This window comes from Aricia agestis, chromosome 8 (assembly GCF_905147365.1).
Source record: "Aricia agestis chromosome 8, ilAriAges1.1, whole genome shotgun sequence".
In the NCBI taxonomy this organism is placed as follows: domain Eukaryota; kingdom Metazoa; phylum Arthropoda; class Insecta; order Lepidoptera; family Lycaenidae; genus Aricia; species Aricia agestis.
In genome coordinates, this window is record NC_056413.1 from 3,393,968 (window position 1) to 3,465,799 (window position 71,832).

Here is a 71,832-nt window from a genome sequence, read left to right on the forward strand (position 1 = left end):
GTACTTTATTCACTTTATTATATATCGTCGTATCCTACGAATAAGGGCGCCCTGGTCACTTTGGCTTTTTATTTTTATTGCAAAATCGAAATCGGCAGCTCATTATCTATAACCTTCAGTGTAAAAAAAGTAAAAAGTTAATTTTATTAACCAGTAAATGAAGTTTTAAAAAATGCCACATTTGTTAGCTCTTAAATTCCCCGGCGAAAAAAGCAACAAAGGCTTCAGTGACCGTTTTCTTCGAGTGCGTGAAAGGATGCGCGGGGCGGGGATTAAAAATTATTACATGAATTTGCCTTTTATATACTAACCATTTCGAAAAGTATATACTTAATTGAAAGTTTATAATGTTTTGTTTTAATTTTGTTAAAAAAACCGCAGTGAACTTTGTGGCTTTTCTCGCCGTATAGAAAAATAATTAAAGGTAGTGTGCTAGAAGAATATTTAAATATAAAATAATATTCCACAATATAATATGAGTTTTTTTTGTATTTTTAGGTTCTCGAAAACGAAAACAGTCCCATATGCCTGAAAGAATTGAAAAAAAAAGTTTCATTTTTTTTTTAATTTAGGAAAAAATACAACAAACAAACACTTCAGCTTTATATTTATTATTAGTATAGATTATTAATTGACTTGCTTGTCTGTGGCACAATACGCATCCTTTGTGTCAAGTTGCCAAAATAGAAGAAAAAAAAAAAAAAATTGACTTGCTAATTCCGCCACACGATTTCTAAGTCACAATAAAATTGATGGAAATTTATTTCTAAAAATAGTTGTTCGCCAATAAAACTGTTTGAAGTTTTAGTGACTAAAAATCCTTACTTGGTTACTTTCTTTACGCTTTCAAGATAAGATTTCATGATTACTTCGCAACGCCGACAAAAAACAACGCTTTTTGATGGGTAGATAGTAGTAGTACTAGTAGATGGATGGTTTATCCATATTTCTCTTACTAAAATTGGCAAAAACAGTGTTGGTCTGCAGAGCTCAGTAATCGTCGACAATTTTTATTGCAATTTTTTTTTTATGAGATAAGGGGGCAAACGAGCAAACGGCCCCCGTATCACGTATCTTGCGAGAGCAATGCGATAGCAATTATTGCGCGATATTTGCTCCAAAATCGCAATTTCGTATCACGTTTCAGCCAAAACAATACGATTGCAATCGATCACTATACATGACACCATTGTTTGTGACATTCATGACACCCAGCAATCACTCGCGCGATTATTGCTAGTGGATTGTTGATCGCTATTTTTACGTGATAAGGTAGCTGGTCACCTGATGGAAAGCAACTTCTGTCGCCCATGGACACTCGCAGCATCAGAAGAGCTGCAGGTGCGTTGCCGGCCTTTTAAGAGGGAATAGGGAAGGGTAGGGATGGGAAGGGAAGGGAAGGGAATAGGGTAGGGTAGGGAATAGGGGATTGGGCCTCCGGTAAACTCACTCACTCGGCGAAACACAGCGCAAGCGCTGTTTCACGCCGGTTTTCTGTGAGAACGTGGTATTTCTCCGGTCGAGCCGGCCCATTCGTGCCGCAAGCATGGCTCTTCCACGTATTAGTGAGTGAGTGTAACGAAACTTTTTTTGTTACTATTAATGTTTTTGGTTTATTGGACAAACTGTGAGTAACTGAACGTACCCAAAATTTTAATCATTAATCAGTTATTTAACAACAGTTCTACTCAAAATGACTTGAGCATTTCACGCTTTGTTTCGATTTTCGATTAAAAAAAAATATATCTCTGAAAGATAGTTGGTATCATGGGCGTACCGAGGGGGGGCAGGGGGGGGGGGGGGGGGGGGGGCAGCTGCCCCCCCCCCTGGATCATGTTGACGTCCCTACTAAGTATATTATCTAGTACTTTTATCTATAAAAATTAATTTATTTTTATTCTTTGTAACACCTAGCTTATGAAAAATCTGATTTGCCCCCCCCCTGGCCCATAACCTGGGTAATTTGCCCCTCCCTAGCCCAGAACCTGGGTACGCCCATGTTTGGTATCACATCACTAGTGACGCGTGACGATAAAGGAAGAAAGGATAAGCATTACTAATTTGTATTTGATAGAAAGGGATATGACTTATGTCAAATGCTTTCGTCATGGATTCAGACGAGTGTAATTTGAGCTCTGAATAAATTGATTATGACAGTAAAAAAAAAAATTTGTATGAAACGCACGAGATGTACATGGGTCACGGATGTGGTCGATACTAACGGCCGTTCCCAATATCTATCTCTGGTTTGGCCCTACTAGAGATAGGAATAGCTCACATTAGACATTAGAGACATATATTTTATGTCAATTGTGAGCTATTCCTATCTCTAGTAGGGCAAAACCAGAGATAGATCAAATATTGGGAACGGCCATAAGACAGATTTCGTTATCATTATCTAAAGTAAGAGCTATAAGTCTTACATATTGTCTGAAAGTATTCGCCTTGCATTAGCCGTCTAGAGGCTATGTGGTCGCTGACTGGAATAGAGACCTCATTCTCTTTATTTTGTGGAAACCGCAATAAAGCGCCATCTGTAACTTTACAACGGTCTAGTACAGTCGTAAAGTTACAGATGGCGCTTTATTGCGGTACTATGGATTCTAGTATTACTATAGGTACCTACCTAAATATTTATAGAATATTAGGTGTACATTTAAAATTAAAATAAATCAACAGAATTTTATAAATTTTATTTATTACAAGAACATTATTTTATTTCAAAACATTTTAAAGGAACACAACACTTCTACAAAGTACAAAGAGTCCTATCTCAGTTCTTGCACAGGAGCAATCTCACAGCACTTACAATTTACAAACACACAAACCGGAGGAACGGAGGCTCTACTCGAAGGACATAATATGCACAGAAACAAACAAATTTCTCCGTAAGAGCGTTTTCACACGAGACACGACACGACACGACAAAATGCGGTGACGACTCCGGGTGCCATACATTTCTATGTACCGTTTTCACACGGTACCGCACGACACACGATTGTGAGATGACAATCCGCTATGTCGTCACGTTTTTGTTTACAGATAATATATAAATAAATTCTTTATTGAAAAATTGTTAAATAAATAATAAATCATAATCTCACAGCCTGCCAAACTGCATAGCGGTTTTCTGGCGAGCATTACGCAGCGATATTACATCTACATCATAACCAGTATTATAATATGGTAATAATTAACATTTAACATGGGCGTAGCGAGCATCTGGCAGGTTTTTTATACTATACATAAATATTATATTATGACTACGTTTTATAATAAGCTTAACTATCAGCTTAGGACCCCAACAATAGATGACATATTTTTAAGAAGTAATCGCTGGTTTACACGCATAAATTGCTTATCGAGGTAACAGCTAAATTTTAACTTAATTTTGGGTTATTAATTGCATGTAAACACAAAATTTAGTAGCAAGTAGCAAGTTCAAATTTAGTTTTTTAAGTAAGTATATCATGTCGACTACTTATCTACTTAATAAGTGTAAGCCAGCCATATGTTTTTGACGTGGGAGAGCCATGCTTCGGCACGAATGGGCCGGCTCGACCGGAGAAATACCACGTCCTCACAGAAAACCGGCGTGAAACAGCACTTGCGCTGTGTTTCACCGAGTGAGTGAGTTTACCGGAGGCCCAATCCCCTACCCTTTTCTCTTCCCTACCCTCCCCTATTTCCTTCCTCACCCTCCCCTGTAGTTCCCTTCCCTACCCTCCCCTGTTACCCCTTAAAAGACCGGCAACGCACCTGCAGCTCTTCTGATGCTGCGAGTGTCCATGGGCGACGGAAGTTGCTTTCCATCAGGTGACCTGTTTGCTCGTTTGCCTCCTTATTTCATAAAAAAAAAAAAAGTGAATATGGTGTCGTCGCAGAAATCGTTGCTCGTGTGAAAACGTTCAAACGACAGACTGTGTGACGTCTGTCGTGCAATTTATATTTGTCTATGACACGTGTCGTGACTCGTGTCTCGTGTGAAAACGCCGTAATTCGTAAGCCGCAAGAAAAAAGCGTAGACATGGCGTAGACGCATATCTATGACAGATAGCACCACACTCTTCTTCTTCTTCTTCTTTTTAATAATGGCTCCTTGGTGAGTTGCCAATATCAGAGTGAGTGGCAAAGACTCTGTGTTGAAGAAGGTCTAATGCTTAAACAAGTGTACGGTGAACCTAAAACAACACAAACATTTAGGGTTAGTTACTACTATACTGTACTCGGCGAAACATGGCGGTAGCGGTCATTGACTCCCTGTCAAAAACTTGTCATTTTCTATACAAAGCCGCGAGTGACAACATCTGACACTTCATTGTCAATCGCGGTTTGTATAGAAAATGACAAGTTTTTGACAGGGAGTCGATGACCGCTACCGCCACGTTTCGCCGAGCACAGTATAACTAATTACAATTTTATTTTATTAGTATCAATAAATGTACATAACACTTTAATAAATGACGTATTTACAAAACATAACACAGATTTAAAATTGATAGGACGGGGAATGGTTGCGGGGAGAAGATCATATAGGGAAAGGGGTTATTAGGACAAGAGAAAAATATATGATCTAAGGTACCTTCGTCTAGCCCACACTCACAAAGGGAACTATCCCTTACCCTAATTTTTGCAAGAAAGACAGGCGAGCAACAATGTCCGAGCCTACCTCGACAAATTGTAGAGCTCACTGTTTTTTTTTTTTTTATGAAAGAAGGGGGCAAGCGAGCAAACGGGTCACCTGATGTAAAGCAACTTCAGTCGCCCATGGACACTCGCAGCATCAGAAGAGCTGCAGGTGCGTTGCCGGCTTACATGCTTCTTTAGCACCACACTCGAAAGCAAAAAGTTTGATTGACTTTAACATCTTTGTTGGGATATTTTTTATCGATGTTACCAGAAGGAAAAATAATATTATAGCTGTTATGTTACAAAAATACAATACAGTACCTTTTAATGAAAATATTTTATTTTAAAATACTATTTTCATGAAATGTATTTTAGTTACAAATAACTCAGTAGTGACATCTAGTACAATTTATGATAAAATCTGATGCGAAAGCTTTACAAGCGCCATCTCATATTTTGCGACGGAGTTATTTACTATTATTTTCCTACCAAATTAAAAAGTAAGCATTTCATACAATAATTGGGTACTTGGCTGGTCTTCTTTATTTTGGAGGTTTAAAATTCTTATGTTACCGTGTCAAACATTCTAAGATCGTACACCCTGGCTTTTACACTTTACGGTACCGCCACTAGTCACTACAAATAAGTCGTTGTTGCCATATTAAAATTACTGTCAGTGTCAACTGTCAACAACGACTTCAAATTCTGAAAAGTGTCAAAATCACGTCAAAATTGAAAATTAAAATTGTGCGTTTCTTTTGGATATTGACGTCCGTCGGTGAGGGAGGTTATTAAAGATGTAAGTTTTATATCTCTTTATATTCTAGTAATCGTTATAGTTAAATGCATTTTAGTATATTTGTTATTACACCAAATCTTTGTTCATTTCCATTTTGTACAGATTTTTACTATTCCTCTCATTTCTAATGCACACCACCTAACTTTGTTAACCTAACTTTTCAGGTCGAAAGTATCGCGTGATACGCTTTACGAGTGCGTAAATGCCGTCCTTCAGGCATCGAAGGACAAAAAACGTCACTTCTTGGAGACTGTTGAACTACAAATCGGATTGAAGAACTATGACCCACAAAAGGACAAGCGTTTCTCCGGCACTGTCAAGTATGTTTACCTGGATAGCACATTTTAGTGGACAGTGATAATTTGGATGTTTAATCCATGTACTGTGATAGAGCTTTACATCTCTCCATCTGGCTATATACCTAATATACCAGTAGCCTGGCTCAAGTATACTAATTATGTCCACCAAAATGTGTCTGGACAGGGAGTCTGCGAAAGCTGACGGGACTTTACCCGAAGTCTTTAAATAATGGGTAGGATAGCTTCGGCTTTCCGAACTAATAAAAGGCTTAAGGAGGATTGGGTAAGCCCACACTTTTGTAGATGTAGAAAAGCAAAATGTAAATGAGTGTGTGTGAATTATGTTTTTACTTTTTAATACTACATTCAAGAAAGTGGCCAAGTGAAAATAATGATGATTCTATAAAATTGCATGTATTATCTGACAAATTGATGACCAAATGGTACTGACTTTTACCTGCATTCATTTATAATTTAAATTCTCCTTCCTATTGCTCAATATTTACAATATTTCAGGCTCAAGTACATTCCTAGGCCTAAAATGCAAGTGTGTGTTCTGGGTGACCAGCAGCACTGTGACGAGGCCAAGACCCTGAATGTACCGTGCATGGACGCCGAGGCTTTGAAAAAGCTGAACAAGAACAAGAAGCTTGTGAAGAAACTAGCCAAGAAGTAAGTTTCTGTCAAATGACTAAGTTTTATGTGCCATTGAAGGAATTGATTCATAGACAGATGGCAGACCTTGTCATTTGATCAGGTTTTGTCAATTCAATGTTAATTGTGATCTGTCAGCTGGGTTTGACGTAATGCAACCAAACTACTTAGGTCCCCGATTTGCATAGGAATCAACTTCTCTGATAGTACATAGGTCTGCCATCTATTGAAAATAATTAACCAAAGTTGTTTTTATAACCACAACAATTTTGTATTACAGGTATGATGCTTTCCTGGCGTCTGAGTCTCTTATCAAGCAGATCCCTCGTCTCTTAGGCCCCGGTCTTAACAAAGCCGGAAAGTTCCCTGGTCTGTTATCTCACCAGGAATCCATGACCCAAAAGATTGATGAAGTCAAGGGCACTATCAAATTCCAGATGAAGAAGGTATGTAAGAAACCTATAATGGCTATGTTAACTTACATTAAGTTGGTGCATTATCTAAATTTTGCAAACAAATGTTAATTTTATATTCAATACTATATTCACACTGGTCTAACCTAGTAACTATGGACAAAATATCTTATTACAGAAAATATTCTATACTGGGTTATGCCAGTTACTTAATAATTATAAGAAATAATGATTTGAAACTTGCTCTAGATCCAAATCTATGTTTCATATTAAAATAAACTTTTTACAGGTACTTTGTCTGTCGGTTGCTGTTGGTCATGTAGACATGACACCTGACGAGCTGGCACAGAATGTCCACTTGTCAATCAACTTCTTGGTGTCTCTGCTGAAGAAGCACTGGCAGAACGTACGATCACTTCACATGAAGTCCACCATGGGGCCACCCCAAAGATTGTACTAATTTTAATATACTTTGACTACCTACTGATTTTTTTCTTTTACTTATCAACTTATCTAGCTTAGCCCCAATTTCACCAACGACTGTTAAAGTTAAAGCTCAAATTAGTATCACATTACCTCTTTCGTTTTTCTTATGAATGAAAGAGAAGACTTGACATTTTAACAAGCTGTTAGCACTAACAGACGTTGGTGAAATTGGGGAAAAACAACATAAATAGCATACTTGGTTCAGCCTTCGGGCCTCCAACTCCAAGTTGAATAGTGAGTTAATAGTTATTACAGCTACGAATAATAATAGTTTTTATTATTCGTAGTATTACAGACAAAAATAAAACTAATTACTAACATACCGTACTATATAATTTAGGGTCAGTCCATACTGGTCCTAAGATTGGTGTAGCAGAGGGATTTGTAGACTGTAAAAACAGGCAGTATCTACAGATTGACGCAAGTAAATTTTTAGACGACTTTCCATTGGTTTGAAGCAATTAATAAATTTAAAGACTGAAATGAAAGTAGTGTTCGAACTTTGCGATTGATCATAATGACCATAGCGCGTTCGTGTTCATATTTTGCTGTTAGTGAGTGTAGACTCACGAATAAAACTGCTATGTTTAATAAAAGTAAAAATGTTTATTTCAGTTTTTATTAAGTATGTACTAAATTTCAATTATCACAGCCGCCAGAACTAATAATAATATTAAAAGGGTTGTTTATTATTTTTCCTTGAAGTTGATGTATTTCTTGGTCAAGGCACTGACGTGCTTGCTTTCCAGTAACTTACAAAAACTTGACTTGAATCGTTTCGGCTAAACTATATCGCTCAAGCTTTTTGAATCAGGATCTAACATCTCGTCGTCAGTATTGTCACTATCATCAGGCAGCTGTTCGTCGCAGTCTTCCACAGATTCCTCTGTCTCGACACTTTCCTGTGAAGCTATTATCTCACCGTGAATATTCTTATTCTTTAGATTGCCCATCCAAAATGCTTCCGAGCATTTGTTTGCTGTTAAAACTGCTTTAACTTTATAGATCAGCGTCTCAAGCTGTTGCCTCATGTCTGGTACTTTACTCATGAGTGCTGTATCTTTTTTCAAACGGGAGTGACAACATAAGGACTGCAAAAATCGTGTAGTTTGTTGAAGGATTTTTAATATTTCCAAAATCTCCTGTGTTCTGCTCTTGAATTCTAACTCCAGTATTGGTATTCCTTGTGAAATAAACAGCTTAATCATCGGTAAAGTCTTTTTAAAGAAGGCTGTTAAATTATTTCTGTTTTCGAGCGTTTTAGATATTTCAGACATACATCTTAGTATAATCGCCACATCTTTCCATAGTTCTAAATGCTCGTTATTTGTCAGGCCCTTGTTTAATCGACTTTTTGTAACATCTTGTAAAGCAGTGCCAAGGTTTCGATAAATAACTGGGAAATTAGCTTTATTAATACATTTAAATGTATTAAGCGTGTTATTTCGACTTTTAAGTGCTTCAATTTCATTAACCAATAATAAACTGATATTCTTTAGAGATAGAACTTCGTTATTTATGAAAAACACTTTAGCTATAATGTCTAGATTTTGATTAAATGCAAGCCCTTTTTCTAAAATACCATCTAGAGTTTGCCATGACTGAGATAAGAAATTGTTTGCAAGTTCCCTTTGAATTTTTGACACTGTAGTCGAGCTACTAGCACTAAAGTCTTTAATGATATTTAAAAATTCTAAAAGCGCTACTGCACTTGAAATCTGAACGCAATATTTCTCATGTTTCTGTACGTATTTTGCCACAGCGAACACCAAGTCTTTTAAGGAAACAGAATTATCATTATCCACATTAAAAATAGTACGCAATGAAGATTTCAATAAAGCTATGTTTTGATTTTTGAATCCAATCCACCTAAAATAAATAGTGAAAAGATTGTAAATGTATTCCAAGCATAAAACATATCGATGCATTTCAGGAGGATATGAAATTAATTCGTTTTGAGAATTTGTATGCAAATGATTATCCAAATGTGCGATGACAAATTTCAAGTGTTCGACGACTTTAGGTAAAACATCATGAACTTTCCTAGCGCATTCCTCAGCTTTTGAACTATTATACATTTCAACATTATCTTCTTTGCTTAGAAAGTTATTACGTTTTATCTTTGATAAAAGAACTTTTTCTAGATTAGAATTTACGTACTGTAATATAAATACTAGTATTTCGGTTGTAAGTCCTGTATCTGCTTCGTTATCGCCCACTAATTCAGCGTTTAATAAATCCAGCAAACTCAAATCCAGTGATCTAAAAAATGCATTGTCCATTACACCAATTTTGTTTTGGATTGAACGCAAATTATTTTGTGTGGCTTGCGTGCGCCCTGTCTCCGGTAGTACAGAATCGTCCTGATTGTGCTTCTTTTTATTATTAGCAGGTTTACTGTTGAGTGCTTTTGGTACAGATTTTTCACCGATATTGCCTTTAAAGTTGATCAAATAAGACGGAGGAGTATACTTAAAATTGATTTTTAGCAAAATTTGGTTTATTATAGTTTCTATTTTGTGAATATGCATGATCCTGAGAAATATTTTTGATCTAAGACCAAGATCTGATTGAGAAGCGAAAGCATTTATAAGCTCCCGAAACCAATTAGAACAATGTACTAAACAATCCAAAATATTTATGACAGCTGGGTTGCTCATGTCTTCAATAGAATCGACATCAAATATGGGCATGACAACAGGGCATCCTAATAGTGCATCTATACTTGAAAGATCTGACTCATATTTTTTCTTGTGAAGTATCTGAACAGCATGGAAAAGAGGCGGCAACATGAAAATATTGACGTCGTCTTTTTCCTGCAAAATCAATCCTCCAATGTTTATAGCAATCATTTCATCCATTTCACTATCGGTATTTAGGCAATATTGCATTCCCAATTTTATGTCACCAATCCTGTCACATTCTATGTTATCAACAATAAAATTATGTTGTAAATCATTAGTGACTGCATCAGCTATCCAAGCCAGGAATTGTTTACTGATGCTTGGTAATGTAGTTATAATGTTACTCAGTTCGTCATAAAACAATGTAATCATGTTTGGAAATCTTCTTGTGCTGCGATTAATTAACTCAATAATTTGAGCTGCTTCATGAAGATCGCCTTCAGGGAAATGGCTTATGGATCCATAAGTTACATCTTCTGGTGGTTCTGCCACATCATTTTCATCTATAGTGGATTTAATGAGGTATTTCACAGCATGAGTCCCAGCTAGTATTCCTTGTGTCTTAATTTGTAGATTAGAGCTTCCCAATTCTTTCCTTATTATCATGTGGATGTCATCCCTGATAACAGAATTTTCAAAACTATATGCCAAGCCACAAACAAGGTTCATCACTGCCTTTATTTCTGATAGGGACATATCATCAGTTCTATCCAGCAACATCAGCATTTGTATACTTTGGGGTTTAAGTAAGCTAATATCATTTTCTGCTACACTGTTCAATATAGATAAAATGCTCAGCAGGCAGTTTTTATTTGTTAGTCCTAATTGTAGGAGCTCTGCGACTACAGTTTGACTACAATCTAGTAGTTTGCTAAACATTAACATGTAAATATGGGAAGAAAATGTTTGCAACATTGGTTCTGTAGAATTTTTCAATAGACTATTAGTCAAATTAATTAAATGTTTTATGTATTCCTTTAAAATGGGAATAAAATTTTCGAACACTTCATCAATCAAATCAACTCTTAAAATGTTAAGTTTAATTTGCTTCTTTAGTACGTTTTCAGCTTGCTTTTGTTTTTCTTCAGAGACAGAAAAGAAAATCAACAGTATAATAAAATCTATTGCCTTATGATCAGCATTTATTTTACATCCAGAAATTGCCTTCATCCAACAGTTTGCAACAAGTTTTGAAGATATTATTGAATTCCTTATTGCAGATGCCGTAAGGATTTGACTGGTGGCTATATCCTGAGGCTTTGATATTGAAGATGGCCAACCTAGAGCATTTCTTAGCCCATGTACTGCTTCTTTATATACATTGTTATCTTTAGATCCCGGCATCAGAAGAAATTTAACAAAATTTGGAAAGTGATGACATTTAGATAATACTGTTAGAATGTTTAAAGTCCTTTTTTGCAGTCGCTCATATTGTTCTTCAGATAAACACAGATATGATAAGCAGTCCAGAATGGCTGGAATCAGATCATGATCTTCACTCATTATTCGGCTTATTTCAGTAGCAATATTGTCATGTTCCTGGTCTCCAATTATATCAGGTATGGCTGTCACTATTTCTAATTTAACTATTTTTTCCATAGTAACATCCAACAGGTTTATAATATGTGTGGCTATTTTTTCCCCATCAACTATATTATCTAAGCCAGAAAAGCATTTGAGAATCATTCGTATCCAAGACGCACACTTAGATTCAGCAGCCAAATCAATAGCCAGTTCAAATACATAATTTACCAGTTTGTTTTGAAGTATTGGTATATTTAAAAGTATTCTTATTACACTGTCGCTTACCGAAATTTCACTGTCGTCGGTGCTCCGAACAATATTTGGAAACAAATAGTACCTAAATATATTAATGTCCTTACATTCTTCTGCCAAACTCGAGTAGAATTTTGACACATTTTGAGGATAGTCGACATGTTGTTGCAACGCCTTCTTAATATTACGAATAAGAACCACAACTTCCACAGTAGTAACACACTTAACAGGTGGATGTTTTATAAGTAAACCACAGTCTTTTAATGTAGACTTGAAATAGTCTTCCCGCCTTGGATTCTTAGGTTGACTTGTTAGAGTGGTTTCATTTGTTTGAGAAATTCGTTTTAAGCTCATTGTTCACTATTATAACTAAAGTTATCAAACAAATAAATACATCCTACTTTTTTGCTTTTTCTTCCGACTTTTTCAAAGTCAATCGTATTCGGTATTTTATAAATACAAACACAAACTCATACTTGAAATTCAATGAATTCATGACAGATGATGACACTTGACAGATCACCGTCCACCGACAAAATATGACAAGTTTTTTTTTTTGGCTTCAGGTGTTTGGCACTGAGTACTGACACTGGGGGTGTACTTTGCCACTTGCCAGTTGCCACTTTGCCAGTGCCACTGTATATATTTAAATTTCTTCTTTCATAGACAATAATTATTAATTTTCATCTGCGTGTATCGTCCAATGGACTCTGATAGGACTAGAGTCATAGGCCATAGCACGGCACGAAGCTTAGTATGCACAGAAATTAATACTTCTATTCGTAGTTCGTGTACTTCGTACTTCGTACGAGTTATCTACGAGACGAGTTACGACACGGTACAGTCTACGCATCAAGTGTTGCCAGAGTATACTCAGCCCAGGTTGCCATTTGTAGGTTCAAATGTTGCTATCTGAAACCAAATGTTGCCATTAGAAAAAAAACCTGTAAAAAAACGTTCTGTGCCTTTTAGTAATATTAAAATAGTTATACCTACCTATTGAGTATATGATTTTTTTCGATTTAAATTTTTATCAACCAAAATGCAGAGCAATAAAACAGTAGGTTTTATTGCTCTGCATTTTGGTTGATAAAAATTTAAACCGAAAAAAATTATGTTTTCAAAAAATGTTAATCCTTTTGGTTGATAAATAATTGATTCCACAAATTTTATCACACACAAAGAATTTATTTAAAACACTACGTATTAATTATCTGCTCTGTGGTCACAAAGTTTCTTCCATTTTTGTTTACATAAAATTACTTTTATCTCTATAGCTTTACCAAAATAGACCTTTTGTTGGTAGAAATATGGGTACAATTTGTTTGTCTATTATATAAGTATTGTTTTCATTTGGGAAAATGCGTTCAAGATTTTGATTTTGTTCAATTCGATGAGTTCAGTTCATCTGCGATATATATATTCGATTTTTTTTTACAGATGATCGCGTGACAACTGGACAAGTCGAAAAGTTGCCAAAAAGTTGCCGTTTGAGCTCGGTTGCCATTTGGTTGCCACGAAAGGTCAAATGTTGTCAAAATGGCAACCAAAGTTGCCAAATGGCAACGCTTAACGCATGTGCGGCCACGGCATAAAATCTAAAAATATATAATTGTCTAGTGATTTTGACAAGTTGGAAAAGAAGGAACCTACCCTACGCAAAACCTGAAAAATTTATAAAAATCTTCCTAATTTTCATAATAATAATTTAAAATGAATTCAAACTTATTTAATTTTAGTAAATTCGTCTTTAAGAATCAATTCGTGCCAGGGTTTGGTGTAAGTAAAGCAGATTTCACGTAAGGAAATAAACTGTACGAAGCACGAAACTCGCTTGATTATTGTTTCTGTATTAGTTTCAGCAAGTCAGGAATAAATGGGCTAATTGGATGATGATTCGCGACGTGAAGAGGAGACGCATGAGTGCCGAGCATTTCCTGGAGCGAACTAGAATTAACGCCATGAGAAGGAATAATGTGCTGCCAGTAGAAATAAGAGAGATAGCCGATAAAGAAATCAACAAATTTGAAATGAATGCTATACCGTTGAGAATTAATAACAGATGTGCAATTACATCGAGGTAATATTTATTTACTAAGAATCCAAAAAGATTATGTAGGTACAATAATTATATTTTAAGCTATAAAATTTGCTATATGTAGAATAATCACAATCTAAAATCTAAATAATATTTAATAAAATATCTTATTCCTGTTGTATTAATAATTGGACGTAGTTAAGCTGAAAGGACTCAACCCACACAAAGTCACTTTTGAGATATTGGCGTTTAAAGTTTCAGCTTGAATTTCTTTATCAAAAAGTTACATTAACAAAAAAAGTATTTGCTTAATTTAAAGAATGGTTCACACTTTATTGGTCTGTCAATTATTTTTTGTATATTTTGCAATAAATTTCAAGATATTAAGTGATAAAAGAAAATAAAAAAAGTTAAATTAATAAAAAGTTATGTATTTAACAACCTTGATAATTAAACTTTTAAACACACACAAAAGAAACCTTATTAAAATTAAAAACATTAAAAACCACGCAAGAATTCAAGACGTGAGTGAAAGAATAAGGTAACATGAAAAAACTTCCCATTTTTTTGCTTAAATGAAGGCATTAGGGCCGGAAAAATTATTTGAAATAGAAAAACTATGAAGATATGTGTAGTCAGATATATTAGCTAGGATATGAAGTAGATAAGTTACAAGTTTTATTAAAATAATTAGGGAAAAAATGAGGTATTGTCCGTATGTTACGAAATGTTACTTGTTCGATTTTTCCACTCACGTCTTCAATTTATTGCACGCAAATTAATTATTTGCGTCATCGTCTAAGTCAAAATCGAGGGTGGGTCCATAACCATCAACATCCTCTTTGATATTGGTGTGTCCCTTGAGATTACTATAGAATGCATGGCTATCTTCAGGTATTAAACTGAACATTGATTGGAGGTCGTCAAGTTTTGCCTGAGGAATTAGTTTACCATGGGGCCAAAGAATTTCAAAATCTTCTTCGGCAAAGTGCATTATAGCACCCTTGTTTTTTTTCGTCAAATCTAGCTTTTGACTATATCCAGTTTCTGATATCATTGTTATTAAAAATAGTTCTTCTTTTTTTAATAAAATATTTTTAGTTTTAAGCCAATTCACTTTATCTTTGTTTGTACATATTTTTTCACTATTTTTTTTTTTCTATTTTCTTTGTACTCAAAAAATCTTGAGTCGTCATTCTCGTAACGTGAAACGGTTTTTCTTTTTAGCGATTTTCATGAGTTTAATATACTTTTCTACATTCGCTCGTGATGCTTACGTACACATTTAATTTTACTAAAATCAGTGTCATTTGGCAAAAAAGAATGACCGGACTCTAAATATTTGAAAGTAATTGTTTTGAGATTTGGGTGGCTGTTAAGTATTGAACCTGTTTGAGTCGTTTTAGTTATTTGATAGAATGACATTTCCAATCGAATCTAAATATTTAGAAAAGATCCAAACGGTTTGAGTCCATTCTGATTAATCAACTTTAAGGCAATACTCCTAGAAATACCATTACACAGAAACAACTCAAGTGGACTGAGTTCGTTCAGCTAATTTATTTAGAGTTCTCTTCATACTGTGGGTTGAGTCGGGGGGGTAAAAAAAGTAGTTTCCGTGTATATTTTAAAAATGGGGTTTTCACTACATGATAGATTCGACCCTCAGCAGTACGATGGCATACTTAACTCAATTTTGCCCATTTTGTGGGTTGAGTCCTTTCTGCTTAGCTACGTCCAATTATTATTCATACAGTGTGCCTGAAGTAGTCTGTCCAACGCTGACAAAAAATGGGTCCACAGAATACTGTGAAACCCAGTCATGAACCTGAGTGGATTCCATTTCAATTTAAAAATCTTAATTGTTTGTATTGTCGTATTTTTCTTTTTATTTTAAATGTAGGTAGTTGTGTAATGTTCAAATTTTTGTTGAATAAGACTCATCGCAGTAACGAACATGACGCGCAGCACGGACGTGAGCATTACTGCATATAATTGCATACATTCTATTTCCACGGACTAAAAAGTGCGTCACAGATAGTCTGTTGTCTGCGCTGCGCCTAACCGTTTATTTCTTTTATTCCAGGCCTCGTGGAATAGTCAAAGAATGGAGACTTAGCCGGATCGTATGGAGACATTTGGCAGATTACAACAAACTATCTGGAGTGCAGAGAGCTATGTGGGGATAACTGAATTATCACCTTTTTGTTTCTTGAGAGTTTATGCATTCACTAATGGTTTTGACTGGCTTAAATTAACCATTGAACAATGTTGCTGAATACATTGAACTCTTCAAAATATCTCGGAAACTAGACATTAGTTGTATATAAAAATATTATTAGGTACAGAAATAATAAAAAATGTCTTACTGACTTTTATATCTTTTATTTCACTTTTTTTTTCAATATAAATCCTCAGCTTTGGTGTTATGTTTGGTACTTCAACAGTTCCTCATATAGTAAGTGTTAATTACAATATTTTTCAAAGCTTAATTTTTTTTTCTTTGAATCTAAAATATATTGTATTAAAAATTGCTTTTACTAAGTCTTAATTTTGGCAGGTTTATTAAACTTATCTTTTATTCTTTAGCAGTATAACCAGTCCTGCTATACAAGCAATCCTCGTTAATCGTCGTAGTAACGAATCGGTTAAAATGCAGATTGGAACTGATTTATAATATTATGCTAGGTTCACAACTGCATTGAGTATTGACGTAGGTATTGACACACATTGTTTGCAGCTAATGATAAATAAATGGTAGATATAGAATTAGCAAAAAGATGTGCAGGACAATGCCATGATAACCTGGCCTCAGACAGTAAATCCATACTAATATTATAAATGTGAAAGTGTCTGTCTGTCTGTTACCCTTCACACCCAAACCACTGAACCGATTTTGCTGAAATTTGGCATAGAGATAGATACGTAGAGTCCCGGGAAAGGACATAGGATACTTTTTGTTCCGAAAAAATGTACGGTCCCCGCGCGATAAACGAGTTTTGGCGCAACGGAGTTGTGGGCATCACTTCATCTAGATTCCAGTCTATCATAACTTCCAGCTGTGTACTAGAAAATTATAACAAGAAATAAAAGAGATATTATATATAAGAAATAACTTTATTATAAAGTTACTTTTCTTACAACTAAAAAAGCTCCATAGAGCTCAAATGGAATTCCAAAGCCATAAAGCTTTTTAGTCGAAAAGACCTGAAACAAAAAAAAAAGAGTTAGATTGGAACTTATAAAACATAGTTTGGGCCTATGTAGCAATTTTTTCTCAGGATAATGTTGTCAATCATTTGTTTTCTGAAGCTAATACATTAGATCAAACATCATTGAAAATATCTAGGCAGTTTCATTGCAATGGAATGAAAGCAGTATCCAATTTCATGCTATAAGGTTATGAGAAGAATATGAAATTATTTAGATAAGTTTTATACATAATTCGGCAGTAATATGATTATTCTTGTTCACCTAATAGCATAATGGGGTGGTAAGTTATTCCAGTGGTGGCCTTACCATTGTGAGGCCCCTAGAAGGTCTAGAGGCCCTGGACGGGTTTCTTTGCGAGGCCCTTAGTCTTAAAAACAAATAGGTAGGTATTTTTTTCAGTGACAAGAGCGAGGTCCTGGGCTATTGCCCTGTTCGCCACCCCCTAGGTCCGCCACTGAGTTATTCTAACATTTATTGGACACATGTTTTCACACCATGTTACTTCACTAATAAGTACCATTTAAATGAAAGTCAAGTAAGATAATTACCGAAGCCCATGTCGTCGTCAGACTCCTCAGGTTCCTCTTCCTTCTTCTTCTCCTCCTTGGCGGCCTCAGCCGCTGGAGCCGCAGCAGCAGCCGCCGCTGGGGCACCGGCAGCGGGCGCCGCGCCGACACCGGAGCCGATATTGGTGATCAGGTCACGCACGTTGACGCCCTCTAGGGCTTTAGCGAATAATCCTGGCCAGTATGGCTCCACATCCACGGCGGCGGCTTTCAGGATGGTAGAGATTTTCTCACCCTAAAAGCATGGGACATTATAAGGATTCTCTCGAAATGTACGCAATGTCTGACTAAAATACGATTCATGGAATGTTATATCAGTCTAGAAGTACAGAAGCTTAGGCATTAAAAGTGCTAAAGGCGATGCTTTATCGAGATGAATATGGATATGGGTGAGCTATAACCAAATACGTGTTTATGTTAAAACTACTTACGGTGACGGCGACATCATCATCCACAAGGATGAGAGCAGAGTAGACACAGGCTAATTCAGCTTTGGATGCCATTTTATTGATTTAATAGTGCAAGTCGCCTATAGGCCTTAGCTCGGAGAGGACAAGCACGTTTTACTTCTGTTTTGAAAAGAACAAGAAAGAACTCCCGCCCGTGACACCTGTCTAATGTCAATTCATTTTGACAAATGACACTTGACAGAAATCAAGCTATTTTTTATTCCAAAATTTTATATACTACAGTCATCAAGTCAACAGCCAATGACTTTGTGGCAGGGCTTCAAATACCGGTATTTTTTTCATAACGTTACTGCTTCAAGGGCATAGATACCGGTATGAAAATTTACTCAATACTAGAAATAACGGTAAAAATTGGAATTAATACCGGTAAATGTTATAACGGTAAATAGGATTTATAACGGTAAATATATGTTCTTTGATAACGTTAACTTTTGTAAAATAAGTACTTAATTTAATCAGTCAATTTAGTATGCGGCAGTATGCACAAAATTAAACTAGACGTGTCGAGGTATATATTATAGGAAAAATGACGTCTAATGAGAATGACATGTTCAGTAGGTACTCAATAGTTCAGTGCTCAGTTGTTCACATATTACACTTTTTCATTAACGATATTTTCTGGTATCAGGTATGCGGTATGCGTCGTGCACCAAATCTCACTCGCAGCCCGACTTCCGAGCACCAGTTTTTATAAACGTGGGAGAGCCATGCTTCGGCACGAATGGGCCAGCTTGACCGGAGAAATACTACGTCCTCACAGAAAACCGGCGTGAAACAGCGCTTGCGCTGTGTTTCGCCGAGTGAGTGAATTTACCGGAGGCCCAATCCCCTACCCTATTACCTTCCCTACCCTCCTCTATTCCCTTCCCTTCCCATCCCTACCCTCCCCTATTCCCTTCCCCTCCCATCCCTACCCTCCCCTATTACCCTATTCCCTCTTAAAAGGCCAGCAACGCACCTGCAGCTCTTCTGATGCTGCGAGTGTCCATGGGCGACGGAAGTTGCTTTCCATCAGGTGACCCGTTTGCTCGTTTACCCCTTATTTCATTTAAAAAAAAAACTAATTTATGGTTTGTATAGTAAATTATTGTATTGCCAGCACGTGCGCCGTAAGCTGGCTGCCGGGCGGACTTTGTTGTTTTGCAGACGACGGGGCGAGGTGGGCTTTTGTCCACGAAAAAATAAGGACCGCGTCTGCCCGTCGATGTCAAAGCACACGACGAGTGGAGGCAGTCAATTCAGGACGTTCGTTCTAGTGGAGGTAGAGAGAATAGAGCTATCTGCCGCCTCGCGCCGCCACGCCGTCTGCGTTACTGCATGTAAACTGGTTGGTGTGTTCCACGGTAGGAAGCCGCGGACATGCTGCGCCACCAGAGCTCGCCGGGGACCTGCGGAGCGGTCTTTTTGCCCTTGGTGTGCGTTGGTAATAGATACTTATTGTCGGATTCCCTTTGTCCTACCGCCTACTGGTCCGCCCCGCCCCGTCGTATATATATTAAACTTAGAATTCTAGTAATAAATACTAAGATATACAAATAATTATACATATTTTTCCCATCTTGACTTGTTAAGTCAAAGTTTTTTTTTAATGAAAATAAGGGGGCGAACGAGCAAACGGGTCTTACCTGATGGAAAGCAACTTCTGTCGCCCATGGACACTCGCAGCATCAGAAGAGCTGCAGGTGCGTTGCCGGCCTTTTAAGAGAGAATCGGGTAATAGGGGAGGGTAGGGAAGGGGAAGGAAGGGAAAAGGGGAGGGAATTGGGCCTCCAGTAAACTCACTCACTCGGCGAAACACAGCGCAAGCGCTGTTTCACGCCGGTTTTCTGTGAGAACGTGATATTTCTCCGGTCGAGCCAGCCCATTCGTGCCGAAGCATGGCTCTCCCACGTTTATAAAAACTGGTGCTCGGAAGTCGGAAATTGGGCTGCGAGTGAGATTTGGTGCACGACGCATACCACATACCTGATACCAGAAAATATCGTCGTATTTACCGGTATTTTTATAACGATATTTTTTGGTTATGTTACTAGATATCGATAAAAAAATACCGTTATCTGGCTACCATTATGAAAATACCGGTACGTAACGATATTTTTTCGGGTATTCGATAACGTTATGAAGCCCTGCTCTGTGGTCATTGGATCTAAAAAAAATCTAGGGTAAATGACTAGTAGATTGGACAGTACCAGTCATTGGAAAAAGCACAATATAATCACAATATTTATTAAAGTTGCTTTAAAAATTGCCTGTTTTTAAAGTAAAAGAACACCTGATTTTAGAGAAAAACAGTTAGTTTTTAAAGCAACCTTTTTGTATAGTGTTTAAAGTTTTTATGCTCTGTCCAATGACTAGAACTGTCCAATCACTAGTCATATTTTTGACAGCAGATTTTTAAAAAATATCCTTGATCAATCCTTGATCATTGGATATTTTTTTTTATTTGCATTTCACACAGAATCAGCCGCTATAAAGCCGGCGCCAGACATGGGCTTCAAAGTTTGAGCAAACTTTGAAGCCCATGTCTGGCGCCGGTTTAAGAAATAACCGGCCAAGTGCGAGTTTGACTCGCCCATGGAGGGTTCCGCAGCAGCAATAAGGTTTATTTTTATGAAATTAAAAGGTTTTCGATTTATTTTCAGTTGATTAATGAAAGTTAAATTAAGTTAAGTATATTATTAGGTATAAAAAAAAACCACTTGCTAGATCCCGTTCAAACCAATTTTCGTTGCTAGTTTTATATAATAATGTACATCATATATTTTTTTAGAATTATCATGCCCCTACTTTAGAGTTAGAGGGGGGGGGGGGGGACCACATTTTACCACTTTGGAAGAGTCTCTCTCGCAAACTATTCAGGTTAGAAAAAAATGATAATAGAAACCTCAATATGATTTTTGAAGACCTATCCATATATATACCACCCCACACGCATAGGTAGGCAGGCAGGCAGCAGGCAGGCAGCAGGCAGGCAGACAGTTTGCCATTTGGCTACGGAACCCTAAATAGGATCAAAATGTTTTATTCCTTGCTCGAATAATTTTATTTTCTCACTTTTTGCCTCCGGTACGAGTATTAGTGTTCTGTGCTTTTTGCCATCAGATTCTGGTGGACCTGTATAAATTCTAATCTACCGGGAAAGAACATAAATTATTATGTAGTTGACTTTATGTATATAAATTATAAGATAAGAACAATGTGAGAACAACAAAGACATTTGCTAGGAATAACATTTATTTTAAACCAAAATAATACATCCATAAAATTATATACAAAAATATTTAAGTACAGCTAAAGTATTATTGACTCACATAAAATATGTACATACATATGTACATACATTCTATATTATTTGAAATAAAAATTTAAGCTTACAAAGGAATTAACATCTATATAAAATTAAAAACAAAAAGATTTAACTTTTAGAGAGATCTTAAAAGATTTCAAAAGCTAGGCGCACTTGATAGTTTTCTGTATAACATTTTTGGTCTTATAGGTCCCAAGAGAATAAATGGTGCTTCACAAGCATATCTCTGACACCTTCCTTTAAAGGTTGATTTTGTGTGTCTTTCTTTAAGGGCAATTCCCAGTCAGGATTCAAATTGAAGCCAAACTGAGACAATATTCTAAGTTCACACTTTATTTGTACCCATCCTGGAGAATTAATAAAGGACCATGGATAGTACCACTTTTGTACAACATCTACACAGGAGCAGAGTACTTCTAGCCAAAGATGCAAAGCTTCTTCATTTAATCCCATACAAATTAAAGTACGCAATTTTACATCCATCTGTGCATGAGCATTGTCATGAGACAAGTTAATAGCTTGCACGCATCTATATAACAATTCTTCTGGGGTGAGAACTTTGCCATCCTCATCCAAGCGATAAGTCTTGCAGAGAACCAATCTGCTGTAAACGGAGTTAAAATCTTTTTCTACTTCTCTTGATGACGCTTCCTCTATAAATAGCCATGGATGGCATGGTCCATCGAGAAAGCTAGGTTTTCTGATACCATGCAGTAAAACTTTTTTGAAAGCTGGAGCTAGAACACCTCTCACTAAATGTGCAGCTTTTTCTGTAACTGAATCATCACCAGCTCTGCTATATTTAACACCTTTTTCATCTAGTAATTTGACAAATCTTGCTGGGAACCAGCCTCTCAAACCATTCAGCTCACCAATCCAGCAATGCTCATCTCGGGAACTTATAACTTCAATTACATCATTCTTTCGAAATCCCAATTCATCCCCATCTCTCCTTTCAAAGTCCAGCAGGGCTTTAGCTCTTCTTCTCTTACTTTTTGAAACATTTACATACCTTTCCCTGTCTGCAGCATGACTTTGCATGGTATAGTCTGCTGTTAGCTGCACATCTGATGCAAGTTGAGGTTCTAAGGCAAGAAAATGACGGGCAACTTGTAAAATGGCTTCTCTCAAATCTACTAAAATTTCTGTCTGTTTAACATTTTTAGACACTGAATCCTCGTCATTACTATCATCTCCGAATAAAATTGATTGTAAGACTGATTTGTTTCGCTTTATTTGGCGTCTCTGGAGCTGCTGCTTAGGAAGATTTGGAACAACACTCGGGTCACCTACTAGGGCACCCTGGTCTGCCATTAAATAGGCTAAATGTCTCCTTCTGTGTGTCTCTATTAATGCTGCACTCAAGGTCTCACCGCAGACTTCATCAATAGTGTTTATCAACAGATCAACATTGTCTATCTCTCCAGGAATATCTGATAGAGCATTAAAAATCTGTGCTGAGTTTGAAATCTCATTAAACCTGTTCTCTTTTATTTTTAGCATTGCTAGTGTTACCTTGAAAAGAACAATGGAGCCATCTAAATAGAACAAATCCCAAATTCGGAGAAGTATCTTCATGTGCACTATATTTGCATACAAAGTCAGGAACCAGTGCATACTAATCAGAGAAAGTTCAATATCATGTGCGTTAAGAACTTGGTCTATACCAGGAAGATAAGTATAAATCAAACTGCGGAGAACTTTCTGATCTGCTTGGATGCCGATAAGTGTCGAGGAATAATATGAAGCTGGTAGCAAATCCTCTACAGTAGTGCACATAATCCAAAAGGCTTCTTCTTCCTCCATAAGTAGAAGGAGGGATGCTGCAATCATGCCGGTGCCCTGACAGTACCCAATGTCGGGATAAAGCCAAGCCAGTGCTCTTAATATTCTTCGTAGCCTCGGGACTCCAGTGCTCGTTGGATGTGAGAAGCACACATTGTTTGGCAGGATTTGAACCAAATCTTTTTCTATTTGCTTACTGGTTACTAGGCCGTCATCGCTAGAGGCTTTTACAATCTCATGATATGAAATCTCTGTAGTAGCTCTCTTTTTATTAGCACCACACAGATGCATCCAAACTTGGGGACGAAGAGAATGAGGAATGCCATCTTTGACCATCTTTCGTAATTTGTCAGTTTTCTGAAGTTTATTTTCATCATCACTGAAACTTATTTCTTTACTGTAGAACTCCCACTGTAAGCGATGTTGATCATCCTCCACAAAAGCATTTGCTAGTAGTTTGTTTGAGCTTTGCTCTGGACCGTCCTCTTCGTCGACACAAAAGCCAAACTCGTCAAATCTGTAGTCCGGTAGCCCACCTTGCCCATCAGACTCTGGCTGAGCGAGTTTAGCCATTATATCCTGAGGTACCATGCTAGGCGTTAATGCAGAAAAGGGCCCTCCTGGGGCTGGAAGTAGTTCATCGGCGACGTTTAGGCCTCTTATAGAATCTATCACGTCTTCTGGATCATCGTCAGCTAATGCAGCACTAATTTTACGTTCATGTTCCTCCCGCCCCACATATCCCTCATGGTCACGCAAGTTAAACAAAGATTTAGCGAGATCCATATTTATTTACATCACATGGAAATAGGTGACGTAAACGAAACAATTCAACACAAAAATCGATCGCGAAAGGAAAAAATACACAACAGTCAACAACAATCACAAAAGTGTCACAAAATGGCACAGATTACCTACTAGTAGAGTCTGGCTAGCGAAAGATGAGACTGGAAAAAGGCGGCAAAATCAAAAAATCTACGTATGGCAACCTTGTCTATAGTCGGAATTATAGTTTTGATACTTGATTATTTATGACAATAATATTATATTTTAGTTTGGATAACTCATTTCAAGAATAAGTTTATTGTTGTTAATTACTTAAAATTTATTTTGCAATACATTTCATTGTGTTTTGATGTTGACGAAAACTTTTGCATGTTTTTGTCGAAGTATTAAAACTTTTTCTTTATTACTTACCGTACATCATGAAATATATTACAAAATATAATTTAACCAAGCAATTATCTTCATTTTCTTAAACTAAATTGTCACTACTGTTTCTAAGTTTAAATATAATTTAATTTAAATGTTAAATAATTTCCTATATTATATTATTACTCGCAAGCGTGATAGATTGTATTAATTACACTCAAATATGTTTATTTAATACATACTTGTACATGCCTCAAACTAATAACCCTCCCTTGCAAGTTGATTAAAAACTAAGGATTAAGAGGAGATGAAAAAACAACACAGAAAATCAAAGGTTGCGGATTTTTTTTTCGCATTTTATATAAACATTCGAAAGGTTTTTTTATAAAGTTTATTTACAATTGACTAAAATATATAAGTGCATGGGCGTACCCAGGTTCTGGGCCAGGGGGGGGGCAAATTACCCAGGTTCTGGTGCCAGGGGGGGCAAATCACCCAGGTTCTGGGCCAGGGGGGGGCAAATCAGATTTTTCATAAGCTAGGTGTTTATAAAGAATAAAATATTAATAATTTTTAGTTGTAAAAATATTGTATTGCAAACAAATGGCAAAAATTCGTTCTTAATTTTTTATTTTTATAGATAAAAGTACTAGATAATATACTTAGTAGGGACGTCAACATGATCCATCTTGTTGGTAGGGACACGATTCCATTGCTATAAAAATTTTGGGGCTTCTGATGAAAAAACTACGACAAGTGGTTTTGGCAGCTCTTGTGATGTCAACCTGACACTGCCTAAGGAATCCTGCAGCGATTGAAACAGGTGGAAATCTGAAGGTGCAAGGTCAGTAACTCAGGACTATACGGCGGATGCATTAACACCTCCCAGCCAAACTCTCGTAACCACACGCCTTTATTTATGTGGCCTTCTTTTTTAATCCTTTTTAGGGTACAAACACTGACATCTGAAAATATGTTCATAAATAAAGTTAGCATTCAATAACAAGGTTGCTTTCAGGTATTTTTTAGGTAACGTTAGGGTCTTACCGGTCTAAGAAAAAATGTCATCAGGGAACTGATTTTGTCTTTAAACACTCTTCTTGGAACATAATATCTCTTTATTTATGCTAGATATTTTAACTTGCATAACTGAATCCTTTGCATCATTCATGTTACCTGCAAAACAATAAATTCAATTACATGATAAATAATATTGATTTTAATTAATTGTAATTGAAAGTATCAAAATACTGATACCTGTACTTACCAATGCACTGGGGTATTTCATGTAAACAATCTTGTTTTTGTTTAAAAGTTGCATCTTTTACACTTCTTTTTTGTTCGTATTTACTAATCATAGCTAAAAGCAGTTTTCGAAAATCTCTTTTCAAAGTTTTCGTCACGTTTAAATTGGAAAATCACGTAAACCACAGAAATCAAACAACAGATGCTATAGGTGACACTGACGTTAATGACAGTGTTACCATAACCAGTTTTGGAATAAAAAGCCAGTCTCATCTTTCGCTAGCCAGACTCTACTTATATCTATATAAATAAAAGAAAGTCGTGTTAGTTACACCACTTATAACTCAAGAACGGCAGAACAGATTTGGCTGAAAATTGGTAGGGAGGTAGCTTAGAGCCAGGAGACGGACATAGGATACTTTTTATCCCGTTCGACAGCGTTCCTGTGTGACCTGACATGAAACGTCAGTCACTATAAAACGTGGTATAACAAAAAAGAATCAGACTTGGAATAACAAAACGAAAATGACAGCTATGTAATTGACGTAAAATGACAGCTATGTAATGACGTATGGATGACAATTTGATATTTGTAAGAAATCAATATTAAAACTATTTCTATTAAATAAATAATTAACAAGTGGATTGAAGTGAAGTGAAGTTTAATTAATAATGCCGCGACCAAGACGATCGAATCTTTCCCGACAAAGCCGTAATGCAAGAAGAATACAAAATACTGCAAATGAAAGGACTGAAGAAGAACAAGAAATTGCACGTGAACAGCGCCGCAATAGTATGGCTCGACTTCGTGCTTCTCAATCACGAGAGCAAAGTGAAGCAGCCCGTGAAACAGCTCGGTTGGCAATGCAGAATCGTCGAGCGAACAACAGAAGTCAACAAATAGATAATTTGGGAATTGGGAAGGGAATAGTTGAGGGTAGGGAAGGGAATAGGGTAGGGGTAAGGGGATTGGGCCTCCGGTAAACTCACTCACTCGGCGAAACACAGCGCAAGCGCTGTTTCACGCCGGTTTTCTGTGAGTTTACTATGATGATAACTATGATTTTCACCTAAACCATTTAATCTATTTTGATGAAATTTGGCATGGAGCTATACTCATTTTAATCATGGTTAAATCGTCAAGACAGGACAACGTCTGTCGGGTCAGCTAGTCATAGACATAATATATACTGTAGGTATATATTATGTCTATGACTTATATATTCAAGATGGTCACAAAATTAGAAAGTTTTTGACCACAGATTACTAGTATATGTATCTGACATTGACATTGTACATTTTTAACATAGTAGGTATATAGTCTGTGATTTTAAAGTCCTAAACAGAATCGATTTCAATCGAATGTCGCAACTCGCACGCACATTCGCACGCAACTCTTTTTTATATATTTTTTTAAAGAAGGCAGGTCGCTGTAGCCCTGACGTCACTGCGACCCATGAGGATCTATTGTGAATTTGTGACTCCTTCGCACTAGAGTATCCTCCCCAACCCAATACTGCTCATAAATTGAACGATATAGTTGGGGTTGGTGCCACGAATTTCCTCTGTGGATTGATCTGTGCTCGCACTACGCAGTGACAATAATAATTTGTCCTGACTCCCTGAGTCCCTCTCCGATCGATGCAAGACGGATCACTCATCAGTCATCACGGAAGACCCATGAAAGACTCCTGGGTACTGAGCCTCTGAGCACAGAGCAGTGAGTAAGTGACCAGTGACTATGGTCACCCGTCACTGGTCACTACTTGGACGGTGGATCATGGACCATGGTCCATTCCATGGCGTCCATGATCCAATGACCATAGACCATAGTCCATAGACAAAATGGATTCGAGACAAAAAAATATATTATCTGTGAAAACTGAAAAAAAGAACAAAAAAAAAAACAAAAAAAAAGTCTGCATTGCGGAACGCAACTGATTCTTTGTTATGAAATTAGACATTTATTGAGTTTTTATGTATTTTTATTGAAATAATATGTGGGAAAAATTATGTGAATTTAGAATATCGACGATCGTCATTATGTATTGTGAATAACAGTTATCAAAAACATCGTTTTACAACTGGATATTACGCCATTTTCAGGTTAGTCTATTTGTTTATTTATAATATATGTGTATGATTCCTTTATTCGTGTGAAAAACACAATATTTCATAAGAAATTTGGGCTTACAATTCAATTCATTTGTAGTGAAACTCAAACTAACAACTTGTAGCGAAAACTAATATTTCCATTAAAATAGTGATATATTCAGCAGAGCGAGCCTAGCGCTTATGATGCGTATAAAAACATGTTGCGTTGAAAAATGTGAATCGTCGGCATCCCGGTCGGAAGATGTAGGTGTAACCTTTCATAAGTTCCCCAAAGACTTCAAGTTACACAGATCATGGCTTGAAGTTACCCACCATACACCTTGTAGCAATGCTCCCTCGTTTGTTTGCTCCAGACACTTTCGAAAAAACGATTTTAAAGTCTATCAGGATTCAAAATATGTACTAAAATCAGGTACCCAGTCTGGGAATGCAATCATAGTAGTTTTGATTTTGGCTTTTACTATTTTCTTTTACTTCATTATTTTATGGTTAAGTGTTCTGTAAATTTATACTTTTCTAGTATCATGTCTGATTTGAGTTTTGTTAGGTATGTTCATCATGGGTGTAGCCAGGCTTGGGCTCAGGGTGGGGCAGCAGTCAACCTACCAAAGCGGCGGGAGCGCTGCTGGTAAAGGAGAACTGTCAAAAATGACGTTTTTGTATAATGGCTTTGTTAGTTCCTTTTTTTCGCCACATTCATTTAAAGCCTTATTATGGTTGTAGTTAGTTGAAAAGATTTTTCTGTTTAGTTAGGCACCTTATAGGTCAGAGCCAGGGTGGGGTAAGCTCCCCAGCTTGCCCCAGTGTGGCTACGCCCCTGGGGATGTTGTAGATTTGTGTTCACATTGTGATAAGTTTTGCTATAGTTGATGTAGTAAATATTTTTTCAAAGTTCACCAAAGTTGTGTGATCCTTACTCCCCGATTCTTTAGAGTTCACATACTTAGTATACTCAGAGCATTGAGACCAAACAAATTTTCTGTTGCAACTTTTCATATATTTTAACCATGTTTTTCAGATTCTATACCTTCTATATTTACTTGGACACACAAAATGGCAGATACAGAGCAAAAAGACGAAGAATCAAGCAACACACACAATTCTTCTGGTAGTAGTAAGGAGTCAGAAGAAAATATTGACACTATAATGAAGTTCATGGAACAACAGGACAAAGAAAAGGATGAGAAAAATCAAAATAATGTAAAATGTAATGATTCTCAGTCAAAAAATATTTCAAGGGGAGGGGAGGGGAGTGCATCTAAAGATGCAGTGAAAGCCGATGTGAAATCAGCAAGTAGTGTCCTAGATATGTTGATGAGTGAGACAGAAAATAAGATCGAGGCCAAGAAAGAAATAAAGACAACCCCAAAACCGAGCCCTACCTCTGGGGATAAAGGTACATACAAAAATTATATTATTATATTATAATATTATTATTCTATAAAATACTAATTAAAATTATCTTGCAGGAAGTGTAGCTTTATCGGTGGGGTCTAAGGTAGAAGCCAGAGACTATGCCAATGTATGGAATGCCGCAGAAATATTAGAAGTTGATTGTGATGAAATGGAAGTTTTGGTTCACTATGATAGTCTTGCTAACAAGTAAGTTTTTTCTCTTCTATTCTTCTTCTAGATTTAGCTAGTATAGGTCTACCAGGATCTGATGGCAAAAAGTGAGAAATGAAATTGACTCTAGCAATACCAGGGTAATTGAAATAAAACATTTGATCCTTTTTTAGGGTTCCTTACCCAAAGGGTAAAATCGGGACCCTATTACTGAGACTTCAATGTCTGTTCGTGTGTCCGTCTGTCTCCAGGCTGTAACTCAAAAACCGCTATAGCTAGAATTCTGAATTTTTAAAAAAAAAAAATTATTTTTTTATTAAATAAGGGGGCAAACGAGCAAACGGGTCACCTGATGGTAAGCAACTACCGTCGCCCATGGACACTAGCAACATCAGGAGAGCTGCAGGTGCGTTGCCGGCCTTTTAAGAGGGAATACGCTCTTTTCTTGAAGGTTTGCAGGTCGTATCGGTCCGGAAATACTGCTGGTGACAGTTCATTCCAGAGTTTTACAGTGCGCGGCAGAAAGTTACGCGAAAAACGCACTGTGGAAGACTGCCACTCATCAAGGTGATGAGGATGGTATGTTTTTCGCGTGGGACGATAGCGAAAAGTTGCAGGTGGTATGATTCCGAACAATTTCTCAGAGCACTCCCCGTGATACAACCGATAGAGGATGCAGAGTGAAGCTACATCTTGGCGTAATTCCAGGGGGTCCAAGCTGTTTGAAACACTATGGCAGTCAACAATTCGAGCAGCCCTTCGTTGGATACGATCCAGAGGGAGCAGTTGGTATTTTGGCGCCCCTGCCCAGAGATGAGAACAATATTCCATATGAGGCCGAACCTGCGCCTTGTAGAGTTGTAGGCGTTGGTCTGGACTGAAGTACTGTCTCGCTCTGTTAAGAACACCAAGCTTCTTCGAGGCTAATTTGGCCTTACCCTCAAGATGATATCGGAACTGGACTTCGCTCGATATGTTGACGCCAAGTATCTCAATGCTAGGGGAGATGGTTAAAGATGTGCCCTCGAAACGAGGATAAACGACCATTGGTGACTTTTTAGTGGTGAACGCGCACACTTGTGTCTTGGTGGGGTTGAATTGGACTAAGTTACGTCTACCCTATTCAGAGACCTTCTCCAATGAATTCTCCACCTTAGACACAAGTTCGTTTCGACTCTCAGTGACATTTTGCCGAGAAATATTAGGGGAGCTGGTATATACAGCATCACCTGTACTATCATCCGCATAGCACTAAATGCCATTGGTTTGTAACATGTCATTGATATGCAGTATGAATAGAGTAGGCGATAGTACACAGCCCTGAGGGACACTAGCATTAACAGACTGAGTTTCCGAGCATTCGCCGTCAACTACGACCTTTATGCTTCTGTCTGCTAAGAAACTAGTGACCCACTTACATAATTTCTCGGGCAGCCCATATGATGGAAGCTTTGATAGCAGCGCTTTATGCCAAACCCGATCAAAGGCCTTCGCAATATCCAAACTAACAGCCAATGCCTCTCCCTTCGACTCAATTGCCTGAGCCCAACCATGAGTCAGGTATGCCAAGAGATCACCAGCCGAGCGACCCTTACCGTATTGTTTGTCGCTTAGCAATCCCTGGCCGTCCAAGTATCGAAGAAGCTGGCTATTGATAATGGATTCCATTATTTTCGAGAAGAGAGAGGTTATAGCGATTGGTCTGTAGTTGGAAGGATTTGAGCGGTCACCTTTTTTGGGGATCGGGTGCACCAAGGCTGTTCCAGGAAGCCGGGACGATGCCAGTGGAATAGGAGAGCCGAAAAAGACGCGCCAAGACTGAAGCCAACTCTGGAGCACACTTTTTCAACACAATAGGCGGGATTCCGTCAGGCCCACTCGACTTTTGGATATCAAGGGAACAGAGGGCTTTTCGCACTGAGCGCTGATGAAACCGAATATCCGACATGATGCTCGTGCATCGCGGTATGGTCGGCGGTTTCTGCCCCCGTCATCCAGGGTCGAGTTTGACGCAAAGAGCTTGCCCAGAAGATCGGCTTTGTCCTTTGCGTCCTGGGCCAACGATCCATTTCCTACGTGTAGGGATGGTAGGGTTGGCTTGCAGAAATTTCCTTCAATAGCTTCGGCCAGAGACCAGAATGCACGGGTTCCCGAGGGGAGGCACTCAAGTTTCTTGCCAATTCTATTGACGTGCTGTTGCTTTGCCCGAGTAATCTCTTTCTTGAGGGACCTAGAGGCAAGGTTGTACTCCTTTTTATATATGCTGGTATTTAAATCCCGAGCAGACACTGCGTTGACACAGGATTGGTAAGCTTCCGGCGAGAAGCTTTTTTGGGGGATGAACCAAACCAGGGACGAAATCTGCCGCCAGTTGGCACTACAGTGGTCGGAATGAAAAGTTCCATCCCCTGCATCACCACATCGGCAACAGAGTTGGCAGTGTTGTCGGGACCATCCGGCGAGAAGCACACGTGCTCCCAAGGATAGGATGCAAAAAACGACCGCATCCCATCCCAGTCTGCTGACTTGTAGTGCCACACACGACGGTATTTAACAGCGCGCTGTCTTAACACCGTTGTAAGTGGCACAGAACTCCTAACAAGGCAATGATCCGATGAACCAAGTGGTGCGGTTACGGATATTTGGTAGCCGTCAGGATTTGAAGTCAGTAGGAGGTCCAACAAGGAAGGATTCTGACCATCCACATCTGGGATTCGCGTAGGCGTAGTAACCAGTTGTGTCAAGTCGTTCGCAAGGGCAAAGTTACAGACAGATCTCCCCGCGTGATCAGTTTTACTGGAATTGAGCCAGTCGGCGTGGTGGGCATTAAAGTCGCCAAGTATTATGATCTCTGCGGATGGGATCTGCTGCTGCACAAAATCTGAAGCAGCTTGCAGGTGCTCCAAATTTTCGCAGATTGTGTAGATCTGTTGCCGCTATAACAACAAATACCTACTAAAAACAAAATAAAATTGATATTTAAGGGGGGCTCTCATACAACAAACATGATTTTTTTGGCCTTTGCTCTATATCAATAATGACAACAGGTAGGTACTCGAATTTCTCAAAGTCCTTAATTATATGTGTACTTTAATATTTAATAATAATATTAAAATAATATATAAAATTAAAGGGGGCTCCCATACAAAAAACACAATTTTTGCCTAATTTTGGTCTATAATGGTACGGAACCCAACGTGCGCGAGTCCAACTCGCACTTGGCCGATTATTTTTTCTTATAGTGGCTGATTCTGTGTGTGAAACATGCAAATATAAAAATTTATCCAATGATCAAGGATATTTTTTGAAAATCTGCCATCCAAATTTGCCATCAGATCCTGGTAGACCTATACTTCTTTTTTGCGCTTGTGTCCCCTATAGACCTGGAATGAATGAATCTCCTTGTTTAAGATTAAATCCTGAATCATTTCATCGCAATTGATTCAATAGTGAAAACAAAATTGTATAGACTTTGTATAAATTATACTACATATTTTAAAAGATTGCATTTTTATGAAAAAGAAACAGAAAGAAATTTATTAAATTCATGCTGTAAAAAATTAAAAATTATTATTGCTTGAAATGCATTATGCAATGCTTTTGTGTACATGCAGTTATCTGTTAATTAAAAAAAAAAAGGTAATTATGTCATGATGGTGGTGTTGTCATGGTAACTTTGTTAGTTATTATAAATGTTTACTGTGTTTGCACATAAAAGTTCACATTTATTTTATTCATTTTATGATATAAATTTAATAGGAGGTATGTTTATAATTTATATTACTTTATTTTTATTTAATAAATAATAAAAAAAATATATATATTTTCAAATTTTGAATATAGAATTAGAGCGCCAATTAAGTCAATGGTCATTCAATGGAATTTTACAATTCTAACATTATTTTCAAATTTCAATACAGAACACCTAAAATAAAAGAGTACATAGAACTTATGTATGTATTAAAATTGCATCTTTACAGGTTATAATATACAGGTTATAAAACAATGTTATAATATGATGTATAAAAAGCTAATTATTTTTAATTAATTAATATATATAAATTATTGTGAGTAAATTTTGGTTATCTTTGGAAGAAAACTTGCTAATGATGAAACAAATTTATTATTTTTAGGCCTGATGAGTGGATCAGTGTGAGCAGCTCTAGACTGAGACCATTTAGTGTAAAATCTATTGTCCGACCACAAACTACACCTGTTTCTCACATCGCAGAGAAAATCACCAAAGAAGAAATGCCAGAAGATAAATTAAAACCAACATTTGCTATTGGGGAAAGATGCCTGGCACGGTGGAGGGACAATCGGCGCTTTGTTGCCACTATAAAACAAGTAATGGAGAATGGTAAGTGTACAAAGCAGCTTTGAATATTTAGATTTTTGAGAAAGAAAAAGAAAAGTTATTTACCATCTTTACCACAGACATAGATCAAGATAGATACCGCATGTATATGTACTTCACGTCCCATATCGCGTTCCCAAACGACGAGCAATGCCCGTCTTTCGAAAGTGTTCTTTAGTCTGCTATCGAAATTGGACGTCAATCGGAATTTTAAAAATGCCTAAATGTCTAAAAGTGCTGTGTTGAGCTGTAGAAATTCAAATAGAAATGTTGGTCTAGATAATGGACACGTTTCTTATCATCGGTATGTCACAGTAGTCAGGAAAAAAGTGGCACGCTCGTTTTTATACAAATGGAGCGAAATGCGGTATCTATCTTGATCTATGTCTGTTATCTTTACCATGTATAAGGGGGATATTAGATTATCATATATATTGGATCCGAGATCATTGAGTCAATAATATTGGATAATGTAATATAGACATATGATTAATTTCTTCCTTGATCATAGATTTTTGACATTTGCTGAGAGATTAGATCCAATACGGTCATAGAAATAGGTGTTGCCAGTTATTTAATATAAAAAAGAGTTTTTAATTTCTTGTTCGTTAATATGTTTCAAATAATGTAATGTAATTATTTTTCGAATTATATACTTGGATAATCTTGCTGAAATAACAAAAAACAAGCCATATTAAAAATGACGATGTCTTTTGACACATCGAATTCTCTGAGATCTAGTAACCCTGACGTAAACTCCCCTGTCAGCGTTAGCGCTCTCCATTGGCATTTGGCTATTGAAACCACATATGACGTAAAATAGGATCAATGAAATATGGTAATGTAATATGCAGATATGATCAAATGATCATATATATTGGATCCTATATATGATCATAGAAATGATCCAATATAAATGATAATGTAATACCCCCTAACTAAAACTAATCTTTTAACATTTTCATAAAACTTTAGGTTCATATGAAATAGTATTTGATGATGGATTTGCATGGAAATGTTCCACATCAAGATTGTACAAATTGAAGGATACTGGGAAGATATCGGATAATCTGAGTATTGATACATCAGTCCATCCCACTGCGAGTCCGGCACATTCACCGATTTTGGAGGGAGTCGGGCCAAGTACTGGGACGGGAATGACATCAGCTGCCTTACCTCCTTACCATACCCATCTCTTCGACCCAGCTCGCGATTATTTAGGGTCTAAAAAGGAGCGTCGTGAGATGAAACGAAAATTAAATATTAAAGAAATATTTAACATCGGGCAAAAGAAGAAAAAGATGGAAAAACCAGTACAAACTGTAAAACCGGTGAAGCCTGTTACAGAAAAAAAGAAGAGGCCTCACAATCGTAAAAAACAAGACGTATCGAAGAGTGTGCCAGGTTTGTGTTATGCTCCTTAAATTTTTGTATATACTCATAATATCATGCTCATTATAAGTAGGGTCCGGATTTATCTGTAAATGCCATCGACATAAGAAGCTATATGGACACAAAATGGTCACGAAAGATGCCTGCCTTCAAAATTTGTAAACTAAAAATGGCGGAATTTACTAGAGATGTCACTCAATAATAAAAATATATCGATATCATATCATATCATATCATCATACATATAAATCCGGGCCCTAATTATAAGCATTAGCAGTGAAACTAGATGACCCAGTGAACTTTGTACCTTCCTACTTATATAAACCTTCCCTTCAAAGAATATTTTAAAACTAAAGTTAGCCAAATGGGTACCATTCTCGAGTTCTAGCGAGACTGAGACTGGGTTGCACCAGAGGCGTGGGTAAACTTAAAGTTAAAGTTATAGTTATAGTTAAGGTAAATTTAACTTTAACTTTACCCTTAACTTTGCCCGGAGAAATTGACAGATGACAGCTGATCCAACAAGGTTATACATGCGCGTGGGCGGGGGCGCTGCTGGTAAAGGAGAACTGTCAAAAATTGCGGTTTTTGTATGATGACAGCGTTAGTTCCTTTTTTCGCCACATGCATTTAAAACCTTGTCGAGCTCTATGGTTATAGTTAAATATGGCGTCTTGATGGCGTCATTTTTAACTTTACTCAAAGATTTGACATTTTGCACTGTAGTCAAAGTTAAAGTTACAGTTAAAGTTACATTTAAAGTTAGTTGGTGCAATCCAGTCTAACAAAATTTAAAATCAACTTTTATTTTCGTTATATAGACATGTTTGTAAATATATTTTTAAATATTTTAGAGGCAGTGGCTTCAATCATTGGTACTGTCGAGCAAAGCGAAGCAGCTGATAAAATTAGTGGCAATAAACTAAACACAATCAATAGTACAGAAAAGGAGAATGAACCAAAGGTCACTGAGAAAATGTCTAAGGATGAAAGTAAAATTGCAATAGTTGATATGCCTGAACAGGATAGTTCTGATCTTTCAGACCCCCAGACCACTGAAAATAATATGTCAATGGAGACAGTAAGTTAATATTTATAATACACTAGACGTTCCGTGCGGCTTCGCCCGCGTAAATTAGATATTTCACTCCCCAAATTACTCCCCAAAAAACAGCCTATGATCCTTTACTTCTTATCTGACCCAAATAACAGAAAAATTGCTCTAGTAGTTCGTGAGATAAGCCCTTTCAAATAATTTCCCCCGTTTTTTTCCACATTTTCCTCTATTTCTTCGCTCCTATTAGTCTTAGCCCTGGCGCGCACTAGCAGCCAAGCCGCAGCGGCCAGGTCGCGGCGGCCATCGAGATAGATACCTTAGTATCAAACCGCCATAGATCACGTGCACCTGGCGGCAACGCGACCTGCGGCCACACCATACTTTCGATGGCCGCCGCGACCTGGCCGCTACTGCGCGCCCGGGCTTAGCGTGATGTTATCATCCTTTGTAAATCATTTGTAAACCATACATAAATATAACTGTTCCAGGTCAGTGAAGAAGAAGCTAAACTAGTGAAATTTGATAAACCTGACGAACACAAGCATGAAGAAGTTCTTGATAAGATAAAAGAAGCTATAAACAAACTAGAAGATGGTTTAACGGAAATTAAAAAGGTTGATTCACCAAAGCCCCAATTGAAACTTGAAATTACCAAACTTATTGTCAAAGATCACAATACAAAACCGGAAATTGTAAAAGAAGAGCCAGTTAAGAATGAGGTGGTTAATTCAGAATTACTGGTTAATACAGAGTTAGATATGAAAGAAGAACATGTAGAAAATATAGTCAATACAGAAGAAACGGCGAAAGAAAATAAAGATGAAGTTAAAGCATCAACTTTAAAAGAAGTTGTGAAAGAAGAGTTAAAAACCAAAGAAGATTCAGAAGACAAACCAAAGAAAAAGCTATCGAAGATAAAAAAGAGCAAGAAATTGAGATTGTTACAGGAGAAGAAAGTTAAGAAGCAAGTGGAAAAAGTTAAGAACGAGCTGCAAGATATGAAGAGGCAGATTGAAGAAATGCGACTAGCCATGTTGAAGAAGACGGAGGAGCTAGCGGCCAAGAATCAGGAAATGCCAGAGAGTTTCCTCTTGCCAGGGGAGTGGTGCTGCAAGTGGGTGAACGGGCAACCTGTGGGGACTGTCAGTGAAATGGGAAGTGACACGCCCGTGGATAGTAATAATAAGCCCGGCTTGCCACGACGAAGTGTGCAGGTAATTAAATTGAATAAATAAAGTAGAATTTTAGTAAAACTAACATTATTAATCGTTAAATATACATTGCAAGGAAAAATATTCAAAAATAGGTGGTCCAACTGCTTACAGTAGTCTACTTATAATTATACTACTCACTATAAAATTCTATCACCTATTTAGAAAATATGTATAAAAAAATATATTTCAATATTTCAGGTGGAAGATAAGAGGTTACCAGAAGGATGGACTAAGCACATGGTGAGAAGAAGCCTCGGCCAGTCTGCTGGCAAATGGGATGTGGTGTTAGTTGGGTAAGCTTTGTTTTTGTTGTTGCAATTTTTATCAAGACAAACGTCAGAAAAGTCTGTCTGTCAATTATCTATCATAAGCTATAATCTTTACCTAATTTAATCAAAGTCGGTTCAATGGTTTACCGTTGAACGGACCTTGATTAAACTTGGTATAGATTATATGTGACGAAAAGTTTACGGTGCATGGTTCCCGCGTGATAAAGCATTTAAACACTCATTGAACATGCAACATCTCGTAAAATATTTGTTAATACGTTATAATTTATTCAAGACAAGATGACGCCCCTCACTCCGTTGCGCCAAAGTTCGTTTGTCGCGCCGGAACTGTACATTTTTCCGGGATAAAAAGTATCCGGTGTCCTTTCCCGGGGCTCAAAGTATCTCCATACCAAATTTCAGCAAAATCGTGAAGCAGGCTTGAAGAGGTAACAGACAGATAGCACAATAGACATAACTACCAGTAGTTCGACTGCAAAGAAACGGACAGGTTTCAATATCTGTCAAATTCGTTGGGTTTCACTAGGATTATGAACGGAATGTGCCTCGCGCTGGCTGATATAATTTATTTTTAAATATTTAAAATAAAGATTTCAAAATTGGATTCTGTCAATTTTAATCGCATTTGCCAAAACACAAACAACAATACGACCAAAGAGGAACACTTCCAGCGAATATGTCATAGTTTTAAATTCGTAGGTAACAATTTAACAACCCTAGCGACGATTTTCGTCATAATACGTCAAATTTAAAAATTTCAACATCAGTTCTAAGTCGGTATACTCTATAATTCTGTCTACTCTGCAGATAGGCAGACACACTTTCGCATTTATAATATTAGTATTATTTATTTTTAATAGCGCAATTTTAAAATTGCTAAAACTAATCGTTTTTATTTCTGTTTTAGCCCTGACAATCGACGGTTTCACACGAAAACTGATATGCGTAATTTTCTGGAAAATCACGGTGAGTCGCTAAAACGGTATGAAAATGCGCTGCTTGACTTCGGAGTACATCTTAAACTGGCCAGACGAATGGGCTGGTATAAGACGACCGGCGAAGAGACGGCGCCGCCCACCGGAATAATTACTAACATGTCACCTCTAGTCAAAAGGAAGAGTATAGTGAAGAAAGATAGGAAAGAAAAGAAGAGGAAATTGAAGATCGTAAGTAGATATACCCGAAAAGAATACTGCGCAATTAAATTATGTCCTTATCTTGTACTGTTAACTTTTAATGGCTTGTAGAAAGCCATTAAAAGTTAAGTACATAATATAATATTAAAAAGTAAAAAATTAAAAATTCACACAAGCAAGGCATTTAAAATAATTGTGATTATTACTACACGATACAAGAGTTTTATGCCTAAATTTTATAATGAGTAATATTACTTTTTTACAATATATTTCATCAAAGATATTTGTCTTATGAATATTATTATTATCAATATTATGATATTTTCAGAAATTCAAAAAATCTAATTCAGCATACAGTATTGCAACAGATAATGATCCTATAGAAAATCTAGCAGAACCAACAGATATGTCACTTTATAACACAGAATTGGAAGATGGCTATGGTAAGACATAAATATGAAATTCTTAACTTATAAACATAAATAATTTTATGACAACAAAACAGAAAATCTACATTTAATCATATAGGCGGCACAGGGCACTACAATTATTTTGTTCATGTTTTGTATCATCTATCCAAGACATTAACCCCCTTACTAATAAACGCTGTATAAGCTTTGAATAGTTATACAGTGTTTTGTCTTCTTCAATCCAATTAAAAATGTCACTTGTGTGACAGGAACAAAACACTGTATAACTATTCAAAGCTTATACAATGTTTTATTATAGTTTGTGCGTTTTATGATGATATGCGTGACACATTATAATTGACAATAGTAGGGAAGTTACCTAACAAAAATTAATCGATAGTTTAAAAATATCGAATCACATCGTAAAGGAATTGCAATCGAAATTATCGATTTCGTACTGACATTTCAGTGGTGTCGGCTATTTAAGATGGCCGCCCTTTTTTATCGATTTGATTTCGATTCAACAGAGTCAATCTCTTTTGACATAAGTTCCATTTCATGCATATGACATTTTTCAAATGTTTTCGTAACAATAATTTTATACTCCTATTTCACAGTTATTATTTATAATTTTTATTAATAAGTTAGCATTTAGCATCTTTTCATTTTTATTCATTTACAATTATAGGAAACATTTGTTTTTGTAGATGGAATATAATTTATTACATTTTGATTTTTTTTTCTTGTAAAAAAAACCCGTAGCAAGGAACATGAAAACTGTCACCCATATCATCTTAGAACGCACAAACTATAGTAAGGGGGTAAATATATTTGGACCACTCCACATTTAAATGTGATTTTTGTTCTATTTCAGTGTTTGTCGGATCTTTAAAAGTTCAAGTAGTCGATAACTTACTTCGATGTCCTGCGGAAGGTTGTTTCAAAGCGTTCAGAAATAACACTCTCATCAAAATGCATATAAAACATTACCACAGAGACCTCCGGAAAATGCTTGGAGTGACGCCGAAAGTTCTAGATTTGGCCTACGCTCGTTCCAAGTCGGTTAGCAAGGAGCAACAAAAGAAAAGGCAAGTGCCTACACCTAAAATTATCAAAGCCAAGTTGCCGAAGCTTAAGCGGCCCGAGGAACCCAAATTGGAAGTACAGGGTACGCTTTCGCTCGAACCCAAAGATGACAGTCCAAAGGCACCCAGGTTGATCCCTAGATCTCTGGACTCGCCCAAACTACGTCAGAGCCTACAAGGGAACAAGCCAGTCAAACGACCCAAAGTTCTACTCCCCGTTCGAAGACCAGAGCCCGAGGCCGTAGATACAGTAGTCGAGTTTGATGATGTAAAAATTACGTTGCCGGACATACCTCGACAGTTGGACTTCGAAGAGGCCATAACTACACACACGGTGACTAAACCTGCAGATTTGATCAAGGAGAAGCGAACGCCTAAGATGGAGGAAGATGAGTCGTTTGCTGCTTCAGACTTCGACACCCGGTCCAGCTGTCCAGGGTCAGCTACACCGGATTCCAAAATCATGGACAAACCAGCAGAGACCGATCAGTCCATATTTGACAATGTGGAAAATAAGGATGCGAACATGTATATGTATACTGAAAGTAAGTATAAAGTAAATGTAAGACCACAAAACCATTTCCTTTTACAGTACTCCCAAATTAATAGTGCGCATGGAAGTCTTCGCTAATTATCGTAACCACGAAAACACCCGAATCTATGAAACGTGCCCCAAACAATGCACTTGCATTTTGCACCTTGTTCAAAGGAAATAGAAGTAAATATCATAATTATAGCTGGTGGCTGTCCGCTGTCGCCGTTCCGTCAATAAGTGCTATAACTCACCGGGTAGCCATCGCGGCGTTACCATGGTAACGTCCAAGCAACGTCAGGCTACGCTGTTTTTCTTAAAGTTAAGTTTAAAACAGCGCTTGCAGCGACGTCTTCCGACGCTCGGGAAATACGACCGTTGCCGAAAAATTTCAAAAATTTCTATGCGCATTATCACTTTGGGAGCACTGTACGTATCAACCCATGAATCCCCAAGCGGCAGCCAGCTGCCACATAACAATTGAAAATCTAGCCCACGATAGAGCTGACATTTTGACGTCATTCCCTTTATTATTTATAAACATATTTTTAGGTGTCAAAATATAATTAATAATTGATAAATAATGCTAAAAATCTCAAATAGCATGAGCATACATTTATTATGTGTAATCATAAATGTTTATTTATGAACTAGAAAATGAATACAAATTGGTCTTAAAATTAAAACTTGAGAGGTTTCAAGGGACACCCGGATGGAACGAAATACCGCCACCCCACCCAGCTAAAAAAATACAAATTTCCCGCCATAGAGGAATGGTAGAATTTTAAATTTCCCGCCAGTTGACGTCATCGCCACAGCAACGCCCCCTGCCTCTACTTCGCAGGTACTAAAGTAATTAGTGTCGGTGAAAAAGTGTCGTTACGACTTTTCCGTCTAGCCCCCTTGGCTCTTTCGCAACGCGCGATAAGGAACTTCGTTCCAATACAATTATTATAGTCACTGGAGTACAATTATAATATGAATGTGTTGCAGCGGGTGAAAGGATCAAGTTGGAGCGTATGAAGCGCGAAGAGATCATAAACTGCCATTGCGGCTTCCGCGAAGAGGACGGGCTCATGGTGCAGTGCGAGCTGTGCCTGTGCTGGCAGCACGCGCTCTGCCACAACATACAACGCGAGGCCGAGGTTTGAGCAGCTTATAATCACTTACACACCTATCTCGTGTTCCCCTATGAAATGTTACATTATATTGTGTCCTTAATGCTAAGTACCACAGACCAGACCAGGTTTACCACAGACAAGCACAAACCACCCTCTACACCTCAGCGGACGCATCCGCAGATACAATCTGCCGACGCATCCGTCGATATGTAGAGGAGGCATGTCGCGGGCCGCGCGCGGTGGTGTTGAAGTTATATTATAACTTCAAGACACGGCCGCGCGCGTCTGTCGCGGGCCTCGGAAGCGGTGCCATACATTTTCGTACACTGACTATTGTCGCGACTCGCGAGCGGCCGACGACAGTCGTAGGCCGCGCGCGGCCGCGATCGATCGTGATGCATTGTACCTTAAGACTGCAGCCATTCGACGTTGCCTCACGTTGTCATACACACATGACACAGCCTTAGTCTTGTGCAACTATGTAGCGTCGACGCCGCCCTCTGCAGCACAAAATATGTTTCAAATGTTTTCTACACACCTACAGGTGCCTGAGAAGTACACGTGCAGCATCTGCCTCAACCCGAAGCGGGGTCGTCGCTCCGCGCGGTTCCTGCACGACCAGGACCGGCTGTACGAGGGTCTGCTGCCGGGCGCGCGGGCGTCGGACAGCCTGCGACGATCTCACGAGCTGTCTGGGAATTTACTGCGAGTTCAGGACGCGCTGCACGCACTACGCGTTAAATACTATGTGGCCACGTAAGTACTATCAGATAAATTGGTTCATAGGCAGTTGATAGACTTACGTCATATTTTGATCGGACTATGTCAATTCAATATGAGATGATTGATAAAGCTAGAAACAAATTATTATCGGACGCATCCATAATGATGGATGCGGCTTAACAATGTGCACGGTTCATTTCGGACGTCCGCGAATGCAAAAATATCCAGATGTCTGAACTATATGAATATACTTCTCTGATAGTACCTTGACTAATAAAGTGACTTTATCAGTGAAGTGCTTTACCAGAGCCTTGAGTGTGAGTTTTGGTTACTTACCGTGAGCATGTTAACAAAAAGTATTAGTTCCGAACCGGTGGTAGGCCTCATGTAGACATTCTAAAAGTGTTAACGTAAACCTATTTAGAAATACATATTTGATATCATTTCATTTCAGTATAACATTGAATTAGTTAAAGTTGCTTCGCTATGCTATGCTATTAGTATAGCGAATTATATTTTATATCGCTAAGCTATTAGTGCTGTCTTCACGGTGAAAAGTGGCAAAGACTAAGGCCGCGTCCCCATCAGACACGGCGCGTCGCCGTCACCGTGTTACGGTAGGTACGGCGCCGCACCGCGACACGGTGCCGCAAACTAATTAATGTTATTACGTTTTTCAGCAAGAAGAACCACCCTAAGTTGTATCTGTGGGCCAAGGACTGGGAGGCGGCGGAGATTTCCATGACACAGGAGCGACTCAACTCTGACTACTCGGACCTCAACATCATCATCAACAACATCGGCAAGGAGAATCTGCCGGTGAAGGATGATATGAGGGACTTGCATCTCGACTTGAGATCCCTTCCGGATGACGATCATAAGGACTCGCTGCTGAGCCTCGCGAATGCGCTGTCTAGCCCCGGCGGAACCTCGCTAGATCTGCCCATAAGTACGTCCGATTTGGAACGCCTGGCTAAGAGTGTACAAGGTAAATTTAATTTACTGCTAAGGGCATAGAATTAGAACGTTAGAAAAGGCATTCCATACAATCGTCAGTACAAAAATGTGTCACCCTCGAAATGAGTGAGCTCACTCATCTGAGAGCAGTGTGCCTTATGACGCGGTGACAGCCGGACGTGTTAAATTAATTAATTACCGCGTTGTTTTTCGCTACATTTCGCTCCAGAATGCCGTCGTGTGCCTTCCGACAGTGCAGTAACAACACAAGGAATACAAATAAAGCCAAAGGTGTAATATTTCACACGTAATTACTAAGATTTTATTAATATTTAAATTATTGTCTTCCATTTGAAGAGATAAATCAAAGCGAAGCGTAAAATGAGCGAAAGAGAAAGTAGTATATGCTATTGCTGTAAGACAAAAAAGGACGACAATATTTTCTCGATTCGATTAAAGCGTAAAATGAGCGAAAGAGAAAGTAGTATATGCAACTACTGTAAGACAAAAAAGTACGACAATATTTTCTCGATACACATTTTGCATGCAAAAACATTGCTACAGTTTTGACGGCATACGTCGTATCTAAGTATTTTGATATCGTTGGCTAAGGGCTAATAAACTACTCTCATGTCCTACTATTCAATAATAATGAATCCAAAAAGTGATCTTGACTCAAGATTAAGATGATCTCAAGATTGACACTTGAGCATAATCTAGCACCAAGAGCGCTTCTTTTATACGGTCCTAAATCATATGTCTGAACTCAGAGGCATTTAAATTATTTGTATAATGATTACTTTTGAAATTTTGTTTTGTAAAACACAAAAGGCTACGTAGTGGCTAAGTAACAATAGTAAACATAATCTTCTTTGTTTCATTTCTAATTTCTTATTTTGTCATCTGAACAATGTTTGTAATATACTTTATTTATCATACAAGCCGATCATTCCACTTGACACCATCGAAACGACACCACCTACTATTAGTGATACATAGTTGCTTAGTTGTTGATATGAAATCTCCAATTAAGTTCAAACAGTAAAGTTTATATTTATCTGTCACTCAAATGGTCATATCTTGACATCACTGGGGTGGTGACTGGTGTCATATGGACTAGAGATTCCATATGACACCACCGGCGCGGCGGTGTCGTTTTGGTGGTGTCAAGTGGAAGGAACCATACAAGCTAAATAAAAAAAAAAACAGTTTAATTTCACTAAATTATTTCAATGTCATCATTTTAATATTACACTTCCAGAGCAAGAGAGCCCGCGTCGCATGATAATCCCGCAGCCGGAAGCGGCGATCGACAACGGCGTGTGCCGCGAGCGACTGCTGCGCCACCTCACGCGCTGCCAGGCGCTCATCGACGCGCGACTAGACTCTATAGAGGCGCAGGTCGCGGGTACGTTGTGTGGATTTAGTAATAATATGAGAAACTGTCAGCTACATGATACAGCTATAGAGTAAAGAGACTATAAGTGTCTAAACACACTAGGCCGAAAAACGCGGCTGAAGTTCGGCAGGATTACGCCTGCTATGTATTTTAAATTACCGATTACGTCGAGTTATATTGTATGCGTTTGACATTGCTGACGTAATCATGCGGAATTTCAGCCGCGGAAATTCGGCACGGTGTGGTTAGGTTAGTGGTGGACGGTGGTTGTTTTGGCGTGTGTAATAAACGACTTGATAAAGTAAAATATCTATGACAACACTCACAACAATACTTTCCTGAAAAATTTATTGAAGTATCCATTTTAGTAAACCGCTGGCTTTATTTTCAGCTACACTTGTTCATATCTCATGAAAAGTTTTTGTAGGTTTTTATATTTAAAAAGATTTTTCACATCTTAACATTGTTTAAAAATAGTTGGCCTAGGCCCTAGACATTAATTGTTTTTATTTTATTCTCTTTGCATTGCAGAGCTGGAATCACAAGACCCATCGTTTGAAGATGATGAAACAGCAGACTACTTCCCCAGGACAAAGCAGACTATACAGATGCTCATGCGAGACCTGGATACCATGGAGGAATTGGGGATTATCACATAGGCTACTACCATTGTATATTGTAAATATTGATTTAAGCAACAAATATTCTGACCCTATTAAAGTTATTTATGCTGACAATATGTTTGTACTTATTTAAGCATCTTTCTTAAGTACTTAAATATTTAAAAATTTGTAATTTGAAGAACATTGGACTACTTATTCGACGCGAGCCGTCAAATATGTTACGTATTACCAGAGACACAGCCAGAGACTATAATAGACATGTATTACCGATACGTAATACCGATAGTGAGTATTGAGTACTGACCATAAAGAGACAGTGGCGACATTTAGCAAGTCTCACAATTCGTCCACACGCTTGGGTAAAGCTCTTTTTTATACATTGTTTTATTATTAACGTGACGATGTTATAGTTACGCCACTGTCCATTATGCAGCTCCTAAACCGACAATAATATTATTGAACAGTTTATTTGACAATAAGATTGAAAGGCGGGCGCGTTCAATATTAGGATGGTCAATAATATTGAACAATACGTGATAATGCACAATAAAATTGATCGTCCAGGGGCCTGCTTACGCTGAGCCTGGGTTTATATGTGGTGGCGTGTATGCGCGGTTCGGCGGGTAGTAGTTACACCGCGAGATGACAAGCAAATGTACGTAAATGGCTGGGCGAACCAGCAGCTATTTCAATAAATTGTTACATTTGTGATATAGCAGTGTAGTGACCAAATCCAAACGCATAATATAAATCCAGCCTTACAGGCGCGGATCCACCGCAGTCGGCAGCGCACGGAGAGACCATGCACGTGCGTGAAGCTTCGCTTTGCAAGAAAATACATGTGACTGTGTCCATGGCAAGTGGCAACCCACAGACACGTTATGTATGAATTGACTCACATGTCTTGCTCGAATATGGTGCACACGCAGCTCAACGCTGGAGACACTATGCATGCTGTACATGGGATAATGGAAGCTAAGAGGATGTAAACTATGTAACAGCAATTGTGCACAAAGTCGTGAGTAACGTGTTTGTATAGCGTGCTGCAGTGGAAACGTTGACCCACGTAGTCAAACAAATAAATCCGAGCACCGTGTGGTTGTGCACAGCGTGCCCTGAGGTGGATCCGCGGCTCATGGTCAGGTTATATTTTTATGGTTAGAAAAATACAAATATATAAAGTAAATTGTATTATAATAAAAGAACCTTAACCCTCATAAAACTTAGGCAGCTGATCACCCAGGATCACGGAACGTTCCACACCAGCTTCAGATATCACACCGAGACGAACCACACCACCCGAAGAACCATCCCTCAACATGGCCAGGGTAAGAGTGTTGGTCACAAACTTTTTGGCTTCTTCTTTTGTCATTTTGGGTTTGAAGTTGGCGTCAACATAACCGTAAACATAGCTGGAGCCCGAACCTCCAATGGACACGGCTTGACGCTGCACCATTCCTCCAATTGGTACTGAATAAATTTGACCTGAAATGATATATTATAATATTAAAGTTAAGACAAAACATAGTACAGGACATAAATACACTTGTAACCCCTATATTCAATGTTAATCTTCATATTACCAAGTTGTTGTAAATTAGAGGATATTAGTCAGGAGCTTAAGGAAGTAAGTAATACAAAATTTTCAAGAGTATGATTATAAATTATTATAACATATTTAATTATGATTCTGTTTTGTTCTATGCACAAAACAGAATCATAATACAGTAACATTTACACATGTGTAAATGTGACACTTAATCCATCAAACTGTAATAATAATATAACTTATATAATATAATATAACTTATTGTAATAAAAAGTAATAACTTATAACCCTTACCCCCTTTCTTCTTATCCCATCCAGCAACAAGTATACCAGCTACAAGAGAATCACGGTAGTTGTAGCACAACTCTCTGAAGATAGCCGCAGCAGTCTGCACTAGAGGTGGCTCTCCTAGTTCCATTTTATGGAAGTCTGAAATATATAAGACAAAGATAATGTAGTCCTTTAACATTTAAACAACTAAGTGATTATCCTAGTAAAATAAGTTTTACATATTTAACAAATTGAAAAAAACCTTTAACTGAACTGAACGAGCTAATGATGTTCAATGGATCAGAAACACAGAGAAAGACACACTCTATTTCTGTTGTGGGTTGAGAAGAATATGATATTGTAACATCTTTGAAGATATTATAATGCTCGACTTGGCGGGGGCACTGCCGCGCCCCCAGATAATATCTTATATATAAAATTCTTGTGTCACAATGTTAGTTACTGTACTCCCCCGAAACAGCTTTACTGATTTTTACCAAATTTTATATGCATATTCAAGTAATACGGGCAAAATACTTTATATGGCAAAACAACCTTTGCCGGGACAGCTTGTGATTATATCATATTATTTTATCTTCTAAGATGTTACAATATAAAGTTGTTTGGAAAACATAGATTTAATATCATTATAAGGAAGTAATATCTCATTAATACTCACTAAGGTGGTATGTAACAATATCCGCAATGGCCTGTGTGTCGGCGGCCGAACCAGATCTACAGCAGTAGATGTGTTCGGTGATTCTGGTCAGCTTGTCGGTCACTCTGTTGGCGATGTAGGCTCCTGTAGTCGTCCTGGAGTCGGCGCCGATGACAACTCCTCCGTCGTACTCGCACGCCATGATAGAAGTGCCGGTGCTGTGGGGAGCGTTCATCCAGCTCATGCTGGGATCGGAGTACGTGTCGACCACGGACGCAGCCATTATGGATTCTCTGAAACATTAAAACCATCAGCATCACGACGTAAACGATGTGTAAAAGAAGTTCAAATAAAAGGCTCGGACATGAAACAAGGCGATCGTCGTTTTGTGCATTAAATTGCAGATAACTATGGTTTGCCATATACGGGCCGAAAGAAGGTGAAAAGTAAAATATCAGTAAATAATATTTTAAAAGGATACTTACAAGTTTTTAAGCAAATTATTTCACAAACAGAAAACAAAATTGAAAGTCACGAAAGCGGCGGTGATGACGCTGTCAAACTCAAAATCAAAAGTCATCTATCAACTGTCACGACTCACGGCTGACAGTCACAGACAGTAAGCACATAGATAAAGTATTATAGTATAGCTATGTAGTCTGTCATCGCGTGGCCATTTTGTGCTTATTTTCATACAAGTAGTGTGCATTTATTTTCTTGAATATTTATATTTGTCGATTATTTCGAAGCACATTATGATATAGGAAAGGAAGTCAATTAGTTCATGATATCGATTAACTATAGTTCAAGTGATGAGAATCCTTAAACACACGTAAAAAGCTATGCAATTTTTATAGCCCAATTATTAATTGATGTGATATTTTTAGCACTTATGCCTTATATAGCACGAATAAGGGATTAATAAACTTATAAATTATCTTATTAGCTTACAAAAATACCGATTAAAAAGCCCAAAAAACGTTGTTCAAAACTTACGTATACGTATTGTTAAATCCACGTGTTTGAGGCATTCTTTGACCATTCTTAAGGTTTATTATTTAGCGGAACCACAAAACTCAACAATGAGGGATTTTCCTATTTTTTTAATTTGATTGTCAAACAGTTTCCATTTTAGTAACTAGATGGCGTATGGGTAGACAACTATCGGTAATACCAGGGAATACCATCAATAATTGGTACAAAACTGGGCAAAAGAATGTAAAACGCAATAATATTCCAATGAATAGGATAATAAAGTTATTATATCGATGTTTTAGTTTAATTCACGGAAGAAATAGCCTTTTTACCGATATTCACACCAAATGTCACAGGAATTATACATTTTGGTTATGACAACATCTTACCTGCACTTGTGCAAGATAACGGATATTTAATGGCTAATATTTTACCAATAATGAATATCAAAAACTCAAAACCACAATTTGGGAAAAAATAATAAAAACCACACCAACAATAAAAAGTAGAAGAAGTTTGAAACTGGCATGCCCGCCAAAACTCTTTCAGTTGTCAAGTTTGAGTTTGACAAGTTTTTATTATATCAGCGTGATCCTAAACTATTACCAGTCTACTGGCCTAATCTCTTAGGCCAATGATCGCTTAGGTTTAAGATATTTTGATTTATGTCACACTGATATTTGACAGTACACTGATATTTTTTGGAAACACAACCCATATGTAGTCAGTGATGCCAACCTGCAGATAATTTCAGATCGGTGAAGAACCAATAGAAAATCTAGAAGTGTCTATCCTTACGCCATCTAGTTAAGATTGTTAAAACTAAAATTAAAAAATATAAATGAAAATCCCTCATATCATTAAATGTTCACTAAAAAGTAAACACCTTTATTAACACTTTTATTTTCCTAGTAAGTAGGACATAACATTACACGCTTATACCGTAGCTCAATGCTACAGCAGCTTTTGTTTTTTTAAACATTGGTTTCATAAGAATCATTGGATATTTTGATTAATAAGCCACTGACGAAATAGGTATAGGTATAGTCTGTCAAGAAAGTGAAGAAATTAAAAAGTGGCAACATCGTAGTGTCATCCCTTTTTTCTAGATTGATTTGAAAGGGATGACACTACGATGTTGCCACTTTTTAATTTCTTCACTTTCTTGACAGACTTATACACTACATCTAAGGTATTTATGGAATACATAGAGGAAATAACTTTTTAACCGATTAAAAAAAAAGAAGGTTAAACATTAACGCGTATGTATGTAATATTTCCAGAACTGTCCAGTTTTTGTATATGAGCTTCTGAACGAATGTGCCAAATTTCAAAAGTGTATGTATGTATGTATTATGTATGTATGTTTTTATGTCCACGCATATCTCCGGAACTACACGTCCGATTTAAATGATTCTTTTTTTGTTGTACTAGGTATTGTTCAACTTAGGGAATACTGCAAGTTTCATCAAAATCGGTTCAGTAGTTTTTGAGATAGGGAATTTTAATTCTTAATTACGAACAATTTGAAGTCGGTTAACTGAAAACGTTAAGGCATTCAATAGAAGTTTGATTTTATTTATAAGTTATAACGATGGTAGACTGGTAGTTCCAACGGAAATAATCACAAAGACTTAAAATACATTGTAATGTAGAAAAAATATCAACATCTGGCCATTGTCTAGTTACGGGGGAGTCGGTATAAAATAAAATAAATAAATACAAAATGTCGCCACCGCACGCGTCATTATTCAAGTGCGATTGACAGATACTTCCACTGCGCGGGCGCAGGCCGGCGAGCGAATAATACGCCTACTTATTGTAGCGCGCCTGACCCTACCTCTGCATTGATACTTGAGAGTTGAGAACTTATGGTTAATTGATCAATGATGATCTCTAATCTAATCTACATTTTGTGTGATTTACTCAGAGAAGTCCTGATTAAATGGATCTGGATGCTGTTTTTCTAAAGTAAACTTACGTTATCCAAGTTACCTGTCTTTAGGTAGGTATTTCGTAAAAGTTAAAACCTTATTTCTAAGCATGTCAATGTAAATAGTCCCAGTTAGATAGTCAAGTAATGTTCTAACTTTTAGGTTTATTTATTAAGATGATTAAAATATCGGGGCGCTTGTTTCGGTGCCTACTTAGCGTGTGTACACTAGATATTCCTAAATAACACAAAAATATTTGTTTAATGTGTAGTTAAAATGTAGAGAGATAAATGAAGCATTATTATGTCTTTGGAGGTAATTTTAATGAGGAAATAATGAGTTGAAATTAAAAAAGTAGATCGATGTTTGTGTTACGGGTTTTCGTAGGTCGTTGCTTAGACTAACGATATGTACGCTCAATCTAGCATTAGTTCAGACCATCAGTTTGGTCCGATTATGCAGTCTAAGGGCCGGTTTCATCACTTACTGATAAGTGCCGGATAGGCTATCCAAAACTTATCTGATATATTAAAGAACATAGAGTATGCTCTATTTGTCAAATTATTAATAATTTATACGTGGGAGAGCCATGCTTCGGCACGAATGGGCCGGCTCGACCGGAGAAATACCACGTTCTCACAGAAAACCCCCACGTGCCGAGTGAGTGAGTTTACCGGAGGCCCAATCCCCTACCCTATTCCTTTCCCTACCCTCCCCTATTCACTTCCCATCCCTAACCTCCCCTATTACCCTTTTCCTTCTTAAAAAGGCAGGCAACGCACCTGCAGCTCTTCTGATGCTGCGAGTGTCCATGGGCGACGGAAGTTGCTTTCCATCAGGTGTCCCGTTTGCTAGTTTGCCCCCTTATTTCATAAAAAAATAAATAAGTTGTGGATAGCCTACTCGGCACTTATCAGTAAGTGGTGAAATAGCCCCTAAGTTGCGAAATGCCAGAAACGCAAAAAAGTGAACAATATAAATTATCAGTCCGTCAATTAACCGGTTAGATCAAGCTCCGTGGGTTAGATTCTCCCGTCATTCTGACCAAATTGATGGACTGAACTGATGGTAGCCTAACCAACCATTGTTTTAAAGTAGGTGTTTTGTTACTATAAACAATAAAAAGCCTGCATAGTTAGTAGTAGTATAAGATCTACAAGACAAAAAATATGTAACTATAAAGGCAGGATTAAAACGATCTACAAATAGTTAATAGACAACTTTTTTGAAAAGTATCAAGATTAAACCGTCACTCTCTAGCATCCGATTAAAAAACTTTTAAGACGAAAGACGGTGGCGAATCGCAAGCTTCATGAATAAATATAAATTCGATATCCCTGTCAATGAAAATATGAAATAAAAAAGTGATTTATCAAAAACCCTCATTCAATGTGAATGCTCTTTTATAACGTTTAAATAAACATCGTTTTTGGGATGACGTCGTGAATGGTGCGTGCCGAATTTTTTTTTCACCATTTTTAGTGGGACAAGGATACTAATGAGTGGAGGACACCCACGCGCGATGATGATGCTGTTTCTTTGTGCTTCAACAGTGTGGATGCATCTGTTCAGACTTCTAAGAGTACAAATAACCCTCCCTTCTTTGGCAGTCGGATAATTGATATTTTTAACCGAACTTTAAAAAAAAAGGAGGTAATTTAAAGCCAGGGACAGCCAGAACTTCGTCACTTTATGAAATCTGAAAGTTTTTCTGTAGATATGTCCCTTATAGAGGCAAGAGTAACCAGCGAAGTAGTTTGAATCGTGGTTACTTTAGGAAGTATCAAGTGCTAAACCTTACTCCAGACTTGTTCAAGTAAATATTCGCCTTTTTTGGGCATAATTTGATTACGTAAATTTTATACTTAATAATATTTATGGACGCTTCACACCTCGCCAGTCTGGCCCCGTGGTAAGTACCTGAAGGACTGTTACGGGTACCAGACAACGGAAATATATTTAATACTTTTATACTATACATATATTTAAGATTTTTATATATATGATACACATATTTAATACCCATCCAAGACCTTGCTTTGAAAACTTTTTGTTCCGTCGGCGGGATTCGAACCCACGACCCCCGGCTTGAGCTACCAACAGCCCACCAACTGAGCCACAGAGGACGTCACTTAAATATTCTTGATTACGCTATACAGGATGTAACAAAAACAAGTGATAATACTTTAGGGTGTGTACGTGTTCCTTGTAGAGAGTTCACTGTGAAAGTAGCAGCGCTGAAAGACCAATTTTTTTTCACTTTTGTATGGGGAAACTCGTGACGCTCGGGCCCTTGCCCATACAAAAGTGAAAAAAAAATGTTCGTCTTTCAGAGCTGCTACTTTCACAGTGAACTCCCTACAAGGAACATGTACACACCCTAAAGTATTATCACTACTTTTTGTTACACACTGTATATCAAGATAATCATAATAATGTACCGAATATGCCTAGTTTTAAACTGTAAGAGCGCGAGTAAAATTTAAACAGTAAGTAACTGTAGAAAGCGGTAGCTAACGGCCAAAGTTAACTACAGAACATTTACCAGAAACATCGCAAAATAAGTAACTGTTGCCTATAATTTAAAACAATACACCAATCTGATCGCTAAGTTTATGTCTACACACTACATACTCTACAGGGTGTAACAAAACTTATCTAGTGATAATTCTGTGTATGAGTCCCTGTATGGATTTCATCAATGTGAAAGTATTACAGCGCTGAAAAGCTATGTCCACACTGTGCACTTTCATCTTCAATTGTCGTCATCAACTTTCATATTGGCGCATTCATTAACTGAATGCGCCAAGGAACGTAACGCCAATATTGTCATTTTTGAAGTTTTGGATACGGTCAGAGGGCATGCGTCGCGGGCATGCCTCACGTTCGCTGTTGACTGCGCTATAACGGATGCCCTTGACGAACATGGTTTCTCGATGATATATTAAATATTATTAAAAATTGTACCTAATGTGTATTGTTTTAAATGGTAAATAAAAAAAAAACAGAATTATTGTTTTTAACAAAAAATTAAAACCGACTTCCAGGGTAAAAACAATAATAATTTATAATGAACAAAAAAGTGTTAAATAATTCTTACTTTTTAATGTGCCTTATGTATAACTCTCCTAAACCTCAACTATTTCTATGTACACAATCTTCATTATTTTGAAGTCGGTACCAGTCTTAAATATTAAAAATATTTTGTCATAGAGCTCAGCATTCTTAGCTGGTACCGTCTTCAAAATAATGAAGACTGTGTACATATATAAATAGTTGAGGTTTAGGAGAGTTATGCATAAGGCACATTAAAGAGTAAGAATTATTTAACACTTTTTTGTTCATTATAAATTATTATTGTTTTTACCCTGGAACTCGGATTTAATTTTTTGTTAAAAATAATAATTCCACTCTTTTTAGTCATATTTAATAAGCTGGTTTTTTGTACAGACTAATGTGTTATGCTTAGTGACTGGATCCGACAGCTCGCTCTTGATCAAGCAATGATAAAATTAATGTTCATGTACGCCTGTCTTTAAAGGCTCTAAAGTACTGTTCAGTGAATTTATTTCTATCATTACACTCATGGAAACTCATCAGCTCAACATAATATAATATTATGCTCAAATATAACTATAATCGTCCTTATAAATTTTAAGGAGAATAACATACCTCATAGATCTTATAATCAAATTGCTAACTTGGTAACCTAAACACCAAGCTCGAATTATTTACATTGAAATAACATTATAATTTTGTAAATCGTTCGACAAATTCAGGTTTCGTTCTTAAAGACGATTAAAAGTACCAATAATAAGGGTTATTATAATTAGATAATTCATGGTGTGGTGACTAGTGGTAGTGATAATAATGATGATGGATGTAACTTGCATAGTAGCATATGCTTTCAGTTCTTAAACCAACTCCGAAACCCCCAAACTTGTATTTATAAGGAATCCGGAGTTCTCTTAGCACCTTCGGAACCATGGTATATCTTATTGTTTGTTTGCATATAAATGTTTCCATATAAATTTTGAGGAGTTCCCTCGATTACTCATGGATGTATAGTGGAATGGTGGTGATGATGATGATGATTAATGAAATTTGCATAGTAGTATATGCTTTCAGTTCTTAAGACAACGCCGAAACCCCCAAACATGTATCTATAAGGAGTAAGGAGTTCTGTTCGCCACCTTCGAACCATGGTATATCCTGGTGCAAAATCTTATTTTTTGGTAACATATGCCTGGAATACTTCTGAATATGAAACCAAAAAATCATATGTTTCCATTTGAATTTTGAGGAGTTCCCTCGATTACTCATGGATCCCATCATCAGGTCACCACTTTTCTGAACATGGTACCAAATTGGAGTAATACCCTATACAGCAAAACCAACATTTCACAAACGGCGCAGTAATCGTTACTTAATCGAACATACATAAAAAAAAAAAAAACATATCCACAGCCGAACGTAACCTCCTCGTTTTTGGAAGTCGGTTAAAAAGGCACAGTGTGGACAAAGCTAATGAGTTTTTTTCCACTTTCGTATGGGTAAACTCATCGCGTTGGGGCACTTTCCAATTTTTGTCTTTCAGCGCTACTATTTTCACAGTTAACTAATCCATAAACACCCTAAAGTATTATCACTTAGTTTTGTTACACCCTGTATAATTCTAGATACCTACAGATTGCTAGAATAATATATCTCTAATTTCCGACAGACTCATGAGTAAAGAATGTCTGTCACTAGAGACATTCTCTACTGATACTCTAGCGGAAAAAAGAGCTTATTTTAAATCAGAGAAAGATTTCTGTAAAATATTTTAACATCAATCATAAATTCCCTTATAATAATCATAAGACTCTATAAAACGCCACGCTTCAAGTCGGAAACCCTCACTTATATAAGCGTAGTATTCTTAGCACGCGCCATTCTATATTTTTGTTTTTTTTCTCTCCCCTCGGGCGGGGCGGCGCCGGCCACAGGGGGACTTCGCCCCTAAAAAGTTATGTATTTTTTCTCCCCTTTTTTCCTATCGAGAGCGAGTATTGATCGCGAGGGATGACATCCGTGTCGCCGAATATGAGTGAGATAAAACGTTGAGGTGATATTTGCTAAAATAAAGGTAAGATTTGATGATTAAACGTAAAGAAATCTTTGACTGGATTCGATGCTAAATTTTATTTTATGTAGAAGACGAAAAATGAGCGATGAAAATGAACAAAGCAATTATATTCTTTAAATTTAGATGCGATCTTTTACCTTTTTAGCTCAAACTTAAATATAAGCTGTCGTGGTCCCTAATTTCTTGAACTTATGAGTAATTAACGTACGTAAATATATTAAATAATAGTTAACTACTGAAAAGCTGTTTAAATTTAAATATTGTTTAAGGTCAGGTTCGCCGATGCAGGAGTTGACGATTTCTGCTGTGGTGCATAGAGTTCGAGAGAGCCGGAATTGAAGATGATATCGTTCTGTTTACTCTGATAGCGGAGAGAATTGACTCTCCACTCTTTCGCAGACTCAACTGAGGTATGCATGTCAGGCTAGCAAGATGAACTACATCTTGAATTGTTACTTTATAATTTTAATGTCACAAAAATTATTTATAATACTTATGGACTTTGTTGTGACACTGGAAATAAATTATTTTTATTTATTTTTATAAGTGTTATTCCATAACTTTAATGCACTAAGTACATATTAAATTAAAATCTTTTTGCGGTAATATTTTTAAATTTGCAATTTTTTGTGTAAGCTTTAAAACCGTTTCAGTAACTCGAAAATTTATTTCATTTTCAATTGAGTAATTACTCATTTAAAAGGTCGTAATGTACGTCATACTGAGCAAATATATTTCAGAACGCTGTTGTTTATTTACACTGTTGTTATTTATATAGGTACTTACTTTTTATACCAAAATGTAATTTATTTTACTCTTTCAATGCACTGAAATAATTAATTAAAGTTTTGTAATTATCATGGAATTGAAATGTACTTACACAACGGAATGTTTTAAAAAAATCCACTTCTTTTGTTTCAGAATCTTGATTAAAGAAAGAGAAGTTAAATGATACAGATCTAGTATTTCTCTTGTTCCTCGTTTTTTGGCAAAAAGAAAACATAGTGTTCTAAATTGCCTCAGATTATTCTTAAACTGTCTCTAAGTTTGTATACTTAATATATTATAATTTATAGATCTGGATAGAATTCGTAACGTTATACAACTAGATATTCTTAGAAAAAACACAACCGCTTATGTACTATAAATACAAAATAACTGATATGCAAAAAAATGCGTGATCTACTCGTTTTGTTCTTGCGGGCTGCGGCGCGGCGCGTTTTTGCGTGCGCAGGTGTGGACCGTGGCCATCCTTTATTGGGGACAAGCTGCTGTGGAGTGGGCATCATGCACATTGTGTGTGTGCAGGGTGATTTCTATTTTATGAAAAAAATACTGCATACAGTGCGATGTTTTTGAACGTTGGATTTTTGAAATTTTTCAAACGTAGAGAATCGAAAATATTTGTTGAGCGCCGTTTATGAGATTGTTTTAAGTAGGTACCTGTGTTAATTTTTAGCAATGTAAGTTTTTTAAGAAAATAACTTTAAATATTATGTTTTTAGAAAATTGAGAAATATAATATATTTCATTTCATTGAGAAATATAATATATTTCAGGGAAATAACACATTAAATCTTAGAAATCCTGAAAATGTCAATAGGTAGGTAGAGCCTATGGTTTTAAGCTCTTGTTATGACACAATATTCTATTATGAGATTTTAAAATGTATAGTAGATATGTATGCTTCCTCTAGTAATAGATACATTCATCGTTAAACCATAGATTAAACAGATAAAAATCGTTTTAAACATACTCCAATCACCCTGTAGGGGATTATAAAAATCGCCAATCGGCAGTACGCGTGCGATTATAAAGATTTTTTACTCGTCCCGAAGGCAGGAGTGCTTGGGGTCAGTTTTGGAGATTATTCCCCATTGTTGAAGGACTGACAAAGAACATAAGCGCTGTTGACTGACCGCTTTTTATATGATACATCTTGATGGCGGCGTGTGCGCAGATCTAGAGATAGAACTCAGAACATCGTGAAATTGGTAAAAACCGTTTAAAATTATTCTACCTCTGATTAATCTCTATGACATTCACATAGGGTTCAGTTTCGTACAGATTCAGAGGTAAAGTTTGCCTGAACGACAGTTAAACACATCTTCATTTGTATTGAATTGATTTGTAATATGATATTCACGCTTTATCAAATAAATAAAATCTTTATCTTTTCAGCGATATATTCATTTACTTTTTATACAGCTGTAGGTCAGGGATACTATGTGGGTCATGGGATAGCTTATCTCCTGAGTACATTGTCAATTGTATAAGTATTAAAAATGTATAATGCATTTAAATTTTAAGGCATTAATGTCAACACGTTCTTTACTCCCGCACTCAGAGACGAATATTAATTACTTGACTGTAATTAAGGGCTCCCACACATTACTGCTAATTCGCATCGCATCGCAAATATCTGCAGGAAAATCATAATAATAATGACATTGCGATGCGATGCAAATTGAAAATTCGCAGTTTTATTCGGGAGCCCTAAATTAAGATTTTGACATATTAAGCCCCATACATTATCCGTCAATCTCTTCATTAAATTGAAGTTGAGTCATCATAATAACTCTAAGTGCGGCCGTTAGCCATGCTTTATGTCAAATCTTGGCTTTTTAGTCTTAAAATATTCACAGAGGTCCAGGGTACAGGTTTATATTATAGTAGTATTATAAGGTGATACGTAGATCGCCGGGTTATCTAGTAAGATATAAGAAAGGGTTAGCTTATAACCCGCAAGTGGGCTTAAGAACAGTACCTAAATAAGTTGGTAAAGAGATCAAAAAACCCTTCATAAGTTTAATTACAATAAAACACCTTACACTTTTAACCCACACCATAAAAAGTGGGATAAAAACGCCCCAAAATAAATATGATTCACCTACTTAACTTTATTTTAGGAGGGGACTTTTTATCAATAAAAAGTCGTGTCATTACACCGTTTTGTACATTACCGGTATTAAAAAGTAGGGTAAAAAACACCCCATGTTTAAGCGCGCCTTAGGGGACTTTTTTGTTTGTAATTCGATAAAAAGCATTGTATGATGTATATGAACTGTCTTTTTATGGGTTTAAGAGGTGAAAAAAGCTCCCTAAGTGTTAACTAATTAGGTGCGTTTATAAATGTTAAATACGTCGGGGAAAAAATTGTGAGGATTTAATTTTGAGGGGTTTAAATTGTTACACCCTTCATATTTTGCTTTTTTTATATTTTAGATAAATAATAAACTGTACATTATATTTCTTTCATTGTTTTTTTTTCTTTAATTGCTGTGATTTCATCGTTTTAGGAACATCTGGGCGGACGGTCAATTCTTAAACCGCTCTTTTTTCTCAATTTGTTTTTTTAATGCCGATAAGCATTTTCTCTTTGACACGGGATCAAAACATTCGATTATAACCATATTGCAACCACTAAACCAACATAATTGGCAACATTGTCAATAATTGCGACCGCCGAATCACAACCAATTACAAAACCTGTTGTAACCACAAACAACCTGTTCATAATTCATAAAGCACGCGTTGCTCAAAAAACTCTCCCTAAGTTAAAAAGGGAATTATGTTTTTTGGCGTTCGCGTGTGTGTTCCTAGGGCGTGTAATGCCTTCCGGCTTGCCCTTTTTATTACTTTATTGAAAGCTCACTTCATACGTGACGGTTGAAATTGGAACGGGAAGTAGACTTTTACACGTGTTTTGTACTTTTTTAAATGCTTTTTTTTTGCGAAGGGTTTGCGGAAGATAGGAATATTTGGCGAGGTAGCGCTTCACCAGACGAGTAAATTTTTTTTTTTTTGTAAAAGAGAAGTTAGTAAGAGAAAGATATAGCTAGTGTAGCATAGTTCTTGTAAGTTGTAGCACCTTAAAAAGTTTGTTGTACCTCTTATTTCCATACATATTATACTAACTATTCTACAATTATTTTGCAACATAGCAAAAGATTAAAATTGGTCACCAATTTGCAATTGTTTTGTTTCTTAGTATAGCATGTACCCCGCTGACAGTTCCAGTTAAATTTGCATACCCTTTTATAAACAATGGGTAAGTCTACGGGAGAGGTTACAATCTGTGTCATTGTTTATTGAGCAATTTCTTTTTATGCGATTGTCGTTTATCGAAAAGAAAGTAACAGTATTCGAGCTTTTTATAACTTAATCAGCTTAAAATATTATGTTCTTCCCTGAATCGTCCTTTATAATATTGTTCTACTATTAACTTCTTGTAATTTTAGAAATAATATTATGATTAAATACATTTTAGTTGAGTTTTTCTAGACCATTCTGCATGTATTTGATAATAATAAAATAAGATAGAAAACCACTGAACCAATTTTGAAGAAATTATGTATAAAAACAGTGCATAGACTCGGAAAAAACTTGCGATAATGAAATTTTAGACTCAACGAAGTTTCAAGTTGCTGGTGTCATTTACCATACTAAAAGATATAAGTTATACATATTTTATTTTAATTGTAAGGAAATTATAAAGCAAATACTCAATAATTTTAATGAATATCGGTAAAACTGCGAAACATTTTTGCGTTTGAGGATAACTTAACGTTATAATTTTATACAAATGTTATAATTATGTTTATTTATAGACACTTTAACATCTAATGTGCTGTTGGTAGCGAAACCAAAAACAGCCGAAATAGACTATTTACATTTTTATTGTATAAAACAAGTTTTGGAGGTTAAATGTACAACTTACTGCTATTAAGTACATTTTTTAACACGATTAGATGCTAATTGCTAATGTTATGATTAAAAGTCCGTCTGTTGGTCTTTTCGCTTTTTGTGGCAGTAGTAATCATTTTTAACCAGCTTCTAAAAAGGAGGAAAAGAGGTTATTATATTCGTCTGATTATATTTTTGATGAATCGATAAAGTTTTTCTTTACAATTTTGGATCACTACAATCTTAAACTTCAGAGCTTTCAAGGGCTTTAACGCTTCTGAACTTTTTGAAATCCAGTTTGGTAATCGCTGCAAATTATAATAGATCAGCAAACAATTAATAATATTATACAACTGTTTTTTTAACATAGAAAAAACTTTTTTTACTCCTAAATAGGTACTCCTAATGAACAGCTGGTAGTTTGTCACTTAAATAATAATTAACTAATAATAATTAAAAATATGTTTATGTATCAAGTAATTTATGATCATAATTTAAATAAATTCTATTTACACAATACATGTTATTTTACACTCATAGGTATCATTATTTTGTTAAAATATTTAAATATTTATTTTAATTTTTTAATTTATTCCTTTGTTAGTTTTTATTAGAGCAAGCAGACGGCTAAGCAAAGAGGTTTAACGTCTACAAAAAGTCAAAGTTGTTTTAGACGTTTCCGTAATTTTAACACCTCGCTCAATTTACATAAAAATAAAGTTTTTACAAATAAAAGCATATAAAAAGGTTCAAGCGGCCAGTACTGTAAATAAAAAGAAAAAAAGGATAGTTCCGCAGTAATTGAAAAATTTCTAATTTATTCCAACGATAATTTTGTTTTGAGTGAAGTTTTTTATCAAAAAGAGAAAGCGTAAAATATAGTTATTGTAAACAATAACTGCTTTTAGCACTTTTGAACTTCAGTGGTCGTACCGAGTTGTAAGGTCGAAAAGTAATTACATTGGGCCCGTCTTCGACTGTACACTATTTAAAGGAAGTGCAATCAACGCTAATAAAATATGCTACGACGTGTGTCTGCCATTTCTGGCTGAAACCCTTCAAAATTATTTGAATTAAAGTAAAATACCAGAGAATAGTTGAGAATGTCTCGGAAAAATGAACGGTTATGGTTACCTTTAAAAACGAGTATCAAAATTCAAAACCATGGCCTAGTTTCCAGAGCTCCTAGCCAACACGTTTTCTTTATCGCTTCTATACATATAGACTGATCATAAATGTTCCATAAAATTGACAATCAGCTTCAATAATATTATGAAGTCGGCAGTCGCCATTCAACTATGTTAATTTGATCGACGATTTTTGAAAGAAGCGATAAAAACCGTCTTGGCTGATTTGCTAGGACATCAGAGATTTCATACTTTATAAGTTTATATAAGGGCTTGCAAATTTTAAACTGAATAAATGGTTAAAGTCCATCAGGGTTTCTTTATCATAGTTAAAAAAAAAACTACGACGGTCTACATTTTAGTGTGACAAAAGAAATTCATTAATCATCATTAATGACTTATACCGTTTTTAAAAGAAAACTTTAGTGACACGGTTAGAAGAAAGTGAACAAAAGGTTTTTTACAAATCGTACATGTCCAAGACTCTCTGTACCCTTTTTTATGGACCCAAAACCTCTTTGAGAATTGTATTTATTTTGTAACCCTTTTTTAAATTATATGCAAATAGCTAATGGTTTTTAGTTTTTAGTGTATTTGCATATTCTAATTTTATTGTGTCTATTTTCGGAAAGGGTGAAACCGTTCGCCCTTCGTTTTTTTAATGACGATTGCCAAATACCGGGGTGGCCATTGACTTTAAAAGTTTAATATTAGGCCTTAAATATTTTGACGGGATTAAAAGAACGCCTGCCTAAAATTTTATTCAAAATCATCCCTTGATGTGGTGAAAGGGCGAAAGGGAGGGGAAGTTTGATTACTTCACTTTACCATTGAAAGTACTCTGATTTCAATTTTCTCTGATTACAATCATACAAATTATTATAATTATTAAGTTTTCGGCCACCGTCAATAGTAAGACTTCTAAAATAAGTGTCGAATAGCTAATCCTATCCTTTTTTGTCGCAGCTTGATTAATATCTAGAGACAAATATAAAACTGAATGTTGTTTAACGTCTAAGCACTAAAAATAAAATAAAAGCGCTGCAACGATTCTAAACTTATATCTAAAATATTACTACAACAAACACACAAATACATCAAGCCTCAAAATCATTTAAGCGCAGTTTAACCTCAATTTACGAAATATTATGTACTTAATGCACAAAAAAACTGCAGTACGCTTAGAATTTTACTGACTAAGATTATTTCAGCAGAATGTTATTCTAAATAAAACATGAGTTTATAATTTTCGTGATAACATCTCGTGTGGATGTTATTTATGTAACGCTTTGAATTTGAACTAAATTTATAGCACAAAAAGTAACAAGTTATATAACTTAATCTTATTAACTATAACAGACCCGTGATTTTGTTTGCCGTGGTAATTTTTTAAAATTAGTATGAGATATATCCCTTGGTCTACTCATAGATATTATCATATTATGTTCCGTCACAATCAGTCTAGTAACTAGTTAGAGCCTATTCAGCAGGGCCGGACCGTGAGCTTACGTTACGGGGCCCTGTGCTAAAACTACTTAGGGCCATAACATTTTAACTATCAGTTCGTAGTACCAACACGTAAATTGTATAATTAACCTAAAGATACCAACAAAAATTTGATAAAATTTTGAATTCTTTCGCATTGTCGTCTATTTTTGACTCGACTTAGCTAGGGGGGCGGAGGTCCTTGAATTCATGGGGCCCTAGGCTCAAGCCCAAATAGCCATATGGTAGATTCGGCCCTGCTATTCAGTGCTGAGAAAAAGCATAATATGTTTGTGGAATTTAGATACTGCCAAAATCTTTATCTGTTTGGTTGGGTTCGGTCGGGTAAAAAGTAGGTAGAACTGATTGTTAAGCTTTAATTACAAAGAAGAGGTATCATTATTATGACTCCACAGCAGCACATAAACAAAAAATTTGCCTTTGAATTGACACCAAAATAATTGGTCCGTTTGATCTGCTTTATTCTCGGGTTTTCTTGTTATCAACGTTTTGTAACACAAAAAATATAGTGTGCCAGATATTACTAAAATGATTTTGAGAATTTATGAAGTAGGAATAAGAATACGTTTATTATGAAACAACATATAGGTTTTATAATATAACAAATACAGAAATACCATAATAATATGCTTAATCACCTAGTTTATCCCACAACCAGAGCACTTTTGTGGTACACTTTACGGAAAAACAATCACGCCTATTGATTTGTGCTTTATTATAGTAATTTTTATTTATATGTAGATGTGTTATCATCGGTCAGTCAAGGTTCGGATACTATTAAAATATAAAAAAACACTGTCTTAAAGATATCACGCAGAAAAACGCTGCGAGCCCTCACAATGCTCGGCTTTTAGCCGCCTTTATTATAGCATAGTTAAGGTACATACTGATAATAATATTATATTGGTGTTAAACAATAAAAAGCATTTGCGCTGAAATTAAGAGCTTAGTACCTTTATCTATTTACTACATTTTTATCACACTTAATTCTAGTTGAAGCTATAGCCATCTTAAAGGCTTCGCGAATCTTACGAACAGTTGTTTATTTCTAACTATTCCTTTCTATGTGAACTTGCACATTGGTCGAATATAAAGAGAGCATGGTGATCTGTGATAATGGATTCCTTAGAAATTTCAAATATGAAATGAGCGGGAAAGGATTATTTTTTTTATAAAAAATACGAGCGGACAAAAGAGTTTTTGCATAGATCCCTGTCCGTTACACTTTTTACACGAGCAGTGCTCACTAGATACATATGCCGAGGGACAGCAGGTACTGTGGTTTTTGCATTTCCTTTTCGTACTTTTTACAATAAAAACTTTCTTTTAAATAAATAATTCTGACGTCGCTTGACAGGGGTTTAGCATTTAAAATAATAATTGTTACAGAATCAGGATCTTCTCGCAAGATGCGCTCTCTTGAATGTCTTTTGTAATCCATTTATGAACATTTTCATGTCGCATCTTGCAAAGATTTCAATACTTAGGTTAGAAAAAGTTTACCCGTTCTGTTTACCTCAATGTTGCCTCAATTTCATACATTAAAATAATATATGAAAATGCCTTAAGCGCTAATCTAAAAACCAACCCTAAAGTATAGCTTTTCAGTTTTCAGGATAAGTCCCGAAAAGCTACGCTTAGGGAATTTTATCATAAGTTGACCACGTTTTTAGCTTTGTATGCGTAACAGCCTCAATCAGAGTCCAGAGACATTAAATGATGATGAATCTTTAATTTAATGAAAAGTTTGACAGATAATGTACGGGACTTATTAAAAATCTTAACTTAATTACAGTTAAGTAAGTAATTAATATTCGTTTCTGAGTGCGGCAGTTACATTTTTGGAATTGTCCATGAGAAACTTAATGGATAAATCTTTGTAAGAACATTTTAGAGCCTATTGTAAGTGACCTGCTACTTCGCACAGAATCTTCGTTATAAATTTTTTTCAGGTCGTGACTCAAAGTGTCATTCCTACTTCTCATCCAAATAGGCTCAGGTGCTCAAGAATGAACATCAGATAAACAGACAGAAAGACATACTTTTATATACTATGGATTATTGATTCGAAATCCGCACTGGCATGTTATTATTCTCGAGACGTACATTTCCAAGTGTATCTGGGTATGTATATGTATGACATAAAGAATGGGGAGGGAGGCTGCACATAAATTTGCCCAGTCTCATCTGAATTTCCAATAAGTCTGAATAACATTTTCGCTTCGTTATAAGTTACTCAGATCAAATAAAAAACCAGTTAGTTTATTTATACGCTTAATTACGCACACACATACGTTCAACTACGCTACTTCACCTATTACGTGATTGGTTGACTGGCGGTGCAATAGTGTAGTTACTAGTAGTTACTCACACCAACGACAAACCGACCTCACTTTGCTGTTTGTAGAAACAGTGTTTTATTACTTTTTATTCTGTTTGAGGTAGTTCAAATTAGAAAATTCTAAATACAGACCTAGAATTTTCCTCTTTTCCATATAAACATTACTATAGGCAAGAGGCACTGTTGGTAGGTACATAGAATTTTTATGAAATTAAAACTGAAAATATTTTTCATGTAGGCCATGAACCAACCGAAGTAAAACAAAACTAGAATAAACTTGTAAGATGCCAAGATGCAAACAAATTTCAACACATTCATTTTTTTGTCGTGTCAAGTTTAAACGAACCCACAAAGTCGCGATAAAGTCAAATTAAAACTAATCCACGATACGTGGATGACACAAAAATTTTGTAAAACACGTGTCGGTTAGCATCTGCGAGACCTCGCGTCGTGCAGATTAAGCAAGTGTCACATTATCTTCCGAGAAGGGGATGAAATAGGGCTTTGTTTTCGGATTAGGGATGAAAAAAAAAATCAATCAATATGCGTTTTTGAATGTCTTGCAGTGTTCTTACATAAACTTTTTTAAAAGAAAAGTTTTCATAGTATTTTCATTCTATACTAGGAAAGACACTATTTGTATTTGAATATGGAATACCGTACGTTTTTTGGCAACGGCTGAGAATATCTTGATGAAAAATGTATATGGGGTTTTGCAGAAGAAAAACCCTTAGGAAACGTTACTCTTTTTTGTTTTATAGTGATACAGCCTAGACACAGCTATAACAGCTAGTTTACATAGTAAATATTATATAATATTATACTAATAGAATATCAAGTACCATAGTAGGTAGGTTCCCAGTTCAACAAAAACTTGTAAAAATGTAAGTATTGTTAGTCATAAATAAATTCATTTTCTTGTTTTTTGCTCGGTTTTTGACCGATTTCCAAAAAGGAGGAGGTAATACGTAGTGATAGTGATTTCAATTTTTTCTGAAGTATTCGAGGCATATGCTCTGTTCTGTTGGGTACCTTCGGATCCAGGGTATAACCTGTTTTTTCGCTGTTTGTGGACTGATTTTTAAAATTCTTATGTTGTTGTATAGGATATAATCTAAATTTTGTATAACAATTACGAAAGTGGTGATCTGATGATGGGATATATGAGCAGTCGAGGTAAATACTTGAAATTTATTAAAACACATATTATAGTGGTTAAGAAGTTGTTTCTAGTAACTTAAACATACGTTAGAAATAAGTGAAATTGCATACGAAGGTGTCCCTGGACCCAGGGACACTGAACAGAATTCCTGAACCTTTAAAGATGAAAGTTTAGAAATTGCAGCATCGCTTAGGTAACTGCAAGCATTTACCACAATTTCGCTTACAGTAAGTAGTAATATAATGTGAATAGTTAACATTCGTAGTGGTTATTTACGCATAAAGCCTTATCTTGTAGATAACTAAAAAGAGTGAAATTATTATTTTTAACAAAAAATTAAAACCGACTTCCAAGGTAAAAACAATAATAATATGAACTAAAAGTATTAAATAACTATTATTCTTTAATATTGACTTTTTCAGAATTCGTCTAAATCTCAACTATTTCTGTACATATACTACAGTCTTCATTATTTTGAAGTCGGTACCAGCTAATTTAATCGTGAGTTCATTCAATGTCAGTATATCTGAAACTTTTGGGACTGGTACCGACTTCAAAGTAATGAAGACTGTAGTATGTACAGAAATAGTTGAGATTTAGACGAATTCTGAAAAAGGCACTATTATAGAGTAAGAGTTATTTAATACTTTTTAGTTCATATTATTATTGTTTTTACCTTGGAAGTCGGTTTTAATTTTTTGTTAAAAATAATAATAAAATATATGATGTACAAAATGTGCACTGAATTTTAAGAGAATAAAGTTAGTCAGAAGACCAACGAAGCATTCAAGATAAGTGCTGAGATAGCGTATAAAATACAGATATTATTTTTAAATAAATTATAATTATTATTAATGTTACCATTTAAAACGCCATTTTTACATGTCAAAAGCTCATTATTGCAGTGTAATTAAATAGCATGTTATTGTTAACCCTGTTATCCAGTAGCCAGTCAGACAAAAAAATGGAATGCGCAAATATTTATTACTTTTTGTGCGGTTTTAAAATATCAAGGAATTGCGTCTTATTTGTATTTTAAGTACCGTCTAGAAGGCATGCTTAGTAGTTTTTTCATTGGTTATTGAAAATGTGGCATATGGTCGAATTACCAGCAGTATTGCAAAAATTTAAAAAAAAAGGCAAAACGCTATAAGAGGCGGGTCTTGGGCGGCACGCTTCGGATCCTCAAGTTTTTCTGACACAGCTGTTCTTTGACCATTGACCGCAAATACTTTTTTTTGTTATTTATTGAAAACTCGTGGTAAAGGAAAAAAAAACTATTTTTATAAAAAAGATTGGACAAGAGCGGCTAATTAAAACTTTAAAGTTTTTTTTTATTTATACCAACCTCACTTATGTTTTTAAGGCACTTCAAAACAATTTAATATCACGATAAAAGTCTACTTAATATGTGTATTTATTCATTAATTAATTTATAGCAATCGCAAGTTCTGAAGTTGCTACGCGTAAGAACTAAAACGTTATTCAAACAAATAAAAATAAACTTATTTACTTAGATCAACGCACAGCCAAACCCTTAAGATTAAAAACATAAAATTTTTCGAACACGTGATTTAGGCATTTATTTAGAATGGATTTTTCAATAGTCACACCCTAAGAGGGTTAAAAGGGGATAAAATAAAAAAAAATTACGCAAGCGAAGCGTGTTTATGAACTTAGTGAGTAGTGACTCGTTCTATTTAGTATTTCCATACAAAATATTGCCTTCTCATACACGTTTATGGAAAAAGAAAAGCGTGGCTTACGAGATTTGGTGACGTCATCCACGGCCAACTCGATTTATAGCATATTCTAGAAGGAAACAAAAGAACGCGTAGAACACGCATCAATACGCTTTAATAAGAAAATTATTCGACATCATTATGCGAACAGGACAACACGTTTTTTTAATTGTAAAATTCGAAGATTATACTTACGTGTCTATTGCATTTTCATTCAAAGAGAATACTAAAGGAAAAGCTGGTTTTGATAAAATGAAACAAAGGAGTATCGTTTTAGATATAATAGGTGGGTCCAGTAGGTCGGTAGTTATTGTGTCAACACTCCTGTCGCGTGTTTGTTAATGATATTATTATCTTGTTGCCATAAAACAAAGTCTCTTTGATATGCTTGTTGACAGGAACATTTTGTGTATGTATTAGATACTTACTTGTGTTTCCCGAAACATCAGACAGCATTTCATCTTTCCTCGACATCTATCTTCCTAAGAATTTCCTTCGATTCTATGTTCTATCTTGGGGCTCAGCAGTTTTAATTTCAGAGATAATAATAGACAGCCACACATAGTATTCTTTTCCGAATTTTCACTTTTTAAGCCATCTAAAATAGTTATACTAATTTTAAGTACTTAAAGGATAACTTAATTATTATTATATCATAAGATATAATAATAATTAAGTACCTAAAACTAAATCATAGACTAAATTCTTAATGTACTTTGAGAGTAGAATTTTTCTGCCAGTTGACAATTTGACAGTTCCAAAACTACAAGCCCATCAATCCCCAAGCGGCACCCGGCTGTCGCATAACAATTGAAAATCTATTGTGTCTGCGATTCCCACGATCGAGGTATTACAATGTTTGAGTTGTTGCACCGTAAGTACTAGTAATATTATTATGCAATGATGATGACGATACTGGAATTATTATATATTTTACTTTTCAGAATTACAAAATAGTATGATGTCCATCTTAAAGATTTATGCCATGTTTTATATTAAAGTTTACATAAAAACTAAATACTATTTTTCCTCAAACATTATTAATGATTAATTGCAAGAATGTGATTTACGTAACGACCGACGTATAATTATCGCAGTTTTTAAATTAAACTGTCAAAAAATGCAAAAATATTAAAAAATTATGCGTCCATTGTGTAAAAATGATTTCCAGTTTTTTTGACTTTTTGAAGGTGCTAATAATGGGATAAAAATCTGGGGGTGGGTGTGCAAAATCAGAAATTAGGGATCATTTGTGTTCGGGGTCGGTGAAGTGCTGCTCCCGCGCGCGCGCCAGTGATAAATGATCCAAGGACTGAGGGTTGGAGCGGTCCGTGCAATGCATCGTTCGAATTAAAAAAAAATCGCTTACCTATTCTAAAGGTAACTTTAGTCTCCTAATCCCCCGCGGAAGCGGTCTAAACATAACTTTTAGATCGAGAGAGTGGAATCGATAAAGTGCTCTCGGCCAATCAAATTGTCTGTTTGCACTTGTCTCGCCACCCCACTCCATAGATGTGATCAAGTGGTATGTCCAAAAGGGTAGGGGATTGGGCCTCCGGTTAAACTCATTCACTCGGCGACACACTGTGCAAGCGCTGTTTCACGCCGGTTTTCTGTGAGATTGTGGTATTTCTCCGGTCGAGCCGGCCCATTCGTGCCGAAGCATGGCCCTCCCACGTCAGATAAATCATTGGTTTTGGCGAAATGACCGTGAGTTGGATCCCTTGGGTTCCGCGTTACAAAGTTTGAGAATGCCTGATCTAAAAGAATCTCTTTAGGTTAAGACTGCGCATGATCGAATGAACTCAGAAAATGGTTACCAAAAATAAGTTTGAACTTTTTAATATTTTATTATTATTATAATTAACTAGCTAAAAACCGAGCTTGAGGCGTCGCGCGTCCTCACATCTTGACTGACTGATGATAACACATCTACATGTAAATAAAAATTATTATGTTTAAGCACAAATCAATAGGCATGATAGCTTTTCCGTGTACGACAAAATGTTCAGGTTGTGGGATATACTAGGGCTCCCTTCGCTCGCCCTGATCTGTCCTGACTCCTGATGAAGGAGCCGGTCGTACGTCAATATTTTTAAATTTCACACCAAAAATAACCTAAGACTGAGTTAAGATCACAGAAGTAATTTACTTTGCCTCGTGTACAAGGTATTTAAAATCCATTAGTTTCAGAAGTCAAGAATGTTTTATTATACAGGTATGTATTTAAATAAAATAAAAAAAAACAATCCATGGATTTTTTTGCCTTGATGAATATATAACATTATATTCGTGATGGTTATTAATAGAAAAATTAGTACGTGATGTTAAATTTAAATATTGTAAATTACTACTTGATCGTATGTTATGTTAAGGTAAATAAAAATACGTAAGTACCTTTTTCAAGCTGAAAAATGCGTTTCCTTATTCTATGAGAGGTTGGAGGCTTCCTGTAGAACTCGCTGCTCCTATAGATGTGTCATGTGGTATCACAGAAATAAATCAGGTGGTATTAAGTTGTTTTTTTTAATGAAATAAGGGGGCAGACGACCAAACGGGTCACCTGATGGAAAGCAACTTTCGTCGCCCATGGACACTCGCAGCATCAGAAGAGCTGCAGGTGTGCGTTGCTGGCCTTTTAAGAGGGTATTTAGGGTAATAGGGGAGGGTAGGGAAGGGAATAGGGTAGGGGATCGGGCCTCCGGTAAACTCACTCGGCAATACACGGCGCAAGCGCTGTTTCACGCCGGTTTTTTGTGAGAACGTGGTATTTCTCCGGTCGAGCCGGCCCATTCTTGCCGAAGCACGTGTAACCAGTGGCCAAGAAGAGATGGTAAGTGGCAGTCCTACCCACTAAAACTCGGTGGTACTAAAAACATCCAACATCCAAAAATTTTTTCCGAAAGTCCTTGATATTTTACAAGCGTCTCTTTTAAAAAAAGTTGTTCCCTTAGAACGCTGCAATTGAAATCTGCATAAAATGTTAATTACCGAAAACGTCGACCAAAAGTTGATTAAGTCAGCGCGCACGTAAATATGAATTAGGTATTATTTAGTTGTTTTTTTTAATTCTTGTTTTGTTGGAGAACGACCTTGTCGAAAGGTAAAGACAAAAATAAATAAAATTACATTTTTTATGTTTGAATACACGTTTTATTCTGTTATTACATTTAAGCACACCATTAACATATAAAAAACATTTAATACTTACTAACATTTTCGTAGGAACATTTTATAACAGGAAATGCGTCATCGCTCGCC

General features: G+C 36.4%; 7 protein-coding genes across 10 annotated transcripts; 3 read left to right on the plus strand and 4 right to left on the minus strand.

Moving 5' to 3' along the window:
• Window positions 1-5,337: 5,337 nt before the first annotated feature.
• LOC121729244 (60S ribosomal protein L10a) lies at window positions 5,338-7,274 on the plus strand. The gene is made up of 5 exons (XM_042117697.1): window positions 5,338-5,428; window positions 5,593-5,748; window positions 6,244-6,399; window positions 6,662-6,827; window positions 7,084-7,274. Coding segments are annotated over exons 1-5 (651 nt in total). The 5' UTR covers window positions 5,338-5,426; the 3' UTR covers window positions 7,255-7,274.
• Window positions 7,275-7,900: 626 nt separating this feature from the next.
• Window positions 7,901-12,209, minus strand: LOC121729234 (Fanconi anemia group D2 protein). The gene has a single exon (XM_042117686.1). The coding sequence runs from the start codon at window positions 12,092-12,094 to the stop codon at window positions 8,063-8,065; it is 4,032 nt and encodes a 1,343-aa protein (XP_041973620.1). The 5' UTR covers window positions 12,095-12,209; the 3' UTR covers window positions 7,901-8,062.
• A 1,166-nt stretch (window positions 12,210-13,375) lies between these two features.
• On the plus strand, window positions 13,376-16,045 carry LOC121729246 (28S ribosomal protein S14, mitochondrial). The gene is made up of 3 exons (XM_042117701.1): window positions 13,376-13,519; window positions 13,597-13,820; window positions 15,865-16,045. The coding sequence occupies exons 1-3, from the start codon at window positions 13,454-13,456 to the stop codon at window positions 15,965-15,967; spliced, it is 393 nt and encodes a 130-aa protein (XP_041973635.1). The 5' UTR covers window positions 13,376-13,453; the 3' UTR covers window positions 15,968-16,045.
• An 836-nt stretch (window positions 16,046-16,881) lies between these two features.
• Window positions 16,882-18,167, minus strand: LOC121729247 (60S acidic ribosomal protein P1). The gene is made up of 3 exons (XM_042117702.1): window positions 17,989-18,167; window positions 17,540-17,792; window positions 16,882-16,985 (listed from the first exon to the last, which is right to left on the minus strand). The coding sequence occupies exons 1-3, from the start codon at window positions 18,058-18,060 to the stop codon at window positions 16,972-16,974; spliced, it is 339 nt and encodes a 112-aa protein (XP_041973636.1). The 5' UTR covers window positions 18,061-18,167; the 3' UTR covers window positions 16,882-16,971.
• A 3,215-nt stretch (window positions 18,168-21,382) lies between these two features.
• On the minus strand, window positions 21,383-23,998 carry LOC121729235 (small G protein signaling modulator 3 homolog). Its single transcript, XM_042117688.1, has one exon. The coding sequence runs from the start codon at window positions 23,903-23,905 to the stop codon at window positions 21,518-21,520; it is 2,388 nt and encodes a 795-aa protein (XP_041973622.1). The 5' UTR covers window positions 23,906-23,998; the 3' UTR covers window positions 21,383-21,517.
• Window positions 23,999-27,433: 3,435 nt separating this feature from the next.
• Window positions 27,434-45,607, plus strand: LOC121729233 (PHD finger protein 20-like). 4 transcript variants are annotated; one of them, XM_042117682.1, is made up of 17 exons: window positions 27,434-27,622; window positions 27,781-28,043; window positions 28,650-29,027; window positions 29,101-29,233; window positions 33,331-33,557; window positions 34,530-34,958; window positions 35,801-36,027; window positions 36,492-37,217; window positions 37,416-37,510; window positions 38,415-38,673; window positions 38,972-39,086; window positions 39,928-40,683; window positions 41,664-41,815; window positions 42,336-42,547; window positions 43,195-43,502; window positions 44,733-44,879; window positions 45,402-45,607. In XM_042117682.1, the coding sequence occupies exons 2-17, from the start codon at window positions 27,812-27,814 to the stop codon at window positions 45,527-45,529; spliced, it is 4,524 nt and encodes a 1,507-aa protein (XP_041973616.1). In that variant the 5' UTR covers window positions 27,434-27,622; window positions 27,781-27,811; the 3' UTR covers window positions 45,530-45,607. The 4 variants fall into 4 exon arrangements, with proteins under 4 accessions (XP_041973616.1, XP_041973617.1, XP_041973618.1 ...); XM_042117683.1 differs by having other exon boundaries at window positions 27,796-28,043; XM_042117684.1 differs by lacking the exon at window positions 27,781-28,043.
• Window positions 45,608-46,668: 1,061 nt separating this feature from the next.
• LOC121729243 (proteasome subunit beta type-6) lies at window positions 46,669-48,543 on the minus strand. Its single transcript, XM_042117696.1, has 4 exons — window positions 48,456-48,543; window positions 47,992-48,263; window positions 47,337-47,471; window positions 46,669-46,978 (listed from the first exon to the last, which is right to left on the minus strand). The coding sequence occupies exons 2-4, from the start codon at window positions 48,251-48,253 to the stop codon at window positions 46,701-46,703; spliced, it is 675 nt and encodes a 224-aa protein (XP_041973630.1). The 5' UTR covers window positions 48,254-48,263; window positions 48,456-48,543; the 3' UTR covers window positions 46,669-46,700.
• Window positions 48,544-71,832: the final 23,289 nt, after the last annotated feature.

Coding starts and splice junctions, on each gene's coding strand:
- LOC121729247 (XM_042117702.1), bottom strand. CDS start 18,060: ATGGCATCCAAAGCTGAATTAGCCTGTGTCTACTCTGCTCTCATCCTT. Junction 17,793..17,988: donor ATGATGATGTCGCCGTCACC/GTAAGTAGTTTT, acceptor CCATGCTTTTAG/GGTGAGAAAATCTCTACCAT.
- LOC121729243 (XM_042117696.1), bottom strand. CDS start 48,253: ATGGCTGCGTCCGTGGTCGACACGTACTCCGATCCCAGCATGAGCTGG. Junction 47,472..47,991: donor TATTGTTACATACCACCTTA/GTGAGTATTAAT, acceptor TATATATTTCAG/ACTTCCATAAAATGGAACTA. Junction 46,979..47,336: donor ATGGGATAAGAAGAAAGGGG/GTAAGGGTTATA, acceptor ATATCATTTCAG/GTCAAATTTATTCAGTACCA.
- LOC121729244 (XM_042117697.1), top strand. Junction 6,400..6,661: donor GTGAAGAAACTAGCCAAGAA/GTAAGTTTCTGT, acceptor TTTGTATTACAG/GTATGATGCTTTCCTGGCGT. Junction 6,828..7,083: donor TCAAATTCCAGATGAAGAAG/GTATGTAAGAAA, acceptor AACTTTTTACAG/GTACTTTGTCTGTCGGTTGC.
- LOC121729234 (XM_042117686.1), bottom strand. CDS start 12,094: ATGAGCTTAAAACGAATTTCTCAAACAAATGAAACCACTCTAACAAGT.
- LOC121729233 (XM_042117682.1), top strand. CDS start 27,812: ATGATGCGTATAAAAACATGTTGCGTTGAAAAATGTGAATCGTCGGCA. Junction 39,087..39,927: donor AGAATTGGAAGATGGCTATG/GTAAGACATAAA, acceptor GTTCTATTTCAG/TGTTTGTCGGATCTTTAAAA. Junction 41,816..42,335: donor ACATACAACGCGAGGCCGAG/GTTTGAGCAGCT, acceptor ACACACCTACAG/GTGCCTGAGAAGTACACGTG.
- LOC121729246 (XM_042117701.1), top strand. CDS start 13,454: ATGAATTCAAACTTATTTAATTTTAGTAAATTCGTCTTTAAGAATCAA. Junction 13,520..13,596: donor AATTCGTGCCAGGGTTTGGT/GTAAGTAAAGCA, acceptor TTTCTGTATTAG/TTTCAGCAAGTCAGGAATAA. Junction 13,821..15,864: donor AGATGTGCAATTACATCGAG/GTAATATTTATT, acceptor CTTTTATTCCAG/GCCTCGTGGAATAGTCAAAG.
- LOC121729235 (XM_042117688.1), bottom strand. CDS start 23,905: ATGGATCTCGCTAAATCTTTGTTTAACTTGCGTGACCATGAGGGATAT.